Here is a 72,089-nt window from a genome sequence, read left to right as displayed (position 1 = left end):
ATGCCTGTCAGAATAGAAAAGTCTTTCTTTATCTGTCAAAAACAGTATGCATAGGATAGACTCCGCAGGATGAAACCATGAAAGTTAAAGAGGTGTCAGACTGCATTAATTTTGCAGTGTGGCAACAGCCGCAGGCAATATGGCTAGCGGTCAACATAACAAGTGTAAACTCTAGTAAATACACACCATTGTAGTTACTGCTGTCAAAATATGAGTATTTTTGTGGCATTGCTGCTCCTGAGGTCAGACTGATTGATACTACAGCTTCCATGGATGAGTGGGTCATAGTGAGAAGAGATGCCATGCTTAACATTTATTACCAAGAATACAAAATAAAACCAAATTGACTAGAAATTATTTTTTCTCCTCTTTTATTGCAAAAGCCATCTCAGCAGTATATTATTTTGCTCTCAGTTGCTAATGGTTACAGATGAGCACTAGATCAAATCCTGTCTGAGATAAATTAGTCTGAAGATCGTAGGTCACATCTAGGTTGTAGGAAAATGTCTTTTGTGGGGAAGAAAGGATCTTGATTCTTCATTCTTGTCAACTACACAGGTGACTGATGTCTTTTCATTTCAAATGTCTGCCAAATTCAGGGTTAAGCACAGAGATTTTCAAGGTTTCAAGAGACTATCACCAACTGTGAGGTGACCTCCACAGGCCCCAGCAAATAGAGTTTACTGTATACAACAAGAAAATTATCTCCAAAAAACAGTGAGCCAAAAAGTCAATATATGAATGAAGACTAAGAAAGCTTGCAAAGCTTTCCCCACAATTAGCACCTATATTTACTGTTGCAAACCTGGTATCTTCTTGCTATGGTGAATGGAGAATTATGGGAGTCACACTCCAGCATACCTGGAAGTTCCCAGGTTCAAGAAGAACAATTGAAATCATGTTTTCTCAATGGGTGTTTCCCTGTTTCATTTGAATGCAACTTACTGACTGTGGATGGTGGTTTGACCCACTTTTTGTGTAGTTTCCTGGTAGTTGCAAAAGTGAGGAGGTAGTACCTTAACTGATAGATCCTAATATATGCCTGCTAATCAATGTTTGGTTTGACAAATCAAAGTTATGCAGGCCTGATCTTAACTGCAGACTTGCACACAGGCAGATGTGGCCATAATGATCAAAGCTAAGATTTAATTTGTTTGGAGATATCTTCCATGTTGACTCTTTCCCTCTTTTTCAGCTCCATGCAATAAATTATTACACAATGGTCTTTCCCATCCCATTGATAGATTTAACCTGTGCCCTAAGGTGCCAATAATTACAATAAGTGATGGCAGGGGCTCTGACATCTACTTCCATCCTTATCTTTTAATAGGAGACTCAATCTTTTAGTGACTCAGCCTCTTCTACTTCTTCCTTTAGTGTTCTTTTTATTATCGCATTCCTAGACACTACATTTCCTCCATGCTAGTTTTTGCACTCTTCTATTCCTCATGAACTGGAAAATGTGTTGTGATATACCATTGTTAATGTCATCAAGTATCCATACTACACACTGAACAGTACTTAGGGATAGTTTTTTGGGCTATGAGACTGTGCTAAAGAAGAGTTTATTCCTGTTGTTTCACCAACAGCTATGGCTGGCATCTTCAGAGAATGCTGGAATGGAAGAGAGTGGGAACTGTTGGTTGACAGGAGGTGATTTGAATGTTAATCTGTGTACTGTTCTGTTGTTGAATGGCAAGGCCTACAGGGTGCCCATTTACTCAATGATCAATTGTCTGTTGGGAATCCCCCTCACCTTGGGTGGTTTTCATTTGCATTTGCTGGGTCCTGATTTTGGTGTTTTTCAGGACTGGTAGCCAAACTTTGTTTCCTTTAAGAGTTTCTTCTTTCCTGTTGAAATTGTCCACATGTTTATGGATTTCAATGGCTTCCCTGTACATTCTGACCTGATCATTCTGACCTGATAGTTGTTGGCATGGCCCAGAATTTCAGTGTTTTCAAATAGCATTTTATGCGCAGGATGATTTATATCACGTTCTGCTACTGCTGATTTTTCTGGCTGACCCAGGCTGCAGTGTCTCTAATGTTCCTTGATTTGTGTTTGAACACTGTGTTTGGTGGTCCCTATGTATAAATATAAAAACCTGGATAATTTCAACAGGAAAGAAGAAACTCTTAAAGGAAAAAAGTTTACAAAGTTTGGCTACCAGTATTGAAAAACACCAAAATCAGGACCCAACAAATGCAAATGAAAACCACCCAGGGTGAGGGGGATTCCCAGCAGACAATGGATCATTAAGTAAATAGACGCTGTGTAGGCCTTGCCATTCAGCAACAGAACAATACACAGATTAACATGCAGATCATTTCCTCTCAACCAATTGTATATATACCCCACTCCCTTCCATTCCAGCTTTCTCTGAACCACAGCTGCTAGTGAAACATCAGGAATAAACTCTTCTAGAATACAACTTCATAGCCTGAAAAACCCACAAAAAACTATGGATGCCAGCCATGAAAGCCTTTGACAGTACTTAGGGATCTTGCTCAGAATCTTGTGGGTGATGTTTGCATACATAAGTTCCTATGGAAGTGGCTGGACATTTTTGTTTGGTGATGAATGGTTCAACATTGTAGAAGCAGAGTTGAATATCTGTTGCATGTGGCTGTGCATTTTACCCAAATTTTCATGTAGGGACATTGACAGTACACATGGACATTTGGATGGGTTTTGCATTGCACAATGTCACAACTCACGGGTGAAGTTGTGTTGCAAAAATGCTGCATAATTCTGTGAGCATATTTCCTGGATATAGGAGCTCAGCCCACTTTGAAAAACATGAGACCAACATTAAGGGGTAATGCTTACATTTTATGACACCAGAAGTCTATGGCGCATTACAGACTGCCAGATTGTGGCGGTCTAGCTCCGCCTCCGCTTTCAGCGTCCGGGAGCCGCAGTGGCCAAACTGAGCGGCTCCTGGATGCTCCGAGGAAGGAGCGCGGAAATTGCGCTCCTTCCTGGGCCCCGGAAGAGACGCCGCGAGGCGCTAGTCGTGCACTCGCGGCGTCACTTCCGGGGTGCGACGTGCAGATGCACAGCATCCACTACGTCAATATGGTGGCGGCCGTGTGGAACGGCCACCGCCATTTGTTACAGACTCTGTCCGTGATAGGGTTAGGGGCGTCTGGAAGAGACGCCCCTTTTTCAAACTGGGACGTCCTCAGGACGTCCCTAATGGTGGTCTGTAACCCGCCCAAGTATTAATCCTACACATAGTACAATGACTAAAAAACTAAACTACCAAATCAGGAAGACCCTGTGGCAGATCTTGCCATTGTCACAGATGCATTAACTGACTCTGGGAAGTGTACTTAACCTCAGCTGTTATTTGCAATTTGAGCATAATGATATTAACCTGTTTTATAAGGTTATTTTAAGGATTATGCCAAAATAATGCATGCAAAGTGCTACATAGATCCTATTACCCTTCACAGGTACCATTCTCTTTAAAATACTGTGCTGAATAAAACACATATTCATCATTTTGATGCATGAGAAGATATCATTGGAGAAATTCTACTATAACTACCACGATGGGTGCAACATCAGACTTCTATAACCCATATATAATGAATTCTCAGAAATGAGCTAGGAATTTATTAATTCTCAGAAAGAAACTATGCATTGTCAGAGAAAATAATGTCAGAACCCTGCTGACATTACACTGGTTTATCTCATGTCTCCATTGTACAAAACATATGATGTGTACAATTGTGCACAAACACATCCTTCCATGGAGGCCTCTTTGATCTCATAATCAGATTCTTAAAAGGTTTCCAAAAGAAAAAAAAATCTGATCAGATCATCCAGTTCTACCTCTTTCCTAACCACTCATACCAGGTTGTTAAGAAGATTAGGCATTTAGAGGGTAACATTTTGTACATTTTAGCAATCCAGTCCTTGGCTCTAGGTCAGGTGAACTCCAATGAAGAGAGCCAAATTCAGACTTGTGTACTTTACTGGATATTTCTTTCATTTTTCATTGAGTAGGCCTGCCTTTTACAATGAAAATGGTAGACCTGGCAGGTAGAAAACAAGAATTACATAATCTCTCTTTGAGCAAGTGCTCTGGCACGGGTTATTGCAATCATGGCATGTGGCCTATTCTGACACAAGTAAAAATAACATTTCAAATGCCTTTTTTTTGAAAAAGAAAAGCATACGGTGAAACCTGCCAGATAACTTGACTGGTTTTTTTAAGGAAATCACTTCAGGTCGTAAAACAACATGAAATCATAAAACAGGCCATGATTTGCTCTCAGTAAACTCAGTGAAGCAAATGAGCATAGCTCTATCAAAGTCAAATCAAGACCCCTTTTTTTGTTCCAACTTAATCAAAGGCTATGCGATTTTAAGCTAGTGAAAGACTACCCCATGGAAAGAAAAACAGCTTCCGTCGACACTGCTAAAAAGTGGAAGCCACTGGTTTAGTTCAGTCACATATACAGGCAGAGATGCAATTTGAATGGGAGAACAGTGGATGCATGCAACATAACATGCCCAGTTGTATCTTTGACCAGCTACAGTAAGTGCCTGAAACAATGTTCCAAGTGAACAGGAAAAATCCTAATAACTTACAATAAAATTCAAAATTCTCCATAGATGGCTAATTTATAGAAAACACCCAACACCTTTCAGCCTATAGGCTAAACCACACTGATTCTTCTCTATGATAAAACACCCATCTACTGAGCATTTTGAGATATGTCTCCAGTTTTTCCTGTGGATTCCATTTGGCGCTCTCCAGTTTTTGCTTCTTCCAAAGTCCTAATTACCGCTGGTTTGCCTGCAGTTGTACATGGTTCCTCTGTGTTTAAATTCATTTTGTTAATTTTTGCCCAGGTTTCTAATCTATTAAGGTCATTTTGAATTTTGATCCTGCCTTCTGGGGTATTAGTTACTTCTCCTAATTTGTTATCATCTGAAAATTTGAGAAGCATTCCCACTATTTCTTCATCCAATGCACCATGTAAACATATGGCAGAGAAAAGAACAATCTGGAGAGTTTTATATCACAGAGAAGATTGGGTTTAGTCCAAGGTGTATTATGGCTACATTCTGAGCACAGAAACACCTTTTATTAGGTTAGATAAAATAGATATGGCTGCAGTGTTGATTTCAGAGGGTTGTGTCTAACTCCATAAAAATGATAAAAAGACTCATAGTCAATGATAGATAAAATTCCCTAAAATTGCCAGTGAATAGCATGCAGAAGATGTTAATTTATTTTTGCCCTGAACAAGACATTTAAAATATTTTCAAGGACATCATGTCTTCAGGCTTTAAAAGATCAACTAATTATCAAATCAATGATCATTTGGGGAAAAGTAATGAAGTATGGAAAATAACCACTTCAAATTATATAAATCATTACTGTGAAGTATTTAAAACTGGTAAGTCATTAGCAAGGAGATTTAATATGTGGTTATTAAATGCTTTTAATTTTTTTTTTAAAAAAAAGTGGAAAACTGTATTTTAATAGAATTTCTCTCAACATGAGTTGCTTGCCCTTTAAACTTGTTTAAAACAGTCAACCTGCCTTTGGTTGGTAGTTTACAAGGGCAGTTTTCTTGTATTTAAATGAATAACTTTCCTCTCATAAAGTTTACCTGTTTCTGATTAATGATGTGAGTTAGGGGTAGACAGAAGCTACTCCTTTCTCTCCCAGATTGTGGCAGCACCAACCAAATGGCACAGCAATGATGCGCCTGGAAAAAGGAGCCGCATAACGTGGCTCCTTTCTCCACCACTGCCGAGGTGTCATAAGCACCCTGCAGTGGCGCTGTGACATAGTGATGTAAAGAATATTCATCAAAATTCAAATAACAGTAGAAATACCTGATATTCAAAAAATTCGAAAGCATTATAAAGAGAAGAAATTCTGAGCACTTCTCGATGAATGAGTAAGAATTTTGATGAAGGGACGGGACCTTTCAGCTGGCAATTCGATGGCCAGGATTTGCGTATTTTGCTTAAGAAAAGCTACCATTCATACTGGGTTTTACCGGAGGCTATTTCCTTTGTTGGGGTGATGTTCCCTGCCCCATCTTTGCCCATAGCTTTGCTTTGAAAAACAAAAAAGAACAAAAGGAGAGAGCATTTTGTGTGTAGGTAGTGGTGGATACTTTCAGACCATCTCCCCTTTCTCGTCGTACTCTCCCATTCAAATTCTCACAGAAGAGAAGAAGGGAGTGGGAGTGAAATCCTAGGGATTCCCAAGGGTCATCTCGTGCAACCCCCTTCTTGGATACATCACACTGTCTCACTTATGGATATTCTGCACTCTCCTTGCCAATAATAATAATAGTGTATGATGGGTTTGCCTTAGCATCACCATGAGAGAGGTGCAGAGAGAGAGTTGGCCATGACCTGCCTCTGAGGCTGAGAGAGTGTGACCCTCACAAAAGAGAAGAAGGGGCAGGTGGGGTGCAATGACAGGAATTATGCCATGGATGAAGCCTAGCATTTGAAGGGATTCCCAACCCCCCTTCTACCATGAAGGAATACCTAGGAGTTGGAGTTCAGGCTGAGAGCATGTGACTTGCCCAAGGTCACCCAGTGAATTTCACCCAGTGAAATTAGGAGAGTTATTACATTTAGGGTTTACAGAATGGTACAGATCACATTCTTAAGTATTATATGTTATCTATTAATAATCTTACTATTAGAAATTTTGTTTAAAAATTATATAGTGGCAAATTGGAAGTCATTTAATAATAGAATCATAAAGCCATAGATTTGGAAGAGACCTCAAGGGCCATCCAGTCCAAACGCCTGCCATGCAGGAACACAGAATCAAAGCACCCCCGACAGATAGCTATCCAGCCCTGTTTAAAAACCTCCAAAGGAGGAGACTCCACTACACTCCGAGGGAGTATGTTCCACTGTTGAACAGCTCTTACTTTCAAATGTTCAGGTGGAATTGCTTTTTCTATAGTTTGAATCCATTGTTCCAGATCCTATTTTCTGGAGCTGAAGAAAACAAGCTTGCTCTCTCAGTGCATCACCCCTTCAAATAATTAAGCAGGGCTCCCATATTATCTGTTATCCTTCTCTTGTCTAGGCTAAACATACCCAGCTTCCTAAGCCTCTCCTCATAAGGCATGATTTCCAGACCTTTCACCATTTTGGTTGCCCTCCTCTAGATACACTCCAGCTTGTCAACATCCTTTTTGAATTGTGGTGCCCAGAACTGGACACAGTATTCCAGGTGAAGCCTGACCAAAGCAAAATAGAATGGCACTATTACTTCTCTTGATCTAGACATAATACTTCTATTTGTTAACCCTTGTCATAATTAGTTCATATACTAGTAGCATTGGGTAGGTTTTGTGTATATAGAAGTACAAATAGATGAAGTTTTCTTTTTGTTTTGTTTGTAATGTTTGTAGTATTTGTAGTGTTGTAACCTTATATGTGTGTGATATAGTCCAACCCCCTGTCATGCACTCCTGAAAGTTTTCCAACCTCTGTTTAAAGATGCCCAGAGATGAAGAGTCCACCAACTCTGAGGCAGTCTATTCCACTGTTAAGCAGCATATACAGTTTTACAAAAGGTTCTTCATCATGCTTATGTGGAATATCTATTTTTGTAATTTGATCCCACTGCTTTGTGTTCTCTTCTCTGGAGCACCAGAAAACAAGCTTGCTGCCTCTCCAACATGGCATCCATTCAGATATTTAAAGACAGCTGTCATCTCACCTCTCCGGCTTCTTTCTCCAAGCTTAAACATACCCAGCTCTCTAAGTTGTTCCCATGAGGTTTGGTTTCTGGACTGTCTTAGTTGTCTTCCCAATGAGTGCAAGTGAAGATTGCAAGGATGGCTGTTGTAGTTCTTAGCTGGTTCTGGTTGTCAGCCAAGTCTTTTCAGGTCTTTGATTTGATTTAATTGCCTTTCTGTGAACTTGTTGATGGGATCATTCTTGAACAGTGGTGCCCAGAACTGGACAAAATATTCCAGATGAGGTCTGGCATGGGCTGAACTATCCTGCAAATGAACCATTATGGTGACCTAATGGTCTGTATTTTTGGCTGTCTAACTGCTCGTGCTTCTTTTTTGCCCAAATTCCATTAATGGTCATGAATTTTCCTCTCAGCCTTAAGGGCTCCTACAATACCCAAAATACTGCAAGCCAAAAAGAGAAGTGCTTATATTGCTGTACAGTAAATCTTCTATATTTTTGCTATATTACGTGTGCAGCCCAATGCTATCTTAGGCTTTAGTTCCTGCTCTATCAACATTGACCTTTGGTGTACTATTTTCCTAAGTGTGAGATTTGCCATAACAGCCAGAGGCATGAGAAATAAAGTGCTTGTCATTCAAGGCTGTCAGCCAAACACGTGATATCTATATACAGGTTAATAAAACTGTCCATCTTGGACTTTGTTTTTCCAAGGTTGGAAAAGAAACTTTTAAAAAATAAGAGAGTAGGGTTATTTAAAAAATCTCTTTTCCATCATACCTTTAACAATATCTTTTCAAAGACTGTTTGGTTCTAGCATATGCCAACATGCTACAGCTATTGTCAAAGGAAAGACATAAGGACAAGTACATCATGTTTGTTATTGTCAGAATGTGAGACCAGAATCCTGGACAATCAACCAGTCAGCTTGATTGATAAATCAACAGTACTTTATTGATAGTTCCAGAATCAGCAATTCCACATCACTCGCTTCATAGCTGAGACTGACCCCTCCCAGCCAAGCCAATGCCTAAATCCCCCCCTTAGCTGAACTACTCCTCCCCTAGCAAAAGCCTGCGCAAGAAAACCCCTCCTTCTCCTCACTGGTTCCCATCTCCATTACTCCCCCCTGAGCTCCTCTTCTCCCATAACTGAAACTGCATTCCTAGCCTCTGAGAGCCAGGCCTTCAAGGACACCAGATAGCACCACCTGGCCCAGCTTAGCACTACACATCTCTATCTCTAAAAGCCTATGCTGAAGCATATCCCATCCCCCATTAACCACAGTTACAACATATCTGATAGAATACATAAGGATTCTAACACTGCCCCCCTAGAAAAAAAGACACCCCCCCCAAAGAAAAGAAAGAGAATTAAACCAAAGCAGAAATAGCAGGTTTGTCAGGGTATTTAGCATGGAAACAGGCCACCAAATCAGGCGCGTTCACGTGTGTAACAGACACCCATTCATCATGATCCACAGGAAAGTGCTTCCAACGGATCAAGTACTGAAGTTTGCCCTTATGAACCCTTGAGTCCAAAATCTTAGAAACTTCAAAATGCTGCTGTCCATCAATCATCATGGGAAGTGGCGGGGAGTCGGCCCTCTTCCATTGGCCCGTGCTCAGATCTGGTTTCAGCAACCTGAAATGAAAAATGGGGTGTAGATGTCGGTAAGACTTCGGGAAGGACAATTCAGCAGTCACATCATTGACCAGTCTCTTGACAGGAAAAGGGCCAATGATGTGACTGCTGAATTGTCCCTCCCGAAGTCTTACTGACATCTACACCCCGTGGTTATACCAACTACCTTCAGGGTGATTGGTATGATTTGCTTCCACATGCTGAAGTGGCTTTTAACAGTGCCATTCATCACAGTAATGGTCAGTCCCCTTTCCAAATTAATTATGGTTTTGAGCCTAAGACCATTGCACCATTTTTACAGTCAGCCAACAACAGCATTTTTAATAGGGTCAGTCAGTAAAGACTAGAAAGAAAAGACTACTCAAAATAATTTGAAAACATGGTCAAAAATGTATTTCTCAAGTTTTGAGAAATCCTGATGAGAAGTATCCTAGAATGGCATGAATCTTTGTTGCTTGGGACTTATTCTATGCAAAATTTACAAGATTGTTTTGCACAGAAAGCAGGATTTTCTGCACAGGAAGTAGCATTGGAAACAGCATCTTCAGTGCAGAAAACAATGGCACTGGCATCCTGTTAAGTGGTTATGAAATCATAAGCTGAATTTACAATCTCATAAATGTTGGGGATTCATGGTTATGGTTGTTAATGACCAAAAATGATCCCCAAAACATATTATTTCAGTCTTGGATAATATCAACTGAAGGGCTTCCAAGGAATGCTTGCCAGCACCCTCCTCTACCAAAGAGAGCTACTGCAATTGTCCTGAAATAGTAGTAAGAGAACCATGGTGGTATCAACTATACAGGCAGTTATATTTTGGGCAGGCCAATTGATTTCAAAAAGTCTGCCCTAATTATCACTGAGTTTAGATCAGGGCTGTAAATCATTCAGTCCTCTAGATGCTGTACTGCAGCTCACAGCAGCTCTACTCCAAATAGCTAAGGGTGAAGAATGCTGGGAGTGGAAGACTAATGTCATCTACAGGATTTCCATTCCCATTTTACATGTTATCCATAATAAATGGAAAGGCGCCATGGAAGCAGGATGAAGGAATCAGAAGTGTTAAAGTGTATCTAAAAAGCTTTAGATAAAACATACTTGCACACACACACACACACACACATATATATATATATATATATGCCTGTATATATGCAAATAGCTGAATGGCTACTTCAAAATACCAAATTCATCTTATGCTCATAAATACTTGAGCAATATTTACATTTCATCTAAGCAATGGTTCTCACTGAAACTAAGTGCTGATGTGAAAACTGCTGTTTACCCATTTTAAGCAATTAAGCCACCATGCAGTGTTCCAAGCAAATAAAATGTCCATTCACCTAATGCCTTGGAAGTATGGTTCTCTTATGATCTCCCTCAGACCAAGAAGATTTTTGTCTTTTTGTGCCCTAAAAATGTTCCACTTCACACTTATCAGAGGCTCATACTGATATTTCCAATATCGCTTACATTTAATATTTGTTTGTTTGACAAGGATTAGCATAAAGCGTATTCTCTTCATAAAAGCTGAGAAAGTGGTGTCAGCACATGTGGCTTAGAGAATCAGATGGGGAAAATATGAATTTCTGATGGTGATGCATGAGAACCCAGAGGCTCATACAATAAATAGCAAGTTTGCCTTATGTGGAACAAGATGGGGTTGTCCTGGCAATTTTTCTAACTATTAATTATCATGATAATTGCTCACCTGCAGAAATCACTAGATGATAGACAACCTATAGTTATATTGTACAGTGTAGACAGTGAACCATGAAAGGATTAATTATAGCATATTATGTATGCAGTGACATCTTTGTCTATTGGGGGAAAAATCTGTAATCATCTTTAAGGTTGTTACTTTATTTTCTCTTTCTTTTTTTGCCACTTTGCAATTTAATGATTTATTTCATGTATGTGCAAGATCACACAGGAAAAGGAAATTATTTGACTCTTGCCACCTGTAACCTTTGGACAGAAGTCACAGAAAGACGTGGACTTTAATCCTAGGTAAGGGTGCCTGTGATTGTCATTCCAGGATGTCATATTGAAATGTAAGCCAAAAGGCATAATAATTATCCCTCAGCATCCTCTAAATCAGTGATTCCCAAACTTTGCTCCTCCAGATTTTTGGACTTCAACTCCCTGAAGCTCCAGGCCCCTAGGGCAATAGACAGGAATTCTGGAAGCTGAAGTCCAGAACACCTGAGGGACCAAAGTTTGAAAATCACTGCTCTAAACACTGTCACACATACCATTAGGGTGATTTAAAAGTGAGTAACCTATACTCAGGATGGGAGGCCACCATCAGGACACAATATGGTTTCCCATTGGCAAGGGGATCAAGAAAGGGTGAAGTTTTATCTATTTAAGTGCAGAGCATATCACATGGAAATGGGGATTAGATTCAGAGGGAGGAGTGATGACAATTGCAGAAAGGAACATCTACAATTTAAGATATATAGATGACACAGCATTACTAGCAGAAGACAGCAAAGACTTGGAATGACAATTGAAGAAAGTCAAAAAAGGATGTGCAAACACTTATGAAGACTGTGCATCGCTACTCACCTTGTAGTTTTCAGCCATAACTGATTATAGGAACTAACATTTTAAAGGACCAGTATCACAAATGAATAGTTACTAAGTGTGGTGTATCCACTCAGCACTATTATTATTATTAGCATTATGATTCCATTTTAAGTCCCACGGTTCCATCCTACAGAATCCTAGGATGTACAGTTTGGTGCTATGGTTTTGGCCTTCCCTGACTTTGGTAGTGTGCTCTCTTGAGCTTTAGTTGTATAGCTCTCAGATAGAGAATTCTAGGACCTCATCGCCCTGGGGAACGGACCCAGAATGCCACCAATACTGCTGGAAGTCCCCTTTCCATTCCGTCTGTCCTGCAGAGGCCGATTTTCAAAAACTGTTCAGAACAGTGGCATTGGCGGTGTTCTGGCGTGCAGTAAAATAGGTGATATCCCTGTTCCGTTCTCTTCCCACCCCCTCCCATTCCGCGCTGGGCCCATTCCTCAGGGCCTGTGCGATGAGTTCCCTAGATACCTTACAGATCTATAAATCTTAGCAGTTAAGGGAGAATCAAAATCCGATACAGGAAGCCCTTTTTATACACTGGTTTTTTATACACAGATTCAATCTTCCATGGTGTGAAAATGTTCAAAAAAGTATAAATGTCAAATAGCAAACCTTGATTTTCCATTTTTTATAAAGGACACCATTTTTCTCTTTCATTGAATGGGACTTGAGCATCCATGGATTTTGTTATCCACGGGGGATTTTGTAACCAAACCCCAGTGTATAACAAAGGTCCACTGTAATTGTGTAGCGTGGTTGCACCCCTTCAGGACACCATCTGTGGCTGATAATTTGCTCCATTTCCTAATCAGACATTTCTAAAATTCAAACCTTTGTTCACAAATTCATCTGAAGGAACTTGGAATATTTTTAAAAAGTGGGAAGAATCCAACTGACAGATATTTCCTCCAGGGCCAGGTACTTTTAGAGGTACTTTTGCCCATTCCTTCCTCTGAAACATGGCGTACAGCACCTGGTATTCATTGGCAGTCATCCATCCAAGTGTCAACCAGGACTGACCTTGCTTAGCTTCTAAGACCTAGTGCTTTAAAATCCTGGCTTTATTCCCTGTTTCTTCAACCATGTTTGTGATGCTAATTTAAGATGTGCACATCTAACTCCCTCTCATCTTTCCAAGCTATATTTCAAGTGTGTATAACACTGTCCCCTCCATGCTGAGAATTAGCTGTACCTATTGGAATTGGTGGTTAGAAATTTTGTTCAGTTTGGTTTTGGAGAACTTGACAAAACAAAAATGTCTTCACAAACTGAATTCCAGAAAATGAAATAAATACATGAAAGTGGGAGAAAACAAAAGAGTGATACTTTCATCCCTAATTATGAGTGAGAAATGCTAGAAATGGATTAACCTGGCCCACTCATGCTAAAAAAGCTAAACATTATTTCAGATTAAGGTGAGTTCACCCTCTTCAGGGTTTCTAAGGCCCGTTACAACGGGCAGGAAAATACGCATGGAGCGCGTACTAGGGTTAGAAAGGGGCGGGGCTTCCGCACCCCCTAACCCTAGTGCGTGTTCCTCGCGCACAAAATGGCAGCAGCTGTTCCACACAGCCACCGCCATGAGGACGTCACGACCGCGCCGCCTCTATACGGGGCAGCGCAGACGTGACGTCCTCACTCCACGCCAGGGTGCTTAGTGCGCCCTTAGCTCAGAGCAGGAAGGAGTGCACCCTTAGCTCAGAGCAGGAAGGAGCCAAGTGGCCCCTTTCTCCTCCTCCCTGCCGCCGTGGGGTGTCCTTGGGGCTTGAAGCCCCAGGGACACCCCTTTTCAGGCTGTGGGGAAGTGGCCTTTTGCCGCTTCCCCGCAGCCTGGAAAGCGGCGGATCGGGGCCTCAGCGGCTGCCGGTCTAACCGCTGAGGCCCCGATACACTGGGGAAAGGGGCGGGTGCAGCCTGCCCCAAACAGGCGGTCTGTAACCCGCCTAAGTCACCCACCGGTGCTTTAACAACATGCTATAAATAAATATGACTATGTATCTCAATATGAATGGTGAATTTATGAATCTTTAAAAACAGCTTTCTTTTTTTAAAAGAGTGTAGACTTTCTAAGTGGATTGAACCCCCTTTTGAAACTGAGAGTGAAGGGAAAGTGCAAAAGAAAAGTTCAATGGCCTGAATGTTCAGCAAACATAATCATTTATTGACTGGACCATTTTTCTAAGAAATATAATCAATGTTTGGCATTTTGCAAAGGAGGTACAAGCCTTTTGTACACCAAACTATTTAGCTGAAATCCATCAAAAACCTCTTGATGAAGCTGGTCTTTAGAGTCCTCTGCTACAGATAGATCATCATTGTCATTATTATTTTTTAATGTCAGTGCTTATGTGAAAAATTCATACTAGGCTGACAGTATTTAATAAGTAGATCAATAATGTTCATTTCAGGGGGAAAGAATAAGGTTTGAGATAGAGCAAAAAAGACAATAAGAAAAGAACATCAAATGTTCAGAAGTGATGGCCCATTAGGGAAAATGTTTTGTATGGCTTTTCAGAGTGGAGTGCATAAGAAAACTTACATCATACAAAAGCCTAGGCAGAAGGAAATGCAGTCTTATCTGTCATATGATTAGACAAAAGAAATTCAGCATGGTATATACTAGGGGGCAAGGCTTAGTGGTTTGAATGTTGGATTCTATACACCAGGGTTCAATTCCCAGTTTGGCCATGGAACCCACTTGGGCACATCACACGCTCTCAGCCTCAGGGGAAGGCAATGATCAACCTTCTCTCAACAAATCTTGCCAAGAAAAACCCAAAACAGGTTCGCTTAGGTTGCCATAAGTCGGAAATGACTTGAAGGCACACAACAACAACAACAACAAGGGTGAATTACAAGTAGAGAGGAAATCCTAAGAACATATTCCGTGTTAGAGCACAACAGAAACAAGATTGTTATTTTACATTAGATGCATGTAAATATTCAGTGTTAGCTCAGAATGTTTTACTATCTTTAATAGAGTTATTATGAGAAAACCTTGGTTTGTTTCTTTAGCCATTGGTATATTTGCTTCTTGATCAAAATTACAAGTCATTGCATATTCATACTGCCCATCATAGTTATCCTTGGAGCAAAAGGACAGTACTATAAAAGGTTGCATGAGGGTGAATGTGGTTATAGAGCTGGACACACTTGCAAAGCCCTCTTCAGATATTTACACTCAAAAAGTCTAATATACGTCTGGGTGATGTGGGGATATATGTATAGGTCTTACATTCACATTCATGGATATAGCCTTGTTAGTCCATAGAATCAGTATGTAGAGAGATCATGTAGCACCTTTGAGACTAACTGAAAGAAAGAGTTGGCAGAATGAGCTTTCATTGACAAATCTACTTCCTCAGCTACATTTGGGGAGGAAGCAAACTTTAGCCTACGAAAGCTCATATACATTCATGTTCCCTTTCCCCAGTTTTAACCATCCACATGTTCAGTTGAATGTCTAAACGGAGGTAGTAGGATATATTCATAGGATTGCACCATTGATTGTCTTTCCAATAGCTGAGTTAGCTGTGCTTCATTGTCATGCATCCATAAACTTTTATTGGCTAAGATCCCATATGGTACAGCATAATGTAATAGTTCCACAAGCAGAACTATGCTATATCATCCCTCTCAAACCTTCCTGCTTTTAGCTGCTGCAGCCACTCCATGACCATTTAGTGGCTGGTGGAGAGCAGAGGAGAGCAAAGAAGCACCTGGCTACCAGATGCAAACCAGTGACATCAACCATAAGATCTGCTGGTCAGGGTCCTCTGAAGATCTCAGCAAATTATGTAATCATTGTGCATCTAGCTGCAGGGACATAGCCAGATGCTACTCCAATCCCTTCACTCTCCATCAGCCACTACGCCATGTAGTGCAGGGAGTACTGCAGCAGATAAAGAGAATCAGCAGTGGGGCTTTGGTCACTGCAGAGGTTGGAAGAAAATATATTTCTGCAGTGAAGGGGGAAAAGACACATGAAAGCATAAGATGCAACCAGAAATGAAGGACTACAACCAAGGAGCTCTTGTGCCTCACCAAACTTCAAGCCCAGAATTCCATAAGAATTCAGCCATGGCATTCAATGATAGTGCTACACATAGTAGGAAAGAACGCAAGGTCTTCATGGCTTTGACCCGATAAAACCAAATAAATAAATAAAGAACAAGTCAGTTCTCAGGATCTCAGTTATCCCTAACCTACCTCTTAATACTGTTTTTGCTACTGTATTCATTATGGTGAGAAACTAAATGAGTCCCCTAGACCAAAATGAGTCACTGAGGTTTTCCTAAATCCCTACATTTCAGTAGCTGCATCTGCACTACAGGAATAATCAATTTTGACATCATTTTAACTGCTATGGCTCAGTGCTATGGAATTCTGGGAACTGTACTTTTGTGAAACGTTTAGCTTTTTCTATCAGGGACCTCTGGTGCCACAACAGACTATAATTCCCAGGATTCCATAGCACTGAGCCATGACAATTAAAGTATGTCAAAATGAATTATTTCTGCATTGCAGATGCAGCCAGTAGGTTATACAGACAGAAATGTTGGGCTGGAGTGTCCATTTTTGCCACTTATCATAACCCTGTCAAAATCACTAGAGACCTTCTGCATCCTCTGTCTCCATACCAAATCCTTCTTAAGGAAAATGCAACATGGGATATACAGTGAATGAAATAAAAACATGTATGTGAGAGTCAGGGTGACTCAGCAGAAGCAATTAGAAGCCACACAGGTGTAAAAGGTAATGTAATTAACAAGTCCTAAATGCCAAGGACAGAAATGTAAAGTGGATAATTGAACACACCTGAGAATTGTTAAGTGGTCAAGGCTGAGATGATGAAATCATTAATTGTGGGTTGAACCAAGAGAACCAATGAGAGTGGATGTACACGCCCACTGGGTGGAAACTGACAAGAGTGGGTGGTATTATCCAATGACTATAATAATGGCTATGAATCCCAATGTATTTTGTGGGTAGTAGTGGATAGTAGTGAGGAGTTGTATTGGATAGTTTTGGAGCTGTATATAGTAGAATAAAGTAGATCTTTTATATAAGACTACTGAGTTGTCTGGTGTCTTGAGTGAAGATACAAGAGCCAGCAGGATCCTGAAGAAGTGGGAAGACTTCTGTGGAAGCAAGAGTGAGAAGGCTTGGAGAGTTTGTCAGGGTCTTCAGCCTATTCTCTGTAACTCTGCTGCTTTAGAGCAAAGCTTTAACCACTGACCAAAACTGGTCAGTGCCGGTGCGTAACAAGGTGGTGAGTTTGAGCCAGAGGTGAAGAGCAACAACTCCCATCATCCCTGACAATCCTAAACATTAAAGAAAAAGTGGAAACACTGCCTTTCCTTTGTAAATGTTACCCTTTCAATTTGTACAGCTGATCCAAACCAGGAATTGGCATTTGATGAGGAGGCAGAGGAAGAAAAGAGGTACATCACCAAATGATACCATTACTCTATCCAAATGTTATCCAGATATCAATGGTGCATCTGTATAGACAGTATCCATGGAGTAAAGGGGGAGGGGATGCTCAAGTAGTCGTTAAAGCCAGATATATAGTCTCTGCAGTATTAATTGCTGATGATACCTACATGCCACAGTGTTCATTTATTTCTCACTCTGATTTCCCTTATCTATTGTGAAGGAACAGAGCTGCATAGCGAAACAACCTCTGGGCATTTTAAATCCAGGTTTGTTTGCATCACTGACAAGTAAACAGGGGAGGCTGCTCTGTCTGCACACTAGCTATATCTTTTAAATACACTTGCATTTTTTTCAATGTGCTTTCCTCACCTTCACATTATCTTGCAGATCCAGACTGGTTAATAGACATACTCAACAAGATGGTGAAAATTCCTTATCAGAGATCTCATGTTTTTACATTTCCACTGAGAAGCAAGGGGGTAGATTGGGACCATGCAACATGGGTAGGACAGCAGTATTCTGGCCCCCAATCCCCCCCCATTATTAGCCCCTTACCTTGTGGATTTTCCCCAGCAATGATAGACAGCTTACCAACAGAAAAGTAACTATAACTGAAACAACACGTGATACAAAATTGTAGGTTTATGATTCTACCCTTGTCATCTTTCTTCTCCTATATGATTTTTAAACATCTTTTACCTGACGAAGAAACCAGTGGAGTTTTGAAAGAATGCATAATGTATTTTGTTTATTTTGGTTGGCCAATAAAGCTAATCATTTTGTGGATTTCAGATTTTGTTGTATTTTGTTGAATGTTATCCTGAACTGAATCTCATTATACATAAAATTAATAAAATCCTCCCCTGCCCCAGGCAGCTTTCTTCTTCCCAGAATTAGAGCAATAACTCTGCAACCTACAATGGTGCCCTCACTTTTAAATAAGAGTGCTGAAATTGTACCTGCACTATATAACATGGATAAGGCGGACACACACACGGAATTCACAGTGGGCTTAGAATTCAAACTAAATTATAATTGTAAGCCAACCACGATCTTTGAGGACCTGGCACTGCCTTATTAAGTAACCACTTAAATTTGCACCAGGCTAATAATGTATTTGCTCAGCTTGATATTAACCACACAGAAAGGGGAGGAGAGAATATTAAGTGTGGTGGGGGGATCTTCATTTTAATTCATGATTATCAATTTCCAGATACCATATGGAATCTCTTGCAGATATGAAATAAATTACTCTGGTTGCTTTAAACGTGCCCTGACAAATGTGCTGATTTCTGAGTGGTTTTATTTTTAATGGGGTCTTTATAACCATTGAACAGAATGAAGTTGCCATATTGGGGTGTAATGAAGGCAGTTTTATATTTTAAGGCAGTGCAAAGGTCCAGTTAGGTGATTTCTTTTTATTATTCTTTTTCTTTTTATTATTATTATTATTTCTATCCCACCACTTCAATAAGATCAAAGCAGCTTACATCAATAAACATATAACACAGTAAAATAAATCCCATTATCCCCTTGTTCCTTAAAACAAATCCATATAATTATAATGCAACAAACACTGTAAAAATGTAGTTAAAATTATTAAAACAGTCATAACAGAAGCTGGTAAACAGTATGGTAAATGGCTGCATGGCTGCCTATCCCAAAGCTTGTAAAAGCTACTTTGGGACTATTACTTTCAAACTCTTCCAACCATCACAGTCCCATAGATGCCTTTTGACGTATTAAGTATGGATCTAGGTACTACCAAGTCTTCATAACTTTAACTAACAAAATGAATTTCAGTAGAGATAAATGTAAGGTACTATCTTTAGGCAGGAAACAATGAAATGCACAAATATGGGGTGACATATATGTACTGGCTTGAAAGCAGTAAAGGTGAAAAAGATCTAGAGATATTAGTAAGCCACAAGCTAAACGAGTCCACAGTGTGATTTAGCAACCAAAGTCAACCAAACAAAACAACCCCAATCAAAATCTGGGCTGTATCAACAAGAGTGTAGCATCCAGAAAGAAGGAAGTAGTAGTGCCATTCTATTCTACTTTTGTCAGACGTGGAATACTATGTTCAGTTCTGAGCATCATAGTTCAAGGATATTGAAAACCAAAGAAGGGTAGCCAGGAAGTTCAAAGGTTTGCAAACCAAGCCTTATGATATATGATTTAGGGAGCTGGATAGATTTAGTTCGAAGAAGAGAAGACTAAGAAGGAATATGAAAGTCATCATTAATATCTGAAGGGATGTCATGTAGAAGATGGAGCAAGCTAGTTTTCTGATGCTCCAAAGACTAGAACAAAACCAATAGATTCAAATTACAAGAAAAGAGATTCCACCTAAACATTAGGAAGAACCTTTTTACTGTATGAGCTGTTCAACAGTGGAAAAGATTGCCTTGGAAGGTGGTGGACAATCCATCATTCGATAGGCATCTTTCTGGAGTGCTTTTTGTTGAGTATTTCAGCATGGCAGGGGTTGTATTAGATGGTCTTTGTAGTCACTTCCAACACTATGATTCATAGTTTTGTCACTCACAGAAATTAATTTGTGGGTGAATAAAAATGGGATTGAATCAGTCCTGTCTGCTACAGTTCTATGAAATAGGGCTACTGCACCCCCTCAGTCTGGGAAAACTGCTGCTAATTTGTGTCCTATATCCAGCTCACCTGCTTGCTCCAAGTAATCTCAGACAGTGAAGGTTATCGCATCAGTGCCTGAAACGTTTCTATTCTGTTCCAAAAACGTTTCAAGATGTAACGTTATGGGAACGGATATTATCGCATTCGAAAATGTAAAGCGTTCCGAGAACGTAACGGGAACACAATTTACCGCATTTGTCCTTATAGGAAGCGTGATAAGTATGAGAACGTTTCAATATTTGCACATGCGTATTTGTAACTGTGTATTCTTGTTCATGAGTACCACATACACAGAACAAAAGGCTTTTACAGGGAGATATTTGTGCAAACACAACCTAATCTTTTTATATACAAGATACATATAGACACACACACACACACACAGACACGTATACACACATATAGTCCGCAATCTATATATACAAAATTTTTATATATATATATATATATATATATATATATATATATATATTATGCATATATATGTATATATTGTGTGTAATATATTTATATTATATATAATATATATTTTGTATATATTACATATTTAAAATATGTATATTGTATATATATTGTACGTATACTTTTAGACACACACACACACACACACACACACACATATATATATAAATGTTATACATATACATAAACATAGGGTTGCCATCCCTGGGGACCTCCAAACTAGGAAAAATGTAGGACAATGTTTTAAAATGTAGGACTTTTTTAAAAAAATTCCCTGGTCAGGAAATTTTAAAAAGAAGGTCCTACATTTTTAAACCTTGTCCAGGGCCAGGCTAGAGCTGGGGAGACAGCCTCTCTCAAGCTCCAGCCAAGCTTTGGAGGACTCTGCAGTCGAGGAGCCCCATCCAGGGCCAGGCTAGAGCTGGGGAGACAGCAGCCTCTCTCAAGCTCCAGCCAAGCTTTGGAGGACTCTGCAGTCGAAGAGCCCCATCCAGGGCCAGGCTAGAGCTTGGGAAACAGAATGCAGGGAGGGAAGTCCTTTCAGCCAATCACAACAAGGCAGAACATGGGAACGGAAGTAAGAACGGATTACATTACCGCTCTGACATTTCTTGGACCGTTTTAAAAACGTTTCCACAAGCTTGGATCACTTTCTAATCCGTTCCCTCCGAGGAACACATATGGAACACTTTGAGGGGTATGTAGAACCCGATGGGAACCCGATGGGGACAAAACCGTGCGGTAAAGTTGAAAGTGTTCCGTTCCAATCGGGTTCCAAAAATGTTCTCGGAACGCGATGCGATAAACTCCTTTGTATCAACTAGGATAAGGGTAGATTTTTCTAAGATTCAGATCTGGCTCCTGAAAACTGTTGATTTTTGTGTTCCCTGTGCCATTACTGTAACCTTGTGGATGGGATGGTGCTTAATTCAGTATGTTATCATGAATTGATGTTATCTGTAAAAAGGTATTTTGAAATTTTTCCAAGAAATAATCTCTATTATCTGCAAGGATTTGGTTTGCTATCTAAATCTTTTCTCTCCCTCTCTCTGATTATGATTCATATTTTATCTCTCTCTGAACCAATCACGACAGAAACCTCTTTTAGAGGGAGATATATTCCTCCTGTTCCATGAAACTAGTCCAAAAGTGTCATGGAAGCCAATGATCAAGTACATATTAAATATAGGCTTTGTTGTATTTAAATGAATGTTGATCTCTATCCAAAGAAATATGCTCTAGCCTGTTTCTGTCAGCTGAAAATGAGCCACTCCATTTGTCATGGATCAGACACATGATACAAGCTTATATTATCCCCTCTTCTCTTTCAATAGTTTTTTTTTAACCACAACTAATGTCAAGCTTGCAAAAATGCTAACCATAGTTAATACTAACCAGGATTGCCACTGTAATTTTGATTAATCAGCACTGTTAATTGCTCAGGTGCAGCTAGCAGTTATTAGCTCTGATGCAGTCACAGCACTGCAACAAAAGTTGATGCATAATTCACATGGGATGTAGGAGAACAGAGTGAATGAACCAGTAGCTCACTCCACATTCCTGTCCTTAGTTGCAAACCCTCCACCATTTCAGCGATGAAAACTAAGGCCCGTTCCACATGGGCGGAAAGTACGTGCTCGGCATGTACTAGGGTTACGAAAGGGCGTCCCTTCTGGATGCCCTAACCCTAGTACGTGCCGAGCATGTACAAAATGGCAGCACCTATACACATGGGTGCCGCCATCTTGACGTTGCCGACGCTTAGTGTCCACATGTCGCGCAGCGGAAATGATGCCGCGAGTGCGCCATTGGTGCCTTGTGGCATCATTTCTGCACCACAAAAAGAACCCACTTTTTGCGGGTTCTTTTTGCTGCGTCTGGGAATCACACGGTTTGTCCTCTGCGGTTCCCTGACGGAGCAACCACCGGTGCCAGCAGAGCACCCTTTTGGGGAGCTCTGTAAAGTGCCTAAGTCATGTGTGGCCAAGCAACATCAGAGCATGGTCCAGATGGCAAAATTTATTAATGAGGAAGAGCAGATAAGCTATTAGGGACTACAGCAGGTTGCTTTTGAATTCTGTTTGCAGCAACTGAAATAAGCTGAGAGTAAAGGAGAATGTAGGAGGAGAGGAGAGAAACTGTGACATTTTAAAAGCAGCTGGAAAATTGGATTGACAGAGGACTAATTGGGACTGACCCTGTCAAATCAGGACCATTGGAAGGTATGCATTGAAACTCCAGAACATTACATCTGATCACTATATACTACCTCCGCTCCTATATACATATTTGAACAACTAGGAGTTAACTGTTTAAAGTCTGCAATAGAAGTGTTGTATGGTTTTCACACAAGGCATTTTATACCTGGTATTTTATACCAAAATACCTGTTCTGGATAAAGATCCCCACCCCCAGAAGAATAATCCTACCCTTCATTCATACATGTGCAAATTACATCTAGAAAAATAATCCATGTTTGTATTGCTTTTGTTGTCTTAGGGGAATGGGACACAATGCACATACATTAAGTAAATGTAAATGGCGATACTGTCTTCAATGAGATACACATTATACCTGTTGTGTCCACAGATGCTGTGCTGAAGATTGCCAGCTTTGGTTATTAATTTGTGTTAGGTGAAGCAGAGAGATAAATTTGGTTGTTGAAAGTATCACACAGGTTATCCTTATTAACCCTTATTTAATCAACCAACCAACCAAACAGCCTACCAAACAGCCTAGAGCTATAGTTCAATATTTACATCTTGCATGAAAAAAAACCCTATGGCGTTTCATCTAATCAAATTGAGCAGAGCTGAACATGCCACATTAAATGTTTGCTCTTCAACTGTGGAGTTCATTCATTCTGTCACTCTAATTCCTGAACCCAATTTGAAAATAGTTTGCATTATGTGCTATCTCAGAAGTTGATGTGTTTGCCTACTAAATACAGGTTAAATGACCTTCTCGCTGAATGTGACATTGTCACAATAAAAAAATTTTAAAAGCAAGAAAAGGTATTTCAATGGGTTTCTAAAAGTGGGAGAGCAGGCTCATTCCCTTTATTTCCAAAGTTCAGAAATAAATGTGGACTTTTCTGTAGCAAAATAGTTTCCTAGTTTTAAAGTTGAGATGATTTTTCATTTCCTGGCCATCAGGGTCAGGAGGCCACATATAGACTTCCCAGGTATACCCATTTGACAGATATCTAGCTAATGTAGGAGGTGCTGCAATCTTTTTTTAAAGGGAACTACACTTCCTTTACTTTCAAGCTGTGAGATATCCAGGCCTGGCCCTGAGTGTCCAGGCCTCAACCTGAATCTGTAGTCCTAGGCAAAAGGGGAAGGAATCTCAGGGCAAGTGTACTGTCTTGAGATGTGTGTGCATATACAGGTTGAGGACCCTTTATCCGAATTCCAAAATACTCCAAAATCATCCACTTGGGTGACACTTTTGCTTTCTGATGATTCAGTATATATAAACTTTATTTCATGCACCAAATTATTAAAACTAGTATGCATAAAATTACCTTCAGGCTATGTGTGTAAGGTGTATATGAAATATAAATGAATTTAATGTTTAGACTTGGGTTCTATATCCAGGTAATCTCATTTTGTATATGCAAATATTTCAAAATCTGAAAAATCCAAAACACTTCTGGTCCCAAGCATTTCAAATAAGGGAGATTCCTTGCTCATGGATAAGGTTTACATGTTTTTTTATTCTATACATCATTTAATTGCATTTTGATAATAACCTTTTGTTGGATCAGAATAAAGGCATATTTAGTCCAGCGACCTGTTTCTCTCTAAGGCTAATCAGATACCTCTGGAGAAGCCCATCCCAGTACACTGGAATTGTGATACACACACACACACACACACACACACACACACACACACGTTTTGTCCCCAAATGCCTTCTAAAGGGTTTTTTCCCCCCATGGGGGCTATGAAGGCTACAAAAACAACTTTGAGATCAACATGTAGACCATTGGCTGCACTTTGCTCAGCTCTGGAGTAGACGACACTGGACTAGAAGAACAAACTATCTAACACAGGATGAGGCAAATAGTATATGCATTTACAGAAGCATCATTGAGCACCATATGTTGATCCCCTTCTCATGAGCTCTGAATATGTAAAGAAGCAGTCATGGGACTGAAATAACAATATGGAATTACATTTCTGTGTGTGTGTGCAGTTTCTTCTCAAGCCCTACTGTGTGTGCCAACACATGCTTGTCTTGTGTGTGTTGTTTTTGTCAAAATCGTCCTTATTTTCCATTCTCCATATCTGGAATGCCTCACTATCGAAACCCTTTGCAATATTTTATTGTTCAGCACTACAGGGCAGGAGAGGAACCGCGGACTAAATGCTGACATGGCAAAGACAGGGCCCAAGTATTAGCGCAGTGTTAAATGGTTTCTGAGCCAGCAGAGCATAGCCTCAGCATGATAAAATAGCACTCCCTGATGGATTGTTAGTGGCGCCCTAACTCTTTACAGGGCGATAATATTGACTTCGCATTAGATAAACATGAATCTTCTAAACAAGAGGAGAATACGGAGGAATTGGCCTCTTCGTTGTGTCGTGCCATTAAAAGGCAGCAGGACACAGTCTGTGAAGTTTAATTTTAACTGTAATTACCTCTCCCAGTGATGTGAGGGAAGGTAACAGATGGAGCACAGTGTTGTAACACAGGGCTCTAAAGCAAGAACCAGGAAGGTCAAGCCCTTTGCCTAGGCAATTTTTATGTTTAAGAAAATCCATTAGTGCCTTCCCACCAATGCTAAGGAGCCTTCAGGGCTGTCAAAGAAAGCGTTCTGAGAGCCCATTGCTGAAGCCAAGCTCAGCAAGGTGTTGAAGCTGAGGGCGGTAGCTGCTCTAACTTAGGGTCAAGTACTGTGGCTGTGCAAGGGAGCAAAAAAGGAGAACTAGAAGTGTCTCCATTTTAATTTGCAGCTGCCGTGTTTCCACACAAAAACAAACCATGTTCCAGACAGCCTTTAGCAACTTTTTTGACTTCTTTTGCAAAAGTCAGCACACAGCTAAATCCAAACCTTAAAAGTGAGTGTCTGAGCACCTCCAACCTTAGCATGGATTTAAGTGCAGAGCCAGGACTTAAAGCAAAATCTCAAAGGCTGCTTAAACGTTCCTTCTTAGAAGAAACATCTGAAGATTTTGGAAAGAAAATACAGGAATTCAGCTACCACAGTTTAGGTCAGGGTTGGGTGTCTTGAAGGCTATGGTCTAATTTCAAAAGCTCTCTGTGGGCAACCAGTTCAGACCTTTGGTTATAGCAATTTGGTCTTTTTCCAGAAGCCTGCTGAGCAGATTGGGAGAGAGATTGGGGGTCAGAAAGATCCAGAAATAGGGAGGAGGAAAAAGGATGTCTCTGTCTACTTTTAACTTTGGTCCTAGCCATTGTCAGCATACAACTCTCAATAAATTACTTAAGGGCTAAATTTTGTACAGTTTTTTCTGCTTCTCCCCTTTTTAAAAAATTCTGTTGTTGGTTTTCTGCTTTTCTGCCACAGAGCTTAGGTTGGCTTATTTAGAGTTCTGGTGGTATTTTGTAAGCAGGCGCTGACCAAGCCCAGTTCCAGAGCTGCAAGGTTGCTGTGTTATGTACTTTTAAAGTATCTCTGAAGTCTTCCATCCATATGGTTACCATGGTTATCTTCACCTGGACCCAGGCAGTGGGGTAACTGCGTTTGTCCAAATGTTTAGGACCAGAACTCCCATAACCTCGGGAATTGCTGGGTAGGGCTGATTAGAACTGAAATTCAAAACATCCCGCTGGGGGAGGGGACAGAAAGCAAAGAGATCTATCATTGACATAGTTAATGCTTTTAGGTGAAATGTTCTGTCACTGGTATCTGTTGTCTTTCTGGAGCCTTGTTACTGCCTCTGTGTTCAGTGTGGCTGGATACATTTTAATTCGGCCTTTAACAAGGCTTCTTCACAGACCAAGGAGAGAAGGGAGAGAGAACCTAGGTTGAGGAAAGGAGAAGAAGGGGGTACTTGTTTGAGACCAGAATTCATTACTCAGCACTTGCATACTCTCCAACATTTCATAGGTGAAAACTGGGACATGCGTGGCCAAGCAGTATCAGAATATGGTCAACATGGCACAAATTATTAATGAGGAAGAACATACAAGCTAGGAGAGACTGCAACAGTTTCCTTTGGTTCAAACCTACAGGGAAGACCTACCCCTCCACTCTCATTAACCGAGTATAAACTATCCATGCACTTTGAACTCAGAGTATTACTGTATGAGAAAAGAAAGTCGAAACAGATTGGGAGAATAGTGGCTTTCTCCTTGCCTCTCTGAATGATGTTGTAGTACTTCCGTTCTCCTTCCTGGGGGAGATGGTTGCAAAATGGATTTTTCTATCTTCCTCAGGAAGAGAAGAGAAATGCTTCAACAACATGCAGACAGGCACAGAGAACATTGCTACTCTCCTGGTCTGTTTCAGCTTAGTAAGTAATGCCCAGTTTATACCGTCAGGACATGGCAGCAATAGTAGGGCTCAGGACCACGCACCAACCACATGGTCCTGAGCCCTACTACGTGTGGTCAGCACCATTACAGCACCGCCCCGCCCACATGGCGGCATGTGCATGATGTGTCCAGAGCAATGTGTCCAAACAGCGTGTCGCACAGGACAAGTCACCGCACCGCTGGAGGGTGCTTATCATGCCTTACCAGTGGCGCAAAAAGGAGCTTTGTTTCAGAGCTCCTTTTGGCCACATGCATCTTTGGCGTGGCAACCAAACAGCCAAGATGCAGAGGACGCATGAAGCCCCAAGAACACCCCTTTTCCAGGCCATGGAGAACCGGCATTTTTCCACTTCTCCGTGGTCTGGAAAAATGCCAGATTGGGGCCGCAGGGCTGCCAGTGAGGTTGCCCTGGCCCCAATGCACTGCAAAAAGGGGCGGGTTTAGTCTGCTCCTTTGAGGCTGTCTGTACCAGGCCTAAGACACCATCTTACTGTGCAATTGTATTTAATGGAACTTGAGCATCCACAGATTTTGTTATCCATGGGAGATCCTGGAACCAAATCCCAGAAGATACCAAGGGCCCACTGTACTTGCATTCAATCAAATTTGGTTAAAAACTCTTAGACAGACCTTATAATGAAACTCAAAAGACATCTGACCATGATAACCTTATTAGTCAACCAAAAAGGTGCAAAATACGTTACACAAGATTCTAAAGATCATTGACGCCTTCATCAGGCATAGCTGTTAAAAAATCATACAGGAGAAAACAATGAGACTGTCAGAGTCACAAGCTTACATCTTGCTTGAGACATTTGTTTAAGACAGTGTTGAAGGTGGTCTTGAGGAACAGTTGGTGCAGGTAATGGCTGTACCCCTTCTTGGCTATAAAGGGACTGAAGGGATATGCAGCAAAAGCCAGGTAATAACATTGGTGAAGTTGAAGGCTTTCATGGCTGGCATTCAGAGAAGATGCCAGCCACAGATGCTGGTGAAATGTCAAGAATAAACTCTTCTAGAGCATGGCCACATAGCCCAAAGAACCCACAAAAAACTAATAACATTGGTGTCTCCACTGACAGTACACTTTGAGATCTAGGCATTCTGGTTCTGCGAGAGGCTGTAAGCTGCTTTTTAGGCAAAGCACAATGACAAGAAGCTTTTGCACTCTCTTATCTGGAAACAGGTTTAGGGGTTGTCATATGTAAAATAGACCTTAATACACAGCCTGCAAAGGCCTGAAACACTGCCCTGGCATGTTCAGGGATGGAGCTTATCAGTTCCCACCATCCCAATAAGGGCCTCCTTTTGGATGGAAGGTATGCAGGGATCACTGCTTTACAGTTGAAGTCCTACTAAATGCAGACAACAATATACAGCAGATGGGTGACAAATTAGGTGGTTTAATTATTTTCCAGGTGGCACCCACACACCGCAGCTGCTTGATATTTAAACAGGAGGAGAAACGAGAATCATGTGAGCACAGTGGGAAAACTACCAGCTTTGGATAGTACAGGTAAAAGATCTAAGCGAGTAGAACTTTGAGCAATTGTTAATCTCATATATCCTTTTTGGGAATTCTCTGAGAGCCCAAGCTACATAATCAAACAAAATAAGATGGCACAGCTCTTGCTTATAGCTTTCACAGTGTCTCGTTGGTAATATTATAGAACAGAAATATTCTATATTCTAGTTCTAGTATTCCCTGTATAGAAAATTAGAGTTTCTACCTTTAGGAAGGATTTTTTTAAAAAAATAGTATAGAGTGAATAGTCAAACAAATGCAGTCTGGTGAAAGAGCAGAATCTGGAAGTAATATTATAATGGGGTTTAAATAAGGTTGTTCCTGTAACACATTAATTTTGGGCGTAGCAAGGACATAATAGCATTTATTTCCCAAAGTCATGTGGACACTAATAATGTTCTTATGAGTGTTTTTAACTCATTACTTTTTTTGTAGTCACTTTCAGGGAACAGAATATGCATTTCTGGTCATTTTGAGAAGCCCCCCCCCCCCCCATTTTAGATTGATTTTTAAATTATGTTCAGCCCTTGAAATAATTATGAAAAATAATTACTTGTGATTAGTTCTTTCCTCCAGTAACTAAGGCCTTGCCTACACAGTTTAAATACTCCTCATTCTATTTGAATAATGACAATTAACCAGTGATGCAAATGTGCAAAAATCCACAGCAATTCCAATAATACACTTTTCTGGTTTCTGGTTTGTTTGTAAGCCTTTGTTGTTATTGTTACTTTCAAAATTACAGAGTTGTGGTCTCACTAGATGATAAAGAAGCACTATCACATAATTATTTTTTAAAAAAACTTTTGCACTTTCATATATGAAAGAAGAAGAATTAAAAAACATTTTGCACTTTCAAATATAAAAGAAGATAGGTGTAAAGTCAAGTACATTTATAATGTCCATCTCAATTGCTCTGTTGTTAAGTTTTGTTCCAAGTCCCAAAGAGGTAATGTGTCCTCATTTTGATTTGTGGAATTAGGTGTTCAGGTGCTTCAAACCGTCTTTCATTTAAGAAGTTTCCCTTCACAAATGATCATAGCTGTTTGGAGGAGAGAATGAGCTTTCCTTATTTGCTACCCTACCCCTGGAATAAAGAGACCAGACACAAGTTGTATGGGTTAAAAACAGGGCCATTTATTGACTTATTTATTAAGTTCTTAATGGAACTGCAACTAGTATCATAACCAAAACAAATGTGGGAGACAGGGAAAGCTGCATACCGGTGTCTTACCACAGACTACCTCTGCAGCTTATCAAGGACTATAACACCTGGGCCCTCAACGACAGTCCATAAGTTGGGTTGCCGTTGGACAGCTCGCATAAGGAAGCCCAGCAAGAAGTCCTCCTTCCCAATCTGCGAAGATTAAAGTCGGGGTATACCTTCCAGCCAGACCCAAGGTCCATTCCTTTCATCCACCCCCCAGGTCGCAAGGCCCGTAGAGGTGCTTCCAGAAATTTTCCTAACACCCAGTAGGGTGTCCAAGGTGCTCGCCGAGATCAAATCCAAAGATTTATGCAAAATATAAATAAATACGTCCAATTAGAATCAACAAATTTCAAACCAAATCATGTATTATTGTGACTCCACCTTAGCCAATCTCCCTTATGCCACTGGAAACAGTGTGGTGTAGGTGAAAAACCCCATGGCAAAGGGGAAAAATTCCTACACGGCCCCTAGGCGACCAAGTGAAACTTCACACTATACCAGCGGCGGGTGGGTGGGTCGATGGTTAATCCAGGAATGAGACACCCAGGGGATGACAGGCAAAGCATGCCCTTAACCACACCCCCTAAAGCCTCATGCCATGGCAACAAGCCATGGCATGATTTTAACTGCCCTGGTCTCCACCAGTAAGAGGGCAGCAAAAAGCCCATCCCAGCTCCACAGCCTCCGGCGTGGAGGGGGGTGGGATGGCCATTCCAAAGAAAATAAATGGATACCAATAGGTTTTTTTTTTTTAAATGGTCTTTTGGCTTTTCCTTTGAAACTTTTAATGGGCACGTTAGTTTTTTTCCACCAGACACCAGATAAACAGCAATCAATGTTCACTCCTTCCAAAGTTTTCCATTTTGATTATATTTCTGATCTGGCTATAATGATCATTATTGCAACAAGCTTTCTCTCTGCAGTTGTCAGTTTCCAGAGTTCTTGTACTTTGTATGCATTTTCATGGTTATTTCACATATATGTATTTCTGCTGCACTGTTTTGCCCAATATGACGTGTGTATAGATCATTTGCAATAATATATACATTTTTAAACATACATTTTCCTAATATTTATACATTTTCAGTTAACAGCATCACAAAATTCATAAAAGTGGAATAATAGGAATTAATTTAATCTCTCCTTTTTCAAACATCTGGGCCTTAAAGTGGCTTACAAAGGTTAAAACAGATACAGCTAAACAATTTACATAATACGAAAGCTCTTATTAAACTAACAATAAAATGAAAGCAGTTAAAAGCACGGCCATATTTCAACAAGTAGAAATTTTGGAATAACGTAGTGGTTTGAGCATTGCACTATGATGCTGGGGGCCAGGGTTCAAAGCCCCACTCGGCCATGGAAACTCACTGGATGACCTTTGGCAAGTCACACACTCTCAGCCTCATAAGAAGGCAAATGCAAATCCCTTCTGAACAAATCTTGCCAAGAAAAACCCCATGATAGGTTTGTCATAAGTCAGAAATGATTTGAAGACATACAACCACAACAATAATAAATTTGGGGAGTGTGATTTGATAAGTTTCCATTAAAATGTAAACTGAAAAATTTCTTCCCTATTCTTAATTCTGGCTGCAGATTGAAAATGTATCAATAGAGATTAAGGATGAAAAAATGGGCTGGTTTTTTTTCATATTTCCATATATGGCCTTGGAAATCTTTACATTGCTATTTACATTACATTTATATTACATTGCGTCTTGGTGAAGAAAAAGAGGGGCAAATTGTGTGTACATTTAGAAAGTAAATGTTTCTTGTTCATTTTTCTAGATCTCAATGCAGTACAAATTGTATATTTTAGGCTTAATTCCTCCTTCTTTCTCTGACTTCACTTTTTTTTGTTTTTGTTTTCAGTTGCAAAAGCAGAAATTACATGCATGGAAGCCAGTTTAGGGCCTTTTTTTAGACCAGTGTAGCAGTTGTTTTTCTCCCGATTGGGATTTCATAGGCTGCGTCCACACTGCAGAAATAATCCAGTATAACACCACTTTAACTGTCATGGCTCTGTGCTATGGAATTCTGGGGACTGCATTTTGTAGTGGTATCAGAACTCTCTGACAGAGAAGTCTAAATGTCTCACAAAACAATTCCCAGAATTCCATAGCATGGAACCATAGCAATTAAAGGGCCAAAACAGATGGGCCAAAAACACACGGCCACATTCAGAGTGTAGCGTATAGGTGACGCATGCCCTGAACGTGAGGGAAACCATGCTGGGCTCATGTCTTTCACAAAGAACTGGGCCAAAAAGGAATGGTAAAATATTGCTCCTTTTGCTGGCTCAGTTCAAAATCACAGTGGCAGCCTGAATTGGGGCTACCTCCACAGCCATGAAACATGTTTTTCGGTCTGTCTATTTCAGGCCAGAGTGGTGTCAAACTGGATTATTTCTGCATTGTGAATGCAGTCATATTTAACAGAACTAACTCCAAATAGCCAATATTTCTCCTCTAAAAAGAAATATTGAGAAGATATGCTTCCTAATGTTTACATGTGTTGAACTTTATTGATCAGAAAGGTTGTCCTGAGGGTGAACGTAGGGGATGGAGCTGAGAAATTCAATTCCCATGGTCAGCACCATTTTGGACTTTTCAGCAATACAAAATATAGAGTGAAGAGCACATTCTCCATGGACCATATGATTTTTCTCTCCCCCATCCCCTGCCCTGCTCTTTTCTCTTATGAAAAAGGCACAGAATCTTCTAATAGTCTATCCTTCTCTGGCAAAAGGAACTGAATGATGTTTTGAACACTAAGAGAAATCCCTTTCTAGTTCAAAAATTTGTGAAGTCTTCAACCCAGTCCTTTCATATATAGATAAAATCCATTATTTCATGATAAGGCATTGGCTAGTGTGAGAGGGGAGAAAAACCAGGATGTGATTGGAACCAAAAGCCATCCAGTTTTATTTATCCTCGCTTCTCTGATTTAAAATGAAGCCAGGCTGTGTGCAGATGATAACTGTGAGCAAAGGTTGACATCAATTGGGAATTGTAGGATGAGCTGTCTCCGCATGGGGGGAAAATATCACCTTCTCTCTCTCTCTCTCTCTCTCTCTCTCTCTCTTAAAGGATGCTGATTGACACTGACAAAATAGACAAGGCAGTCTGGATCAATGGCATAAAAAATAGTTGTCACCCAGTGATTAGCAAACTATCACTTATAATAATCTCCTTCAATAAGCTCCTTGGAGGATAAAGTTTGATTATTTGAACACATCAGAATGTTAATTATGGCTGGAGCTGCAGTTCGAGACTCATTTGTGTTTTTACATTATGTGACATTTGAAAGCTTGAGGTAATTTTCGACATCTTATTAGAGGCTTGAAATTCAATTTGTAGCCTTAGCTTCATAGAGCAGCCTTTTCTTTCTTCCTTGTTAAAAAAAATTAGCACCTCTTCAGCAGAATGGGCTGGGTAGGAAATAATTGTTAGGCAAATTAGTGGTCGATATAGGAAGAAATGTACCTAACAATTCCAATAACAATATTAGTCCCTTGACTAATATTTGATATATTAGTCATAAATTGAAATAACTCTCCCTATCTACATGTTTAATAGATTAAGTTGAAGACTAGCTCAATTACATATTTTTCAAATTTTTTTTACAGTTGTCTCTCCCAATTCACAGGGGATACATTCCAGACACACACACATCCTGTGAATCAGAAAACTGCAAATATCCAAGTCCCCATTGAAGACAATGGCAGCATGCTTCTGCACATGGCCCCATGCATGTGCCATGGACGCACATGATATTTTGTCCCTCCTGAATTCCCGTCCATGGATATTCATGATCAGGAAGTCAGCGAATCAGGAGAAATGACTGTATAATCCAAATTGGCAATGTTTTGCAAGGTCTGAAATCTATCACAGTCAAAGTACTAGGTAAACCATGATGTATGTTGGGGTGCCTAAACTATAACAAAAGCATAGTTATACTGGCATAAATCCAATTTCTAGTCCCAACAGGAGTAGACCTATTGATTCAATGGAATGAGAAGTCAACACATAACAATGCCACTAACTGACTGGCTCTATACTAGTTGGCATCGGCCACTAGATTTAGGCCATCACATTCCTTGCCTGACAGCAAAGTATCTTTCTGTTTATCCATCTCTCTTTGTTTCTCAGCCATTTCTCCAATATATTCCATTTTATACAGAAAACCTCTACAACTTGTGATTCAGCAAGGCAACCCGAACATAAAATAATGTTGGACACCTTCATCAGGTACCAATTGGTACCAAGCACTCTTGGCCATCACATCTTTATGAGATGACAGCTCATGAATGAATCCAGGAGTACTCCCAAACTGCAAACTTCGTCCTTTAGGGGAAGTGTGACCCCATCCAGGACTAGTTGACAAAACTCCTTCCCCAGACTTGGAGTACTTATCCCAAGTTCTGTTCCTCCGTTTTCTCTGGATTCAGCTTGAGTTTGTTTTCCCTCATCCAACCCATTACCAACCTAAGGCAGGCATCCAGAGGAGACATGCCATTCTTAGTCACTGCAGCAGTCAAGGGGGCAGTTTGCAGCACTTCATTTCTTCCTTTCCTCTCCAGTGTAACTGACCATCAGTTCATTAGCTGGTCCAGTGTGTAAATGGGGGTATGGAGAGGATGTCCCTTCCATGGTAGTTGCTTCATTGGGAACGGGGGTCTTGAAGAAGACCTCCAAGACCTGCTCCTAGTCAAAACAGTGGTTCTGAAAGATGGCTTTCGATGTGGTTATAAGATAGTATCCATATTCCTATGAGAAGCATAAATAATGGCCACACTTCAATTCTAACATATAACTTGGGACTAGGAGCAGCCAGTGGTTCCTATATCAGAGGTGGGATGAATCTACTCTAAGTGACCACAGGAAGACAACCAAAATGATGAAAGTTATGGAAACCATGCCCTATGAGTGATTTAGGGAGCTGATTATGTTTTTCCCGTGGAAGAGAAGGTTAAAGGTGACATGATAGCCCTGTTTAAATATCTGAAAGGATGTCATAATACTGAAGATGGAGCAAGTTTGTTTTCTGTTGCTCCAGAGAATAGGAACCAGAGCAATGGATCCAAACTACAGGAAAAGAGATTCCACCTCAACATTAGGAAAGTGCTGGACATTATCCTCCAAATAGGCCTAGCATGTTGGAGAGCTCTTTTAAAGGTTGGATTAAAATCCAGAATGGATTCACTGTGCTTCTAAAATGGAAGCTACCAGCCACCACTGGGTGACTTCCAGAGTTAGCCCTTCATAGATAATCAAGGATTAGAGTCATTCTAACAACATGAAATCCAGCAGCTTTGTTCTCAGTAAAGTCACATTAAATGACCTGTGGCTTTTTCTCTATTTCCTGACCAAATGAGGAAGTTCCATTGACAAGGGTGAGATAAGATCACAGCTCCAAATCAGCAGCATGGGCTGGTAATGATGCGAGTTTTTTTGACATTCTTATTTATACGTAGCAGCAAAAGGTTTGTTATAGTTAATCCCTGAAAATCAATGGGTTGGTGTGTCCATGATGGACAGAGTGTAGCACATTATACACAGTAGATGCAATTTATCAAAATTTAAATCCTTCCACTATCTTAGGTGAGAGTGCTTTGACTTTAATCAGGGTATGATACCAATGCCTTTTTAATTAAAGCATTTAAAAAAAACCAATATCGTAAAAACACAGAACGAGGGAAGGATTGAAACATCACAGAATAATAAGCTCCTTTGTTGTATAAAAGCATTGATAGAACATGAAATGGCACAGGTCAGAGATAAAAGTTTTATAGTTTTTTTAAAAAATATATAGTTTAGAACTGGCTATGAACTCAAGTGTGTGTGCGTCTGTGTGTAGGTATCAGACTTGGGAGCAGTTGAGCAAAATCATGTCTGAATGTTAACTTACATTTAAGCTTTTTTTAATGAAAAATTAAGACCCATGGAAAAGGTGGGGGAATGGCTTGTTGTTCCTCTTTTCATTCTGAAGCCTAGAAGTTCTAGAACTCTTTTTGCTGGCAAAAGCAGACCACCTGTTTCTGATCCACACTGATTTTACCAGCAGGTGTTTCTATGGTGATGGAAGTAAGTGAGGATTTAAGGATTAGGAGGATAGAATCTGGTCAGCTTTTTAAAAAGAGGGTATGAACAAAATATTAAAAGGGAATCTTTCCAGTTTAAAAAAATATTGATTTTTCTAGGTTGTACTGACCTTTCACATTTTCTGCAAAGGTTCTTTTAGAGCAAGCTTTTTGTTATTTATTTACTTATCTCTATGGAAGTGAACTTGGTTTAGTAACCTTTTAATTTACCATTTCATATCAGGTAGAATAAATATCATCATAAACAGAAGATAACATAACAATAAAAGGCTTTCATCACAGTTTGCTTTAGATTTGCTTCTGTTTTCTACATGTGCACACGCACACATAAATACAAATATATTTCTATCAGGAATCTATCAATATGTTTGGTGAGCTTCTGGAATTAGTATTTTTAAGATTATTCTTTTCCAATAAATTTAATGTATGCCCAACTCCCTCAGAGTACATTGTGATTATTACAATTAAAATATTATTAAATAATATTCATGTTTATATAAAACCTTATTTGGGCACTCATAAGGCTTCCTAAAATAAATCCCATATGGAAATCTTCAGATTTATTATCTGACAGTCCATTATGTATGTCTTCTCAACTGCCTTCCAGACAAATTTGTTAGCCTGAATAACATGAAGTAGCTCAGTAGTCCCAGAGTTCTCAGAATCCAATGCAGCAGCCATATTGGTTGAGGAATCGAGGGGCTTGTAACTCTAAAAATAACTTGTGTTATCTCCATAAAATCCCCACATTAAAACTGGGAAGGTTCAGAAATGCCAAGGTTACCCAGGGAGTTTATTGCTGGAGATTTCTTCTTGCCTGAGCTGAGCCCACCAAAACTGGAGCATTTGCACCCTTCTCTCCTGCTTGGAGATAACCCACAAAAAACAGAGACTCAGGAGCAGACCCTGAGATCTGGCAGTCCTAGCCTCTGATGAAAGTCTAAATTTTCAGCCAGGCTTATATGGCAAAGGTTAGTCTTTCAAAATTCTGTCCCCAAGTTATTCACATAAAAGGTTTGACTATGGCCCTTCATTTTAGAGAATCTGTTTCCTTTCTGAAAGGGAAAGGAATGCAAAAGTTGCTATGATTTCAGCACTGCAGGAGTTGTCAGCAGCAGGGGAGAAGAAAGAGGTGCCAGGGAAAAGCCAATACTGTTTACTTTTCGGACTACATTTCACACCCTCACCTGTGCAGAGCCACATATGGTCTGAATGCATGCAATGGCATCTTGACCATCCCAGCTCTTCCTCAAATGAAAATGCTTTCCAGCCCTGCCTGGAAAGAGCAGAGCATCAGCTTGGGATCTTCTGGCAAAGATCAGGCATATGTTCACCCCCTATGTAACAGGGCTGTAATGAGGAAGAACATACAAGCTAGGAAAGGATGCAGCAGTTTGCTTTTGCCTAAGCCTTATGGGAAGGGCTATTTTCCAAACCTTCCTCTCCTCTCTCCACTGCTGAGTTAACTGAATGCACAGTACTTTTGCACTTTGAACTCAGTTTGCAACAAACAAATAACAAACAGTTTCATTTATATACTGCTTCATACTGAACTAACAGTGTCTAAGCATTTTATAACTGTAAGCTAATTGCCCCCAACAATCTGGGTACTCATTTTAGCGACCTCGGAAGGATACAAGCCTGAGTCGAGCTTGAGCCCTTTCACTGGTACTGAACTCACAACTTTATGGATTGTGACTGAGTGGCTGTAGTACAGGCATTTAACCACTGCACCACCAGGGTTCAGTGAGGTAAACTGAGGGCAAAAAGGTAAAGTGCAAGGAGGATAGAGAATCTGGGACATTTTTTAAGCAGCTGAAAAAGTGGGACACCAAAGGACTAATCAGGCTTGATCCTACCAAATCAGGGCAGTTGGAGGTTATGGGAATGGGATCTACTATGGGAGGGTTCTTGTATAATTTGGAGCATCTGCAGGAGAAAGATCTATAAATCCCAAAGTAGATTTTGCTACTTCCACATGGTGATTCACAAGCTGCCTTTTCCTCATCTTCTTCCGTCATATACCTTTTTCATATTCCAAGACTCAAGAAGGCTTCCAAAAATTAAAACTCAAAGATATAGCTGTGTTAGTCTGTAGAATTAGTATGCAGAGAGATCTTGTAGCACCTTTAAGACTAACTGAAAAAAGGGGCTGTGCAGATTGATCCTAAGGGGCGGTGGGATGCTGCCCCTTTCCTAGCCAGATCAGGGCCATGGCAACTTCATGCTGTAGCCCCAATCTGGCCTTTCGAGGGCACAAAAAGGAGGTGCAAAAAGCTTGAAAGGGCGCCATAGCCATGTTCTATGGCACTTCTTCGGCACTGTGTCATATGGACACAGTGCTGGAGGTGCGCCATGATGCTGCATGCTGTGTGGAGTGGTGAGCAGCATCAGGATGCCCTGGGGAAATTGGACTTGTTGTGACAACATTGTGACGACGTTATGCCCTGACTCTGCCCGCGTACGTGCCTTAATGACCAGTGTGTACAGGGCCAAAGTCTACTTCTTCAGATGAATTTGAGGAAATAGACTTAAGTCTGCAAAAGCTCATGCTGGAAACTTATTTCTTTCAGTTAATCTCAAAGATGCTAAAAGATCACTCTACAAACCAAAAATTAAGACTGATACAATTAAAAATATTTATAGTGTTTAAAGTTTAATATTTAAAGTCTAAAATATAACTAAGCTACCAATAAAATTAAAAAGTATAACCATTAAGAAGGAAAAACAACAAACAGAAACATCACAGCTCATGAAAGGCCCTCCCCTGCTGTGCTGTTAGCTTGCTAGAATAAATAGGTCTTTTCTTCCTTATGGAAGGATAGAAAAGAGGGTGCCAGTCTAACCTCTCTAGGAAGGGAGTCCTGGGAGTAGACACCAAGAGGGCCCTATTCTATGTTCCCACCAGATGTACCTGTGTAGGCACTGAGACATTGGACGTTATCAGACAAGGGAAATTGGAAGTATAATCCAATGGCAATCCGAATGCAATAATGGGGTTTAACGTTATTGCGTGAGAGGTGATCACCCACAATTTCGGGCAACAGCAAGCTATTTTCAGGCAATGGGAAGTCAGTTCGAACTAGCAAATTCACATGAATGTGTTCTGGCCCCTTTCTTTTCATTCGAAATTAAGAGAAATTCCTCCTGTGTGATAAACTCCAGAGAGAAAGAGCCTCCCCAGAAGATCTCAAAACATGGGCAGGCTCATCTAAGAGCTGGAAACCTGAGCTGCAGCCTTTCAGGGCCTCAGTCTATACAACTATGGCTGCTCTCCTATACCTGCATTCATATGAACACACCACATAGTTTTCCTATTGCAAAATCTAAGTGGTATTGTTTATGCGATACCCATGCCAAATCCACCTTGATGTGCACTCACAGCAGCAAAAATGGCTTTCGCCTGACATAATGCTTTCCTGGTGGATCTGCACAGTTTGCCTTCACAGATTTGCATAGTCAAAAGACCAATTTGCATATGAAACCACAAGTTTCCAGTCTCACATTAATAGCCGCTTAATTTCTGCTCCATTTCATCCTGTTTCATGGTTTGCACATTTTTGTCAAGAGGGAACAGTTAGGCATTGTCATTTGTCTTTTTTAAAAAGCAGGAAAGGAAACATACATACTGAATCTACAGAAAAGGTTACTTTTAAAGGAAGCCATAGGCCCCAATCCAGTACACAACAGCCTGGACTCTTGTGTGTGCACGCTATGACAAAATCCTAGCTCCATCACCCTCCAAATATCTGATCAGTTTTATCATCAGTTATGTGACAGGGACATTGTATAGTGAATTAGTGAATATTTCTCATCAACATTTGAGATACATACACACACACACACACACACACACACACTTAACCTTCCTGTCTGATCATACTTGACATTTATATTGTGCTTTCATGTGTTAAGCACACTTTGCATACAATATCTAGTTGCATACCTTACAAAGGTGAGAAGCTCTTAGAGACCGAAGGCTGAATTTCAATTTCAGATGAAGGCTTGGGGAATGCGTTCCAGTGGTCTGCAGGGCCAAAGACAAACTAACAGCACCAGAAAGATCAGCCTATTTTAGCATAAAGCTCTTTCACATGCAGTTTCTAAGCTCTGGGAAGTGCTTTGGGAAGTGTTCTAAGTTTTGAGAAGAGAGAGACTGGACTCAACCAGCAAGTACAGCTCCTTCCTTAGGATTTCTCCACCCAATAGGCCAAACTGGTATTCAAAGGAAATACACTAACTTGTAGAGAGTCAGTGTGGTGTAGTGGTTTGAGTGCTGGACTACAACTCTGGAGACTAGGGTTTGATTCCCCATTTGGCCATGAAACCCACTGGGTGACTTTGGGTGAGTCACACTCTCTCAGCCTCAAGGGAAAGCAATGACAAACTTCATCTGAACAAATCCTGCCAAGAAAACCCCATGATAGGTTTGCCTTAGAGTCACCTTAAGTTGTGGTTATTTCAATCAAGCTCTTTTTAAAAAAAAATGTGACTTTTTTCCAACACTAGGAAACGCTCTGAAGAGTGATGATTTTCATTCATATGGGAATAAAAAATAAATAAAAATTTTATTTTTATACCGCCCTTCCGTAGATCAGGGCGGTGTACAACATGTTAAAAACACATACAATAAGTGCAATACAATATTAAAACAAATTAAAAACTTAGTCAGCCAGCCATCTTGCCGGCAAAAGAGGGAGGAGGCCATCAGGGGCTTTTAAACATGGAATGCCGATCGAAATAAGAAGGTCTTCAAGTCCCTTCTAAACTGGGCCAGAGAGGTAGCCGAGCGGAGCTCTGTGGGCAGCGTGTTCCAAAGGGCCGGGGCAGCGATGGAATACGTCCTCCTTGACGTGGAGGTAAGTCTGGCCCCTGGAACCCTAAGTAATTGCTGCCCAGATGTTCTGAGGGAGCAGGGCAGAATGTATGGGGAGAGGCGGTCCTTCAAGTATCCTGGGCCCAAGCCATGTAGGGCTTTATAGGTCATCAGCAACACCTTATACTGTGCCCGGAAGCGAATTGGCAGCCAGTGCAAGTTTTTAAGCACAGGTGTAATGTGGCTGGCCCTGGAAGTACCAGTGACCAACCTGGCTGCCATATTCTGGACCAGTTGTAGCTTCCGAGTATGGTATAAGGGTTGCCCCATGTAGAGCGCATTGCAGAAATCCAATCTAGAGGTTACCAGAGCGTGTACCACCGTTTCAAGATCCCTCTGGGCCAGGTATGGGTGCAGCTGGCGAATAAGCCGAAGCTGATAACAAGTGCTCTTGACCGTCGCATTCACCTGAGATGTAAGGTGAAGCGACGAGTCAAGAAGCACCCCCAGACTGTGCACGGAGTCCCTCACAGGAAGCGTGATCCCGTTCAGGACAGGTGGAACCACCGCCATTCCTGGACCAGGGGAACCTATCACAAGTACCTCCGTTTTCTCTGGATTCAGTCTGAAGACTATCAGAAGCAGTGATTGTACTCTGTGTGACATTTCAGCCAGGCTCTTTTTCCCTTTGACTGGTACAAACAGCATGTGGAACTTGAAAACCTCTAGTACCTCTTTAAAGGAGCTTTCATTTTTCTTGTATGCAAGGTGTCCCTCCATGCTCCACAGGATGAATGAGCCGTCCATGACCACCCCTTCAATCTGCCAAGCGGTAACGTCAGAGCCACTATGCTGCCGTACTACCGGTGTTCCTCTCTCACTGACCCGTAGCTCTCTGATATTATGGAAGCACATTACATCCCTGCATGGCCTCTTTGGGCTTCTCACAGCAACCATTTCCTACAGAGACACCAAATTTTATATAAAAGGCTTTCCTGGGCTTTCATCAAAAAGGAAAAAAAAGGTCTGTGTTGCAGAGGCCTATTTCGTAACATTAATTCTCTCCCTCACCGACTGCCACATCAATTCGGTACTTTATAAACTATTTCAGGGATCCGATTTATCAGGCCTGACAGAGCCTTGCTCCGAAATAAACAGCCACTGCCTCAGCCGCACTCGCTCAGTGGCTCCTATTTATCATTATTTAATTCAAGGGCCTAAAATTCTCTGACATTATTAATAGTAAGATGAATCGCTGGAAAACTACAGAATCTGTGACCAACCAGGCTGAAATAATCCATTTGGGGGAAAATGTCTACTTGGAATTGCATTCCCCCGATGGGTAGGCTTTCTATCATTAGCATCTCCGTATGCATGGGTGGTAAAGTACTGAAGCATCAAGTCCCTGTAGAGTTTCAGACTTCAACTACAATTCTTTCCACACCAAAAGAAAAGGAGGGAGTCGACAGGGGGAAAGATGAGGATGAGGAGAGGAAGGGAGTAAAAATTGGTCTAATGCTTCTGTCGGTAGAATTTCAATGTAGTAATTTAATCTTTTCTTCTTCTTTTTTGTTGGATACGTGATTAACTTTAACTTATTTGAGGTTGAACTTTGGGTGTTAGCTGAACCCGCAAATCTATTAGTTCATTATGAGGACTATATTACTTAGCCACCTTGATGAAAGATAATCAGCTGCCTAGGATGTGTACGATCACTTGCCACTATAATTTGGCACCTCATTAGCAGTGTTTCCCCCCCTCTCTTTTTTATTCTCCCCGTTTTATTTAAATAAAAGAGAGATTCGATGGAGGGGAAGCATTTTGCCAAGGCTCCAAGCGTTTTTATTTATAATAAATGCATGCCCTCATTTCTCCGCAGCTCATCACTGACAAGCTCCATAATGAAAGATCAGAAGGTTGGGACTCAACTCTGACATCTCTGTACCTCCCTGTCTGCCTGCCTGCATTCAAACAACTGGTGTGTGAGAGACATGTTACTCATCTGCCTGCCGTTCTTCTATCAGCTTTGGACAGTCAACTTTTGTTGGTAAATAGGTTCAAGCTTTATAAAGGAAAGATAACATACTGGTCCATGAAGTTTGGTGGGGGGACACAAAATCATGGTTGTGGCCTTACTTTTAATAAGACTAGTTAAAGTGCCATCAATGTGTAAGCTTCCATGCTCTCACAGGCTTCTTGGGCAGCCAACTGCTCAGCTAAGAGTACATCTACACTGTATATATAATGCAGTTTGACACCACTTTAACAGCCACGGCTCCATTCTACAGAACCCTGGCACTTCAAGCAACAGCACTCTTTGGCAGAGTAGGCTAAAGACCTTATAAAACTAGAAACCCCTGGATTCCATAGGATGGAGCTACGGCACATAAAAATAAAAAATAAGCTGCATTATTTCTACAGTATAGATTCACCCTATGAGATTGTTTCAAATGTACTGGTAGAAGCACTGAGGAACCTTTTACACTATACAGTTTATAGCACTATGATTCCCTCTTAACTGCCATGGCAACATCCTGTGGACAACTGAGATTTGACATTTGGAGTGGTATTTAAAATTCCTGGTCAAAGAGCTCTAGTGCTTCCCCAAACTACAAACCCCAGGATGGGAAACTGTGTTTCCCATCACAGTTAAAGTGAAATCAAAGTGCACTTCTACACTGCCCCGCCATCCCAAAAAACATGGTACCAGTCCAGTCCTACACAGCCCTGAGTTTGCAGGACCTGAATAGGGCAGTTGATAACAGGGTGTCTTGGAGGTCTCTCATTCACAGGGTCACCATGGGCTGACAACAATCTCTTGGCAATTAACAAGTGTGAATTACTTCTTGAATGACTGTATGAGTTTTTACAGTTCAGGAATATTAAGAAAAATGTCAGGTCCTCTGCCTGCCTGCCTGCCTGCCTCTCTGTCTAATGTTAGGATTGCACTAGAATTTGGAATTAATCATGTATCGTTAGATATAGCTCCTCTGGACTTATACTGAACTTGATGCGGGTTTAAACCATCTGCCTGGATGGATCAGCACTCAACCAGGGAATGAAACATATATGTTTCTTTTATGAAGAGGACAAAGAAACAAAAGCTACAAATATATTTGAAGGGTATTAAAGAACCATGAGAGCCAGGGTGGTACAGTCATTTGATTATTGGACTAGGACAATGTTTGGCCACGGAAATCTGCTGTGTGACCTTGGGAAAGTCATACTCTCCCAGCCTCAGGAAAGTAATGCCAAGCCCCTCTGAACAAATTCTGCCATGAAAATCCCATGATAGGTTTACCTTAGGTTCACCATAAGTCAGAAATGACTCGAAGGCATACAACAAGAACCTTACTCTAAATTATGAAAACAAATTGAACTAAGGAGGAAAAAAATGCCCAGATGTTTTACATACTGAAATCAAACTTTAATTGACATAAAACTGGGTTTGTCAAATTAAATTGAAGACTTGTGTTCTAATATAATAATTCTTGCATCTTGTACGTATGTTCTAAAATGGCCTAAAAGGATCTCATACTTTACACAATATGACTTCAACGCTTCTTTCTATGCTGCACGGTTGTACTTTTGTCCATGAGCATCTCTATTTCTTACAACTTGTTTTGACACATCTTGTTTAAAATTTTATAGTTCTACTAGATGCTAAGGGATATGGTGGAAAATATCTTTCTGCTTCAGAAAAGCTACATGAACCTGGACATCTCAGCAAGCTGGGAGCACACTGTGAGCATTAGGAAACTCTGTTGAAAGTTGTCATCTCCACAGTAAAACTAAGATGCCAGGTTTTCTTTTCTGTCTTATTTTTTGCACTTTGTGCAAAATATAATCTCCATAAAACTTCTGTTTCTGTGCAAAGCTATTGTGATTCCCTTTGTGAGGCTAAGCATACACAGAGAAAGACAGCATGCCCAGTAGGACTGTATGACTATACACAAAAACACAATACAGTCAATCTACTTTTACTATTTTGTGCAACAAGGTAACAGCTATCACATTTTCCAATGCTGCACATTATACAGAAATGTGCAAAAACCACTTGCAATAATTCACTTTTTTTAGAACAACCAATAACCAATACATCCACCAACTTACAGTCAAGATTTTTATTACCTTTTACATTCCCACTAGATGCTTGATAAAAACAATTTCAGAGACTTTAAACCAGGGGACAAAACCTCACACTGGGTAAAGTTCTGCTGATCCCTTGGGGAAAAGGATACCTTTGCTCTTTAACTTTTCCTACTCTGTATATTTAGAATTACCTTCATGAACACTCCTGAACACATGAGTGAAAACACCTCTCTTAGGTTCCATCAAATCACTCCTTGATACTTGTCTTTTTGAAAATCTTTCAGTAAAGTCACTTAGGTGCCCAGTTTTCCTCTGGAAGGATGCCACAGCAGCCAAAGCGCACAGCATCCCTCGACCCCAAAACGAACCTGCAAAAACTGAGTTCTTTATGGGATGCTGCGCGGATGTCACAAGTACACCATTGGTGCACTCATGATGTAAGCGACGTGCAGCGACGTCTATACGCTGTGCATCAGTTACGTCATGATTGCAGTCCCCATGTGGATGGGAGGCCACCATTATGCAACCGCCATGACGTGCTAAGGTTAGGGAGCGTGCGGTTGGTGTGTGCTCCCTAACCCTAGAATCGCTGCCAGGATGCTGCTTCCTGCATGTACCAGGCCTTAGTTCTCATGTGCTACCAATAATCTGCCTGTCACCAAGCCTGAAATTGTGTGGGTTTTGTGTATATGTGCCTCAGATTTTCTGTCTTCCATTCCTTTTTAAACTTTCAGCTCTACCAACCAGACTCTTAGTAGACATAGGTAGGCTGTATTGTGATTATTGCATATCCTTTATACAGTATATTGCATTCTTTGATTGGATAGATCACACATTGCTTGAAAACTAATAGAAGATCTCTTAGCTTTTAATTGGGCAAGTCTGGCCTTGAACCTGTGTCTTGAACATTTCCCCCACCACACACACACATACACACACCATGTCATAGTAGGCAACAGAGGGCCGTTGATCAATGGACTAACATCATTTGATCCTTTTATTTCTTACTTGAATTAGTACCATTGTTTCTTAATTTGCATCTAGCTAGCTATCTGTCTATCAAAATTATCACCTGTAAACTTTGGGTAAATGAATGCCCTTTCTTGTCCTTTTGCTGGGTGAAGTGCACAAATGGCCAACCTCATTTAAAGTCACGTATAAACAAATTATAAACATCATAATCCCCAAGAGCTACATCGATGAAGCAGAAATAAAAAATAAAACCACAAAGTACACTGCTCAACTAAAATCAATCACAGTGTCGGTTAAATGAAAAGATCTCAGCCTGGTATACAAATATACTAACAGAAGAATAGAATCGAGATTTGGAAGGGACTATAAGGGCCATCTAGTTCAATCCCCTACCATGCAGGAATACATAACTGAAACACCCCTGAAAGCCAGCCATCTAAACTCTGTTTAAAGACCTGCATAGATAGAGAGCCCAATACTTTCCAAGGCAGTCCATTCCACTGTCAACAGTTTTTACAGTATAGAGGTTCTTCAAATGTTTAGGTAAAATCTTTTTTCTTGTAATTTGAATCCATTTGTTCAAGAAAACAAGCTTGCTCCATCTTTGAGATGGCATACCTTCAGATATTTAAAGCTAGCTATATTCTCGCTGCTTAGTCTTTTCTTGATAACAAAGGAGTAACCTGAGGGTTCCTCAAATGGGGTGGAACTGCTTTACCTGCCCTGGCTCAGAGCTAGGGAATCCTGGGAATTGTAGTTTAATATGGCATCAGACTCTCTGACAGGCTAAATGTCTCACAAAACAACACTTCCCAGAGCAGTTAAAGCAGTATCAAACAGGATTATTTCTGCAGTGTGTTTTGAACCTTATTCTCAATTCCACCTACCTATTTTTTGATGGTGTGGCAACTAAACCCGGTATAAGGGCATGTCATATGCAGTATACATGTCTTCATGTGCATGGGGGTTGCCTTTGATAAGCATGTTGGTGTCTATGTGAATTGGTTTACACATCTAGAACTGCATTCAATTGTGCAGTGCTTCCATTCACTCCAAGGGCTGACACTCTGCAACACAACAAATGTATAACTTCACATTGTACAGATGTATGCATACAGCCCTGAGGTAGGATCTTAGTCAAGGTGTTTCTTTACCTACCAAGATTATAGGCCATTGGGGACTTCATAGTAAGCATCAGCATCTTGAAAGTGACTTTGAATACTGGGACTCTTAACAATATTTATGCCTGGAAAAGAGGTGGGGGAGGAAATCTCGCTGGTGGTCAGATTATGACTGAGGATAAAGACCACCTTGGCCTTTTAATCCAGCCCCCAGGCTGGTCTCAAAGCCCATCTCTGGCTATCTTTACAGCTGTAAAGTATATCAGACAAGTGCTTGGGCAAGGGGAATGGGCTGAGAAACCACTGATCTTGCTTGTATTTACCTGTCTTATTGCTTGCTTTAATCCTTTTATGTTCAGAAACATGCCCGCAAGGTAGGAAAAATGCATGCTTTATGCAAGCCGATTTTTAAAGGAGTGTAATCTTCAGAGTGATTTGCTGTAATAAAACCAGTCTGAGAAGATGAAGGGCTGAATTGGATGTAACAGGAGAGAATGTAAGTTCCTGCAAACACTCAATGAATGTTGGCATTGTGTCTGATATACTTAAGGTACTGAATACTTAGATGGAGCCTGAGGCTTGGCACCTGGACCAACAGCTCCAGTGATGCTTCCTTATATAATTGCATGTATGTGCACTTAAAATAAAAAAAGATTTAATGCATCTGCAAACTCCCTTCTTGTCTTTGAGGGTTGTTCCCCCCCCCTTAAAAGTTTTATTTCATATTAGGGATGGATAAATCTGCCCATTTTGTTTTCTCTTAATTTTTCATCTTTCCCCCATCTTTTCTTCATCCCATCCCATTTCTGCATCAATTTGAAACTTTTTTTAGAAAGATATGCATTCTATGAACAGTTTCCTAATGTTTGTATGCAATGTTATTGAATGTGTGCATTTTTGCAAATGATTTTTGACAGGTTTTGTCCCCCCACCATAATGAATATCTGTTCCTGTATGTGTGTGTGTGTGTGTATCACCTAAGGAAATGCAAATCTGGTAATCTTTTACAAAGTATGAACTGAATGATATTATCCTTTCCAACTGTACCTCAAGTTCCTTATCCTTTGTCTTCCATTCTGTCATCTCAGTAGTCTATGACTATGCACCTGGATTCACGCACAGCTTCAGAATTAGACTTATGCACTCTAGTCTCATCACAAGTGTGTACATTTTTTCCCCAGGAGATCCAGGCGGATCAATGTAAAGTTGGATCTGTACAGCTTCAAATGGGTGATAACTGTTTCATTTCAATCAGTGTTTCCTGTTTAGGTTCCTGATATAAAACATGTCTGTGCTGCTTTTTAAATCATGTTTAGCAATCCAGATATTTATGGATAATTTGCTTCCATTTGCATACATTTGGGATCACTGAGGCTTCTAATTTCATAATAGTTTTGAGTATCTTTTCTGGTGTTTAAATGCTTATAGTCTGAAAATGTGGTAAACAAACATCTTAGCCTTAAGCTTATCCTAACTAGAGCAGACTCATTGAATTAATTGGTTTACTTACATATTTGCTCACCATCCAACAACTGATTGGATCTATTCTATTTGGGACTAAGATTTAGGCCCATGGTTTTGTCCAATGGTTCCCGAATTTGGGTCCCTAGATATTACTAGATGTTACATTTCCCAGAATCCATGAACACTGACCATTTTAGTTGGTGCTCGTGGAAGTTGAAGTACAACAGCATTGATTGGGAATCACTCCTTTAGTCCATTGGGAACAATGGAAGGAACAAGTTCCCTACACTGGCATATATAAGGTTGCCACATTGCCTATAGGACCGGCTCCTGTGTAAAGTTGTGTCCTTGCCCATAACTTACCTTTTACCTCCTTTCCCTAACAAGACTATTTACTGGTCGGCAGATGGAGAGCATGTAGAAGTAGAGTTATAGCTGGATATACAACACTGACATCATCCTCCATGATGGAATGGACTCTAAGTCTGAACATGAAGCCTCTGACACAGAGCCAGAGAGAACAGGGACCATGCCAGGTCTGCAGATACAAGAGGAAAGGTGCCCACAGCTGCAGGAGCAGAGCCTTTAGCAACCACTGGGGATGTTTAGCCTGGAGAAGAGAAGGTTAAGAGGTGATATGATAGTCCTGTTTAAATATTTGAAGGGATGCCATATTGAGGAGGGAGCAAGCTTGTTTTCTGCTGCTCCAGAGAACAGGACACAGAACAATGGATGCAAGCTACAGGAAAAGCGATTCCACCTCAACATTAGGAGGAACTTCCTGAGAGTAAGGGCTGTTTGGCAGTGAAACACACTCCCTTGGAGTGTGGTGGATTCTCCCTCCTTGGAGGTCTTTAAACAGAGGCTTGATGGTTTATCTGTCGGGGATGTTTGATTGAGATTTCCTGCATGGCAGGGGGTTGGACTGGATGGCCCTTGCGGTCTTTCCAACTCTATTGTTCTAGGATTCTAAGTGAAGTATCCAGCAGCCACAACCCTCAAAGGAAAAGCCAGAATTACTGATACCTACTTCCTATGGAGAGATGTCAGGACAGAGAAAGACAGATGTTTTCAGCATTTATATAGGAAGCATGCTAAAATTAGGGATCACCTGTGATACCCAGGTGGGCTATAAATAAACCAGCACCTCCTCTGGACAAGTGTGGCTGACAACCAACCTTTTCCTTGGGAGAAAGCTACACTCATGCCATGTTCCATGATTAATTGCCTGTTTGTCTTGAACTCTGCTTGGATTTCCGACTACTCTTCTGGACAACCCTTTGGACTACCTGCCTGGACTGAAGTCTGACCTGTGAATGACGTGGACTGAACCGGACTACCTCTGTTTCTCAACTGACATTTTGGTGAGCTCAGGGACTCTGTGAGCGTGTGTGTGTCCTTAAAATCTCTGGGATGCTGAGCCTTCTGACTTGCTTCCCAAGGGCAAAACAGGACAAGGCCCTTCAGAGGACCTTCAGAGGGATGCATCTTTTCCTAGCCTCAGTAAATATCTATGTTGGATGATGTGGCAGCTAAAATCTGATTTGGGGGTTAGAGAGATGTCGTCACACCATTCCATCTGGTGGAATTTTACATCTTCCAGCTACAGGAACTGTTAACTATTAAAGATATATGTGTCCTATCACCTATTCAGTCTGGCAACTTCTAGTGAAGTATCAGACATTCAACATAGGTCTAGAAGAGTGGAACAGGTCTGGATTTTGGCCTTGGGAACTCAAGTTGAAAACACACAAGGATGTTTATCACACTATACTCTTAAAGTGCTACTATTCCACTTTGACTCCTCTAGCTGCTTCCTGTTGCATTCTGGGATTGGCAGTTTTAAGGAGGGGTATTTAGAATTCTCAGGCAGAGAAGTTCTCAGCCTGAGAATTCTAAATACCCCTCCTTAAAACTGCTAATCCCAGAATGCAACAGGAGGCAGCTAGAGGAGTCAAAGTGGAATAGTAGCACTTTAAGAGTATAGTGTGATAAACATCAAGGACAGTTGAGTTTATTTGCTAAGGCTGCAGATTGACTGTGACTGTAAGGAACAGCAGAATGCATGGATCAGAAATGGTAGAACTGGAAACACCACCACCACCACCTTTGACTTCTTCTCTTTTCAGTAATGTGTAACCAACAAAATATAGCCTTGGGATTTCCTCAGAGAAAAGGTGGTGTTTCCATCCACCTTTATCAATGGTATCAGTCTCTCCTACCAGCTCTTTTGTAACATTTTTTAAAATGACCTGGCCTATAAATGATGTTCATTTTTCATCCCCTATATCTGTGCGTAGATTTATAACTTCTGTCACAACATTATATATCTCTGTTGCTTTTCAACAAAGTGTAGACTTAAAATGCTGCATAGAAGGATGGCAATATCAAAATGTAACCCAGAAGAACAAACCAATTAAAGAAAAATATTGAAGTTGGCTAAAACAATATTAGCATTATTGAGATAATGACAGATGCTCCTTCCTTTTTTTCCCTTTTTTTTTCATTTTGTTTTTACAGAGGCATAGAAGCAATCTAGGGTTTAAGGTGTATATGTGTGTGTACCAGAACCAAAACAGAAATTGTGGAAGGCTTTAAGTTCTGCATATAGTAGGATTACAGAAAAGCAATTGATGCCACTCTGCTTTAATCCATACCAAGAGGATGGCCAATTTAGATTGTCAGGTACTCATATGTTACTTTAAAAAAAACTCTTCTATCAGCAAGAGCAATGAGGGGAAAAAACCTTTCCAGTATATTAGAAAGAATAGAAGTGAGGCTCTAAGGTGAATATTTTGGAAAAATCACATCTATATTTTTTATAAAAGAGTAATAGACTTTTCTCAGTTAAAGAGAGAGAAAAATAACTGGACCTATATTAATAGTTATGACTAAGTCATTCTGTGCTTTCAATGGATCTACTCAAAACAAAGCTTTCTGGATTGGTGTGTATGGATTGCCAGCTGATTTATCATGACCCTGTGGATTTCATAGGGTTTTCTTGGGCAAGGACTACTCCAAAGTGGTTTGCCATTGCCTTCCTCTGAAATATAACACACAGCATACAGCACCTGTTATTCAATTGCAGTCTCTTTTCCAGGGCTGACTTGGCTTAGCTTCCAAGATCAGATGAAACTTGGTGCCTTCAGGATATTTAAGGGATGGCTGGATTGATGCCATTGGGTTATTTTGTGATTTATAATGATAGCTTCATGGCACCCAGAGGATATAGAGTTCTTGTATGTTTTCTTGGCTTCCACAAAATCCAATGTGCCTGCTCAAAAAAGATGCTCTTACTAGTCATTCATAGTGGTGAGGAAAATGGGAGAGAGACCTCTGGAACATCAGCATCCTTTGGACTACCAGTATTCAATGCAGCCATGGTGCCCAACAGATGCTAATGAGCATTTTCCTTGGAGCAGATAGTTTGAATTTCTGCTAGGTGACTTGTAAGGAAGGTAGTCCCATCAGCATGCAAACCAGGCACTTACAAGTTGATAGACTCAACAAAGAAAGCCACAGCACTGAGTCTGCAAGACCTGAGCAGTACTGCTGATGACAGGGTAACTTGTAGGTCTCTCATTTATAGGTTCACCATAAGTCAAAGTCAACCTGATGACAGTTAACAAGAAAACACAAAATATGGAATTGGAAAGCTGACAGTTGTGTATTTGGGGCAGTAGGTACATGTTATACATATGTATTTATTAGGAACATATAAAACATACAAAGTTTTCAAAAATTAAAACCAGAATCTTCCAAATTGTACACAAACCAGACATCAGCACACATCTGGAAGGATAGATGTAATACAGGGATGGGAATCATGCAGCCCTTGAGATGCTGGACTGCAATACTCAGCAACCCTACTAGCCAGCATAGCTAATGATGAATAATACTGGGAGTTGAGATCCAACAAATTCTGGAGAGGTACATGATTCCCACCTCTGGTTTAAAACGAAACTCTACAACCAGTCCCAGTGAAGAACTTATCTTTAAGAACAGCCCCATAGAATTTATGTGCCATCCATTCCCTTTGTGAGTATTCTTCAAAGACAAACAATCCCATTGCTCTTAAAGTTCAGCCATTACTTGTTTGTATCAAATTGCTTCAACCAGTTGACCATGTTCTTCTTCGGGAAGGCTTTAACAATAGCCATTTTCCAGAGAGTCTTTTGCTCTTAACAGGGTAGAGAGTAAATAAGATAGAGAGGAAAAGTATGGTATTTCATCTTAGAAATGTGTGGTTTCTTTCCAGTGTTTTTTGTCTTCACGGTAGTTCAACAGCAGCTACTTATTTGTGCAATTTATCTAGAGAGAAGGAAAGATGCTGCCCCTGATGTTTTAAATCTGCCACTTCTGAAGAACATCCTCCTACAACTAAAAAGCACCCTTAGCGAACCAAGTGACATAACTGAAAACCATGTTTTTGTTCTGGCTTTTTTGTGCAGTGTCACAGACATAGAGTGCGTGAACAATTAAATTCTCTAAACAGTAAGATCTCGCTGGTTTTTAGAAGGAATTATTGGAGCAAGGGTCTGCTTTGCTTACCAAGATGAAAACTACTAGTATAATAGTTTATGGTTCATAATTCAGATCTAGCAAGCAAGCTTGAACTGAAAGCGTTTATGTACCCAGGCAGATTTCTTGCTTCAGAAATCAGGGAAGGACAGCCTATTTGAAGAGTAAGTGAGCAGCAATGAGAGGAGAAGCCTTAAGTATACTATAGGCAGGGTTGCCAGGTGTTTCTTGTTTAAGGGATGAACCCCCCCCTTTATTTATTTATTTATTTATTTATTTATTTATTTATTTATTTAAAGGACAAAAAACTTATCCCTCAATGTTCTGGAAGATATCCCTTAACATAAGGGATGTCCTGTTTGAGAGTTGAAAATCATTTCTTTTATGTAGACTGCACAAGATAACCAAAAATGAAATAAATATGCTATATTGAGGAGGGATGTAGGCCCTTCTTAAAGGCAGAAATGTGTGCATCATGTCATTTACCAATTAGGACAATATATTTATTTTACAGTAAAACACATGGCTAAGTGAACTGGAATTAATACTTTCATCTGGGATTTAGGTGGGGGAAAGCTTGTAAATCGTTACATCCTGACTGGCAACCTGGCATATCATAAATTTCAACTGTCCCTTACTGCTTTTTCCAAAATCTGTCAATACTAGTTTTAGTGTGCAGGTGTGTGTGTGTGTGTGTGTGTGTGTGTGTTTGCATATGTTAAAACTTAGGAAATTATCCTTGGAAAAAATAATGTTGGACCTGGATGTGTTGATGCTTGTATAGGTAACTGTGTTTCATTACCGAATGTAAGAGTAAGAGGCAGCTAGTTAAGGCTTCCTCCTGTATTATCTTCATTGTTTCCTCCTTGTTTCATAAACTGATATCCTTAAGATCCTCTTCTTCTTTTTTCTCTCTATTGTTTTTTTATATGCCTTCCAGTTGATTCCAACTTATGGCAATCCTATAATAGAGTTTTTTTGGCATGATTTATTCAGAGGTGGTTTGGCGTTGTCTCCCTCTAAAGCTGAGAGAATGTGACTTACTCAAGGTCTCCCATAGTTTAGGGGGGATTCAAGCCTTTCTCTCAGAGTTCTGTTCAAACTCAAAACATTATACCGTGTTGTCTCACAATTATTGGGGGATGGGGAGGTTGGATATTTTCCTCCATAAGAAGTATGTATCGGTATTTCCCTTTTCCCTTTAGTAGACAGCTTTAGTGATAATTCCAAAGTTTTTCCATGTGTTCTAACAAACAGAAATGTATCATGAGGGCATGGGTAATTCTCTATATCAGTGATGGTGAACCTTTTAGAGACCAGGTGTCCAAACTGAAAGGCTTTCCTACACTGGGTATCACATGGGGGGGAAGAGACTTCTGTCTACTGGGGGTGGGATTTCTGGAACTTCCCCAGAGATAGTTAAAGGCATGGGAGGGCAGGGAAGAGCCTGTTCCTCCTCTTCTCTGCCCTCCTGTGCCTTTAACTTTGTCTGCCCGCCCTCCCATCTCTCCGCGTACCCTCAGAGATAGTTTTGCATGCCAGATAGGGCACACATGCCATAGGTTCACCACCATGGTTCTATATCATTTGACTTTCTTATTAAATGCATAATTCTGAGGATTCTCTGGGGAAAATGGCTGTTGTAGTCTGAGAAGTAGATTGGCCCAGTCAGTCATCCCCAAAAGTAGAATGTATTTCCATGTTACCTTGTGGAAGTTCTCAACTACATGCCCTTCTCTTCTCTGACAGGACCACCAGAAATTTGAAATGAAATGTGTTGTCAAGCTGTTGTTGTTGTTGTGACTACATGGAAAACCTGTTTAATGCCAGCCTCGTTGCAATCAACAGCCTTTTTAGTGACTTCATAGTGAACTGTAATCTGTGACAGGAGATTGAATTAATTTCCTGAAGTATGTGACCATGCTTAACAGCCCTGGCAACTCACAATCTTTTCTGGTTTGGCGCCAAGGTTTATATAATTATTTCTAATTTAAGCTGACACCTATCCTAAGAGCCTGCTTCTAAGTTCCTATTTACCTGGATAATAATATAACCCTTCATCTCTAGTATTATTAAACACTTGGGTAACCCTGCTTTCACTACGAAATGCTAACCCTTTGTGATAATGAGAAATGTGGCATTTTTAATTTATTTATTACAAAAAGCTAATAGGAAGAAAATAAACTCATTTGAGATGTGAAGCTGGAGAAAAGTACTGAGAATACCATGGACAGCCAAGAAGGAAAACAAATGGGTGTGTGAACAGATCAAACCAGAACTCCCCCTCGAAGCCAAGATGATCAAACTGAGGCTGTTGTACTTTGGCTACATCATGAGGAAAAATGAATCATTAGATAAAACAATGATGCTAGGAAAGGTGGAAAGCAGTAGAAAGAGAGGGAGATCACACGCAGGATGGTTAGACTCAATCAGGGAGGCCACAGGCCTGGGTCTGCAGGACCTGAGCAGAGAGGTTGAGGACAGGACTTGGAGAGATGTTCTATCCACAGGGTTGCCAACTCAAGGGCGGTTAACAACAACAATAACGTTATATCTTGCCCAATATCATATAGTCTCAGAGCTGTATGCAGTAAAATCAGTTTAACCAGTAATACGAAACAGTAAGATATAATTTGGGGTATTGTTATTAAGAGTATTAAGAGTAATCAGAGGTAATATAGCTAGGTAATAGGGATATTGCTATTACGAGTGTTAAGGGTAGTAGAATGAGTGACGGTAGTCATAGTAATGTCTGTAATAGTAGAGGTGGTGAAAAGGTAATAAACTATATAGTACTATTTAGTGTCAGTTGATGGCTTCCAGGGAAATGGGACAGGGGATCTGCTTCAGATATGAATACAAACTTTAAAGAGCTATCTAATATCTGATGTAAAAATAGGTTCAGCACCTTGAATAGCTCCCTTAAATTTCAGACTTAAACCTGGAGCAGATTTAGCATCCCACTGGCATGGCATGTATTTAAATTATTCATTGAAATCAGTAGGATTTCATGGAAAAATGCTTAATTCAGACTGGACCGTGACCTATAGTATACATATTATTTGTATTATTATTTATATTACTATATACTGGTCAATGACCGAATAAATTTTATTACTATTACTATTTATATTACTAGATATGGTTAACAAAATGGAGTACAGTTCAGGCCTAATAAAACCCATTAATAGCCTAGAGACCACTACAAAGAGTAGCCATCCTCATTGCACTTGACAGGGACACACAAGTTCTTGACATTGACTCTCACGCTTATGTCTCTTCTTTATGATGTGTGGCTTACAATGCTGATTCATTATTTATGGCTTTGAGGAGGGACATTCCGCCTTTATTTCTTGTTTCTTTTATATTATGATCATGCATTGATTGTTGTTTCATGGTTTTCATTAGCCATTTCTGAGCCTCCTTTCTGGAGGAAATCAAGTAATAGCCATAGCAGCCGCAGCAGTAAGAATAAAATGAATGTATCCATGCTCATCAGAAATACCCTGCTGATTGATAGTTTATTTAATATAAGAAATATCCTGTCGTTCTGCTTTGCCCTTAAATGTATTAAACAAGTCTGGAATCCAGATAACTTTTTAAAGTTAATGCAAAAGTTTGGGTATGTCTGATTCTCCTCCTCGGCCCCCTTTGAAATAAGGCAGAAATCTGTTCAGCCAATCACTCACTATATAGAGCTTGGAAAATTTTCTTTTCTTGCACTATAACTGCCAGAATCTTCCAGACAACCAGGCTAGGCTGCCTGGAGTATTGTGGCAGTTGAAGCACCAAAAAAGGAACTTCACTGGTCTAAATTGTTATATCTGAATTGCCAACTTGATCTGGTATGGCTGAAAAATACTTTTTAGTACAAAAAAAAAAGAGAACTTTCCCTAGCTTTGTTCTTTGAACAGATAAAGATGTGGATGTATCCATAGTGCACACAATTCTGTTTTTTTGTTTTTTTAATGAAGTATTTATACCCCACTCTTCAGCCACAAAGCTCTCAGAGCGGTTTACAGAAGATCAGGTCCATCCGATACTGCTGGTTCTTTATTCCTCCAAGATGAGGGTAAAGACAGTTAAAATGGAAGGAGGGTCTTTAATCTTCCTCTAGGGCTAGCCATAGCTGTACCTGTCTCTTTTATCTCTCTTAGGTAGCAGTTAACTTTGGTAGGAGTTAAAATGGAAGGATTCCTCATCTGGAATTATGAAAGTCAAAATACTCCAGAAACCAAAACTGTTTGATCCCACTTTTATTGACATAGTTTAATCCCAGTTTTACTGACATAGTTCCATCCTATAGAATTCAGGATTTGTAGTTTGGTGAGCTTCTCTGTATTGTGCTTTCTTGAACTACAACCACTAGAACTCCCTGGCTTGTTCTTGTTAAGTGCCCTTGAGCTGACCCCAACTCATAGCGACCCTGTAGATGAAACATCTTCAAGCCCCCTGTCCTCAACTGCTCTGCTTAGATCCTGTAAATTCATACTTGTGACCTCCTTATTGAGTCTATCCATCTAGCTTGTGGTCTTCTTCTCTTTCTTCTTTCCTTCATCTTCCCTAGCATTATTGTCTTTTCTAATGAGTCTTGCTTTCTCATAATGTGGCCAAAGTACAATAGCCTGAGTTTGGTTATCTTGGCTTCCAGGGAGATTTCATGCTTGATCTGTTCAAGGATCCATGTGTTTGTCTTTTTGGCTGTACACGGTATCCTTAGCATGTTTCTCCAGCACAATTCAAATGAATTGATTTTCTTCTTAGCCACCTTCTTCACTGTCTGGCTCGTTCATGGTGTTGGGCAATACAATGTCTTGGATGATGCTAAATTTATTGCTCTGTTGTTTAGGATTTTATCTAGCTCTTCCATGGTTGTCCTTCGCATTCCTAGTCCCTAGTAGAGAATTCTAAATGCTTCACCACATGCACACGCGCGCACACACACAACAAGTGCCAGGATTCCATATAATGGAGCTGTGTGATCAACGTGCTGTAAATCTGGAGAGGAGATATACTGTGTTATACTGACTCAGGCTGTGGGTCCATTTAGTTATTTTCAGTAGATTCTGAGTAGTGGCAGCTTTCTAGAGAATCTGTCCTGGTTTTCATCTGTGAAAGGAATGTATTCATCACCTTTCTAACTCACTGAGTTTCCACAAGCAGAACCATTTCAGTCATAGAATCCTATTTGCTTGAAGCTTCCTTGAGCTTTATAATAAAAACAAATGTTTTCAGCATGTGAAACTGTGACTAAACTGTGATGCCTTTCCCTTTTATGGCAACAGTGCCAGCTTCCATGATATGCATGAAACTTTTTCATAAATTAGGTTTCTATGGCCTTGGAAGCCAGCATTATGAGAGTAGTGAGTCCATTTCAGAAAAAGAATTAATGCATAATGCAAAACACAACAAAGTCATAACTAGAAAGGTTAGGGGACCTATTCACATAGCAATGAATATTTCACAATGAATTCTAAAGGCAGGGATAGAAATTTGGAATTTTATCACTAACAGTTGTATGGCATTTGACAAATCATTGTCCATATATGTGCTCCAGATTAGAGTCCTGCATTAACTGACATCCAAACAAAGAGAAGAGATTTAGTGGCATAGATCGAAGTTGCACCAGAGCTTGCAGAGTATAAGGCAGCTTCCATTTCCCAGAGGTGCTGCCACAGCTGTTCCATGGCTAGAGAAACAGAAAGCAGTGCCCAGCTGTAATTCTGCAACTGGGGGAAGAAAAATGAGGTTGCTTTCCTGGGTTTCCAGTTCTACCATTGAGATGGGCACTGCCTGACCATCTTGCCCCCTCTCTCCCAGACAGTAAACAGTTATGACAATTTACTGGAGGCTTGGAGGCTTCCTGGGATTGGGTTGGAAATTTCATTAAAAGGTCGTGAATTTCACCTTGCATTGTGTGTGTGTGTATCTTTACTTAACTACTGAGTTACACATGCATGTCACCAATAGGATTCTTTCATTATTTTGTTACTCTTTGATAGTATTTTTCCCCTCTCTCAGGTTCTCCTTGATATAGGTTTTAACAAGGATCAGGCTCAGACAGCAGAGATGGGAAGAAGAGTAAATTCTAACTTTTCCACTTGGATTCTTCCATCACTTCTACTCATTGATGAGCAGAATGGTATGTGCCACATAGCCTGCCTTTCAAACCTGATTGAGAACCCCAGTTCATATTAGGCTGCCAGAAATTTGAGATCTTCAGAGGTTGCAGTTTCCAACACCTTGGCCCCATACAGACAGGCCAAAATAAAGCTGCTTCGGGTCACTTTGGAGGTATGCTATTTAAATGATGCATGCGTCCTAAGAGTCCAGAAGCCGCACCAAAGCCACACTCCGGTCCTTAGGACTAGAGCATGGCTTTGGCGCAGCTTCTGGCCCCTTAAGATGCATATGTCATTTAAACAGCATACCTCCAAAGTGACCCGAAGCAGCTTTATTTTGGCCTGTTTGTATGGGGCCCTTGTGAAGTTAGGGTGCACAAAACAGGGCTTTTTCTGTAGAGCGCCCTGACAGTGGAACACCCTGCCCATGGATGTTAGACTAGTTCCATCTCTTTTAAGCTTCTGGAAAGTGGTCAGTGCTGTTTTGCATGGCATTTAATTTTTCAAATTGCTCTTTATAAAATGTATTAAAACTGCATTTTATTACTGTTTTAAGGAGGTTTTAAAGAGTATTTTAATGTGTTTTAAAACTGTTTTTATCTTTGCGTCGCTTTAATTAAATTTTATTTGGTCCTTGCTTTGAGAGCCCTTGTAGACTGAGAGGCAATAATATAAATACTTTAAATAAAGAAATAATAAATAAATTGCCAGGGTAAAAGTAAGAGCTCTCAGTTCTTTAAGTTTCAATACATGCAATCTACTCATCCCTCAGATCTCAGAGCCTGGGACATTTCCATTATTTCTAAGGATGAAAGAGAAGAATCTCAGGGCAAGAGTACTGTTTTGAAAAGCCTATAAATGCATATTTTGCTCACTTGTTAGACTAATTTTTGTTTTGTTTTGTTTTTATTGGAATGGCCTACTCGGTACAACTGTGGCTTATGCTTTCTTTCTTTCTTTCTTTCTTTCTTTCTTTCTTTCTTTCTGTTTAATACAAACAATCTAATTCATAACATAATCCACATTCAAAAACGAGTGGGAGAAAAAGAAAAAAGAGGGAGAGAGGGAAAATACAAACTGAGGAGAAGAGAAGGAGAAACTATACATTTATAACAATACAATACCTGTATACGTAGAACTAAAATTAAATTAGGCTAAACTATACTAAGATTAAAACAGATACTACAACACTTATCTGTAACAATAAGTACAACCTATCTAAATACTAACTAATTCAAATACAGAAAAACTCCGACGCCTAAGCAGAAACTGTAATGAAAAAAGAATTAACATGAAAGAGAAAAATATATTATTTTACCATTACAGCTCAAACTAAACTAAACTAACTACTAATTACTAGTAATCATAGCTACAAATTATTACACCATTGAATTTCTTATTGCTCAAAAAGTCCATCAGTAGTTTTCAGTCTTTCTTCAACTGGCCATGTTAGTTGGGCAATTTGGGCTAACTCTGCAACATTAACAACCCATTCTTCCATCACTGGTGTTTCAGACCATTTATAAGTTTGAGCAAACAGTATTGTTGCAGGTGTTATCATATATAGAAAAAGTAGTCCATATTTACTATCCAATTATTTATGAATAATTAACTGTGACTGGTGCTTAATGTATCATGCTTAGTGACATTCCCAGTAACTATTCCCTGTAACATCAGCAGGACCTGCTCAAGATGACATCAATAGGGTTTGCCCCTAAGTCTCAGGTTTTAGCCCTGAAATCTCACGGCCTAGAAAGGTCCTGACCTGGTCAACCTGACAGTGTGGGATAAGGACAATCATTTTGTGCTTTTTGTTCAAGCAACAAAATATCTTGAGTCAACCATGATTTTGCTAATACACAAAAACTTTCCACCAACCACAGATCCATTCCAGTACTGTGTTCAAAGCAGAAGTCACTATCAAGATCCAGAATGGTTGTCAGTAATCAATGAGCAAAAGTGGAACTTGGAAAAGTTCCATTTTGGAAAGACAAGTCCTACAATCCCTCAACCACATGATCACCGGTATAATCACTAAAATGACATGGGGTTTGTTTTGAACTTCAACTCTCAGAATCCCCAAGTTGACATGGCAAGTGGTAGTGCTGGCTGGGGAAATTCTGAGAGTTTTTGAGCTATAGGGAAGTTGGGATGGAAATATTCAGGCCCTTGATTATTTTTCTCACCCATACGATACTGCCTTTAAGACAACAGACTTCATCTGAGTCTCATACACATTTATAAATTTATAAATTACCATAGAAAGAAAGAAAGAAAATGTCATTTTCCAGCATTCAGATTATTGCCCCTCACTCCCACATCCCTATGCATTTTTATTTTTTTATTATTTTTTTTCAGCAGAGCTAATGAAAATTATGTCTTGTGGCATAAGGCAGACAGCTGAAGTCATAAAGTGCAGCACTGAAGCACTCTTGTTCTGGAGAGATGAGAGTTTAATTTGCCACTGATGTGCTTACAAAAAAAGAAGTCTGTCAAAGCTCTTTTTGGGCAGCCTTTATACCACGTTTAAGCTATCTATGGTGCCCACAGTAAACAAAAATTGTCCTTGGATTTAAACAGTTCAGGACTCGCATGCCCCAACCTATCCTTAAAATCAGGCAAGGCAATTGGTGCTCTTGGTGGGTACCATTCAGTTCATTCACATGACTGTGGCAGCTGGGGGCTTCCACCTCTATGGAGTGGGGTATCTGCTCTGGGTTGTAATCCAAACTTTTACAGGGATATTGCAAATGTATTGAATAGGTTTCAAAAAAGAGGAGGAGGCAAGCTCTGAATGCCAATTTTTAGTTCCTAGGACAGTTCGAACTAGTGGCATCACTAGATGTGGTGTCATCCTGTATGGTAACTCATACTGTCACCCCCATGGAATTCCTGGGATGGGAGTGCATATGAGGAGGAGGGTGTTGCCCTGGGGGACTCATCATCTTGATGCTGCCATCCCCCTCAACAGCAAAGACAGCAAAGATGGCAAGAACAGCAATCCTGAGCAAGGGCAGTTTTTTTCATTATAAACATCTCCACCCTCATGGAAAGAGGAAGTCACACAAATAGCCTACCTCCTCCTTCCCTTGGACAGTGACAGAAGAGATTATCAGACGAAACATCCTTGTCCCGCCCTTTTCCAGTTCTTATAGCACAATCACAAGATTTTCATAAGACGTCACGCTTATCCCATCATTATCCTGCCCAGAAAGTATGATTGACTGCGATCGCACAAGATTTTCAAATGATGTCATGCAGATCCCGTCACTGTCCCATCATTGAAGCAGCATTACCCAGCATTTTACATTAATGAGAGTTTGAATAATGCAATGCCATTTCAATGACAGGACAATACCACTGTGATCTGAAAGGCTTTTGCAGGATTGCAGTCAAAGATGAGATAAGGATGGGGGAGCAATCCTGTCCTTAAACCATCTGTGTGTGATAATCTCCAGAAAGGGGACAGACAGATTGGAAACAGGAAACTGCACAAGGGAGGAGCAGAGAGAATGATCCATGAGTTCACCCCTATTCTCACCCACAAAGGGAGTGGCATGCGAAGAAAAGATCCTCTTTCTTTCCAGGGGAGGGGCCTTGGGACAAATGTCATCCCTTCTGATGGTATCTGCTATAGTCTACACACCCTGCACCCTTCTAGTGATGCAACTAGTTCCAATGAGATGAGCAATTTGTAGGATGATGTAAATGTGGGGAAACTATGGAGGAATTGCATAAGACATCACATTTTTTGTTTTCTTTTTTTTAAAAAAATCCTAACACATTAAATTTGTTCTTTCCAATAAAATTCTATGTAAGGATCATCAGAGCTTTCTCAGATGTTGTGTTGGGAGTCTATTGGTTGCCTCTCTTAATGAATGGCTTACATAGACAACTACTCATGAGTTAGATGAAAGTCTGCCTGAGAACTTCATGTTTGCTGATCTGATTGCATAGAGGGAAGAGCAAGATATGACTGTTAACATTCTTTTACAAAAGGCCAGAGAAGCATAAATGAATCATCTGCGCTTCCACCAAACCTTGCTCTCTAAGGTGAAGAGTGTGAGGAAGTCTTTCAACTTCTTTCTTCTCTGGCATTTGCCCCGCACCTCATTTTTCCCTTCTGGTGGTTCAAAGGAACTAGATAAGATGCTCAAATGTAAAGATATATCATTTAACACCAGAGTCAAGATTATTCATACTATAGCATTTCTGGTTCCTATGTATGGTTGTGAAAGGTGGACAATGAAGAAAGCTGAAAACAAACAAGGTGTGGGGCCGTCTTAGAGCCTATGAGGGGAGCATACTGTCCTTGGATCCAGTAAGGAGAAGCACAGTCCTCTGGCCCCTTTCTCCCTCAACATATACAGGGTGGAATTGTGAAGTGAAGACCCTCTGTAAAACAATCCATATGAGTTGGAAACTTTATTTTCCAGGATTTGCACCTATCTCTAGAGATTGTGGAGACTTTCTAATTCAGACCCCCTCCATGCAGAAAGGCCAGTGGAAGTGACATCCTTTTTTATGCTAAGTACTCTTCTGTCTAAAATAACTAAAGATGTCTGCTGCTGGTAGCAAATCTACACAAGCAGTGTTCATCTATAGATAAGGTGGAGGCCCTTCCCATCAACGCCCCACTACCATCAGCAGTGGTGTCATGAAGGGAGGTGCAGTAGTGTGGCCTGCACTGGGTGACACCTAGTTGGTCCCTCCCCTGTGTTCCCCCCTTGTACCATCCTCACATGCACTCCCACCCTCTCCATTCTGTCCCGCACTCCCCCGCATGCTCTCCATGCCTTCCTACACTCCCTGTGCATGCTCCCAATGTCCCCACACTGTCCCACTCTCCCCTGCATGCACTGCCCTTGTGCCATCCCAGATGAGGTGGCATGGAGGGGAGGGAGCTCACCCCTTGGAAGCCCTGCCCCCACACCTGGTGACTCCTGGTGTGGGGATGTCACTGGCCCTCAATGTGACCATAAGTGATCCATTTCTAGGATTTGGCTGACATATGGCTGGTGTTTTCGCTTTTGTGGAAGATGGAGGGCATAGTAAGAAGCAAAGAGACCCAAACTGTCATGTTTTTGTGCCATTTGGGGGTTGGGGGGTACTTTTGGTATTTTGGGGCTGTATTTGGGATGTGTCTGGGGTTTTCAGGTGGCTTCTATGGGCTTTTAGAGACCAACAAATAAGTTCCCAGGAGCTACATGCAGCCTGCAGGCCACATCTTTCCTATTCCCAGTGCACACCCATAGAGTTTGGAGCAGGCACACTGGAGCTGTCGCAAAGAGGGAGATTAGATTACAGATTGATTGAGTTTGCAAGACCTGAGCAGGTCAATTGATAATCAGGGAACTTGGAGGTTTCTCATTTCTAGGGTCAACTTGATGGTAAGTAACAACAAAAACTGTCAGACACCCCGCCCCCCTCATCATTGTAGCACAGGAGCCTTCTAGCACATTCTAACACTATTCAGACAGCAGAACTGAAATTTGGGATTGTTCTTTTACGTAGCTACTAGTGGACTATAAGCATAGTTTGAAACTCATCAAGGTCTAAGTGTCAAATAGATTTTGTGGTACTTTAAATGAAAGAAATGGTTGCTATTGGTTGTTATCCAGTAGATCCACTCAAGTGAATGGGATGTTGATGGATTTCCAACTGATTTCAATGGATTTCCTCTAGGCACAATTAAATGTAAAACAATCCTTTACTTTAATTCATTTCTCTGTCTCTAGGGGAAAGCCATTTCCTAGAAAAATCAACCCCTCTAATATGCTTAATTTAAACCTTGATATCTTGGGGGAAGATACTAAGAAAATTGGATACAAATTTAGAAATGCCAAATGATAACAAAAAAAAACCATGATATTTTCCCCCCAGACACAGTTATCTTTCTCACACATATGAACACCACGCACCCACTTCAACAAATCCCTACAATATTACCTATATACGGTATAGTAGAGTTCCATTTTTTGGCTCTGCAACAATTTGAGTATGTAATATACTAACACTGTGCTCAAATGACTATATAATGTTTCATTAAGGACTGTAAATACCCATCAAACTAATCATAAAATTGCTGTTTCAGTGGTTTTAGGGCTATTTAATCTTGGGTTATGATGACAAGGATGAATGACTTTATTATATTAGCAGTTGCTGTTGGCTGTAACACTTGAGAGAAAGGGTTTTTGTTTCTCCCCACATCCCCCCAAAAGTCATCCTGTCCATTACCATGCCAATGATCAGAAAGCTGAATGGGTGCAGGTAGCCATATTGTGAATTTAAGAACAGAAGAAACAGTCCTGTGAATTGCTTCCCATATTCACTGATGGGAAGGACCATGCCTGCTAACTCTTTCCCCTCCCCTCAGTGCCAACATGCCAGGTGGCCATATGTTGGACGTTAACTATACTCATGTAGCAGCCCTTGTTCATAAATGACATAGGAATGTGATCCAAGTTTCCAGTCACAGAGATGCTGGTGTTGAGAGGCATAATTAATTATTATGACCCTCTCAGTAGCATGTCCCCACACTAGAGGGGACTATAGGTCCTCACACTAGAGGCCAGTGAATCCATTTCAGGTGTTAATCCATATTTTAAAGGAGCAAACCAGTGTGCCAAACCAAATTGAGGGATAGGGATCAACACCTGGGATAAATCATTTAAAATGTGGAATAAAAACCAGAGTGGACTCAATGGTCCACTGACATGGGTGTAACCAGCCCCCATGAGATGTCACTGATCCTACCATAGAATGTATGCAATACCATTACTCCTATGTACATTTAGAATACTGTAAGGAAGTTTTCAAATGACACAGAAGTCTCCTTCAGACATAGATGGTTAGCAATAACTGATAACTGCACAAAAGTGTCTTACCTTTATTGGGCTAACTCCAAGACATAAAATACATCATGCAAGCTTTCAAAACCTTGCTGGCTACTTGCAACAGCCAAAGATAACAACATAACAATATCTCTGATGTAGACCTGTGACTCTCACATTGGTATCTTTCTTCTCCTGTATGATTTTTAATACCTTTGCCTAATGAAGAAGCCAGTTAAGCTTCGAAAACCTGCACAATGTATTTTATTCTTTAGAGTTGACCCAATAAAGGTATCATGGCTGTGGATTCAGAGAAAAGGCTAGGGTTCCATATTGGGAAGGGATCGTCCCTCTGTACAGTAGACACCACTGAGCACAGTGGTTCCCAAACTTTGGTCCTCTGGCTGTTTTGGACTCCAATTCCCAGAAGGCTTAGCCAGCTTGGCCAACAGTCAGGAATTCTGAAGTCCAAAACATCTGGAGGGTCAAAGTTTGGGAACCACTTGACTTAGAAGATAAAAAAAAAAGAGTACAGGGAGTTGTTAGGGATGTGAGGGTAAGGGTGAAGCCAAAAAGATAGAGATAATATTTTAAAAAGATTTAAATTAAAAACAGGTTTCTCAAGTGCTGAGAAATTCTGATGAGGTTAAAGTGAAAATTTGGAAAGGTGATTTTAAAATATTTTTTTTAAAAAAATACAAAATTACAAAATTAATTTTTTAAAAAACTTAGGCCTCTCCTTTCTCCTCCCACAGAGCTTCATCCCACTCATACCAGTGTTTTAAAAGGATGTGGGCAAATACCACAGGTCTTTTCTGAGTAGTGGTGTTACCCTTCTTATGGTGTCACCTGTGGTAAACTGCATCCCTACACACACACACACACACACACACACACACCCCTAGTGATGCCCCTGAGGACAAGGCAGGACCACATAGAAGCAGCCCTTTACCTAGAGTCCTTTTTGAAGCTGTCTTGTTGCTTCCCAGTTCCTGACCACTGTTAGATGAGCCAAGACTGGAAAGAAACCCTGAAGAAGTAGAAGCAGCCTTAAGATTGTGTTGCAGTGTCTATGTGGCAACAAAGGGGCTTGTTGGATGGGGAACTAAGAGCCCATACAGACAGGCCAAAATAAAGCTGGTTCAGGTCACTTTGGAGGTATGCTGTTTAAATGAAGCATGTATCCTAAGAGGCCAGAAGCCATGCCAAAGTCACGCTCCAATTCTAAGGACTGGAGCCCAGCATTGGAGCAGCTTCTGGCCTCTTAAGATGCATGTGTCATTTAAACAGCATACCTCCACAGTATTTTGGCCTGTCTGTACGGGCTCTTAGTCACCAAGCAGTCTGGACAGCCTTCAAGACCAGCAACTTTGGATTCTGCAAAATCAGAATTTTAGCATTCCCTAGGTACCAAATCTAGGGCAACTCCAAACACCAGGGAGATCCAGAAGGGATAAACTACCACCAGCAGGTCTTTAGGCCCTCTGGGGTTTTAATCTATCCTGAAGCCAGCATGGCTTAATTGATTTAGGAATCAAGCTGTTACGACACAGTTATTAAAGATGTGAGGCTGGCAGATACTGTCATTTCCTTTTCTGTTCTAAGAATACAAACTTTTGCAAATTGACTGAAGCAGAGTAAAACTTCATAAGATCAGGCTGCAAATACATTAGCACTATTGTCTTACAAGCTCCCACACAGGTTTACGGGTATGGGGAGGGGAGGCTAAACGCTCAGAAACCTATATCTCTTATGACAGATGCTATTTTGCTCCTCTGAAATTTAGTTCCTCATTCCTCTAGGCTAACTCTTTTATTTCCATCATAACTCACTGCAAGAGAAGAGGTCAGCAGTTTCCTCTCCATGCTGGAAACCAAGCGACTCAACAGCCAGGGAAGATTGCCTGAAAGTTGATGCAGCTGAACACTGAAGCTGTAAGGCTCAACAATTTTATGCTTACCCACAGAAAGTGAGCATCACCTGAACGCAGTTTCCTAGCAGGCAGCGGAATGACAGTTGTCCTCATTGATGAAATAAAATAAAATAAAACAACTCAGCAATTTAAGACTCGAATGTAGAAATCCTAAGATGTACACCAAGGGTGTGCAGGAAGTAGATCTGTATCTACTAAATGCTAGAAGAGCTGTGACATTTTGCAGTAAACCAGGAAAGATTTCTATTATTTTTTTAAGAATCGCAGTAATTGAAGTGTTCACACACCAAAAATATATTGCTGAAATAAAGAGGAACACCACATTACAGATGGATTGGCTCACTGAAGGAAACCACAGCCCTGAGTTTGCATGACTGGAAAAGGTCTTTTAATAACAGGACCTGCTGGAGGTCATTCTTTCATAGGGTCATCACCAGCCAAATCCGACTGTATGAAGCATAACAACAACCATGAGTGGTGGGACTGTGGGCTCCATTCAGTTCTGCTAGTCAAATACAAACTCTGGGTTTCAACGTTCTTCAATTCTAAGTGTTATGTCTTTGCAACAAGATCTGATAGATTCTGTTTGTAAAAGGACCACAAAATGCTGGCTGAAAAAGATGGGAGTTGTAGTACAGGTTAAGGAATCTTTTCTTGGCTGAACTCAATTGAACTGACTTCTCAGTAGAAATGCCTAGTATTGCAGTGTAAGGCTGCCCTCTGAAATGCAACTGCTGGGTTACTTTTTTGGATTATATTTCTCAAAAGCTGCCCATGGCCATGTTGGGGAAATCTGGGAGTTGTAGTCAAACAAAAAAAAATTCCCCAAGCATTTGTTTATTTGATATTGAATCAGGCTTGCTATGAGCAGATAAGAAGCTTCAGGAGGATCTCAATGCCCACAAATGATATTAAGACAATGCCTTTCAAGGATGTAAAAGGGTCTGAACACAGGAAAGTACAAAGGATGTATTCAAAGGCTGAATTTCAGACTCTCATCTTTTTCTTCTGCCTTCTACAGGGCAGGGTTTAGGAATGTCCTCTAAAAACATGGTTGAAAGATGGATTACAGATTAGCCTGTATGAGATCATCCTTGTGAAGTTTCTTTGAGGCAAAGCTGAATAACAGTTTGAGGGTCAGACAAAGAAAAGTTAATGGCTCAGGACTGGTGGCAGATGTTTCTTTAACGGGTCTGTGATGCTTTTATTTCTTTATCTACTGAATTTATTGTCTTCCTTTTCACTGCAAACAGCACTCCAAGGCAGTGAACAGCAATAAAATATTAGATAACACCAAGAAAATTAAAAGTGAAACATAAAAAGCAAATACATAAATAAAAAGAAATGAACTTCAATTAAAATAAGACAAGATAATAACTATTAAAACCTACAAGATACCTTAAAAAGCCAGAAGTGTCTCTGCATAAAAGCATCTTTGTTCCCAGAAGAAGCTCAAAAAGATGAGACTAGCCTGACCTCTGGAGTTCAACAACCTGGGAGTAGGCACTAAGAAGGCCCTCTCTTTCATTTCTGCAAAATATGCCTCTGATGTGCCAGAATGAAGATGAGGTCCTTGAGGAAAGACCTTCAAACTTTCAAGGGACTCATTGGAGACAATGCCGTTTTTTCTAATAGCTTGGAACAATAAGATATGGGCTGTATCCACACTTCAGATATAATCCAGTCTGACACTACTTTAACTGCCATGGCTCAATGGTGGGAGTTGTAGTTTTGTGGAACATTTAACCTTCTGTCAGAGAACTCTGATGTAACAACAAACTACAATTCCATAGCACTGAGCCATGGCAGTTAAAGTGGATTACATCTGAAATGCAGATTCAGCCATGGTGTAGCAGGTTCTGGTTTATCAGAAAGGACAAAAACATCATCTTCCACTTCCTCAGGCTTTCCTGTACCTCTCCCAATCTGCAATGTTTGGGACCTAAATAGCCTAAGGCACTAGATCCTATCAACAGGCAACTTGGAGGCACATACATACACTGTTCTGGCTTTAGCTGTAACACTCACAATAAATAGTACCATGGATTAAGGATGTAAATCCTCAACAATATCATCCTTTACAGACAAGGACAAATAATTATAGTAGTTTTCTCCTTGTTATGAGAGAAAATTAATGTTTCTCTGTAGCATTCTCCCCATATTTGAATGTCTGAAATGTTGTAGAAAGATTATTCCACAGAGAAAAACACATAGGCTGGCATTCTGTATTGCAGTTACAGATTCATAACCTTGAATTATGGCTCTGTAATGGTCTTCTATTCAATAACCCAGTGTAGTCACAATTTTGGCACTATTGCCACATTTGTAAATGTCTTCCCAAATGCCCTCAAGAAGGCATTGCAACAGAGGCCCTCTTTCAGATTATCCCAGCCTTGCTTGCTGGTGGGAAATGGGTAGAAATATCCTCCTGAATCCCAATCAACAACTGAACAGACCCTCCATCTCAGTGCTATTGCTCCCTTGGCTGGTCAAGGGGGTCAATAGCATTAGCATTAGCAACCTTATCAGCGAACTAACACTCCTTAAGCAGTTTATGATATGTAAGTCAATTTACCCCAACAAGCTGGGTACTCATTTTACCAACCTACCAAAGGAAGGAAGGCTCTAGGATTGAATTTACAATGTTGTGGCTGCAATACCAGCATTTAACCACTGCGCCACCAGGGTTCCTTAAAGCCAGGAGATGTTACTTAGAAGATTATCATACTCACGTCACCAATCTGGGCACGGGCAGGGGACGCATGTGGCTGAAGGATGCATTTTATTGCACGCTGCACTGTCCTCAAACCAGCCCTATGCCATCACCCAGTGCCAAGCTGTCCCCAATCAGGGCTCAGTCATGTGATTTTGCTCCTACAGGAACTTTCCGGCGGAGCAAAATCATGAGGGGGGGGGGGGGTGAAAGTCAGTGCAATAAGCTTCTTAGTGATGTACTAGAAACTAAGGCCAAAAACAGACAGTCCTAAAGGGGCAGTGTCACACTGCCCCTTTGTGCACAGGATCAGAGCCATGGCAACCACAAATCGCGTCCCCAATCTGGCCTTTTCCTGGTGCAAAAGGGAACTGCAGAAAGCCGCTCCTTTTTGCACAGGGGAAAGGGTGTCTCTTTCACCACCACTGCAGCTCCTCTCTGCTTCTACGGCTATGGTGTCTGGTTGCTGTGGCGCAGGAGCATTCCCATGCTCTTTGCCATCTGGGCAGATGGGCAGCATGAGGCCAGATTGGGGGCAGAGTCAGACCATGCTGCATGCGATCACCGCACCCCCAAGCTGGCCTGTTTTGCCCCTACATAGGTCATGTAGTTACACATTTATAGCTAAATGTACAATGTAGAATATGGGAGATACACAGTATATATCCAATATTCTACATTGCCTATTTAGCTATAAATGTGTAACTGTGGCCCGATCTAGACGGGCCTATAGTGCGCCCTTGTCACATGTTAGGACTTGGCTGAGGGTGCACCGTCCATATGTGCCACACCCCTAGCACATGACGAGGGCGTCAAAATGGCGGCGCCCTGTACAGACAGGCACCACCATTTTGACGCGACAGACACATAGCACCACCATTTTGACGTGACAGACGTCGCAGCATCATAAGGACTTTGCGAATGCGCTATTGGTGCACTGTGGTGTCATCATGGTGCCACAAAAAGAACCCATTTTTGAAGGTTCTTTTTGCTCCGTGAGGGAACCGTGCGGTTTGTCCACAGAGCAAAACAAGGCACGGGCAGACCTCCCTTTTTGGGCAGTCTGTACCCCGCCTACGTGACCTATGTAGGGGCAAATACATGACCAATATATATATGTATATATTGGTCCTTGTTGTTGTTTTTGCATTAAAATACTGGTTTCTACACAGAAAACAGGTTTCCTGCACATGTAATCCATTTACTGTGGCAACTTAAAGTAGTTTGTTGTGCCTCATTTATGAATAAATAGTTCGAATCCATTGGCTTTTCAAAGAGTGGGGATAAAAATAATAATTTAGAATTGTCTTTCTGATACGGATCAACACACTCATCTCCATTTTTGGATTCTCCTTGAGGAGATGGATTGTCATGATGAATGCTGCACTTCAAAATTTACCACTATATCATTGGTCATCACAAGTAGTTTGAACTATGCCACCCAAAAGACTGATAGACAATAAGATGTTGGTGACATGGTCTCTATGCCTCAACAGATTGGAAACAACATTCTAAAGTAGCTGACATTTCAGAGTATTTTAAAATGTTTCATAATGAGCAGGGATGAGAAATGGCTATGTTTATTCCCTGCAACACCTCCAATGTACCACGTGCCACATTCTTGTTCCTGACATGGCCAGAAATGACA

Source organism: Sceloporus occidentalis, unplaced genomic scaffold, assembly GCF_023333645.1.
Source record: "Sceloporus occidentalis isolate IW3139 unplaced genomic scaffold, rSceOcc1.0.p SCAF_7, whole genome shotgun sequence".
Taxonomy (NCBI): domain Eukaryota; kingdom Metazoa; phylum Chordata; class Lepidosauria; order Squamata; family Phrynosomatidae; genus Sceloporus; species Sceloporus occidentalis.
Note: the sequence above shows the minus strand (reverse complement) of the source record.